The following is a 68,512-nucleotide window of genomic DNA, read 5'->3' as shown; positions in this document are numbered from 1 at the left end:
TTTCCGTGCCGTATTTTTCCGGCTCCATTTCCATGGCGGTTGCAGATTTTCGCATTCCGTTTGATTGTCCCCGGGGAGAGTGGCAGAAAAGTTGCGACTTGTCGGCCGTTTTTTGTTTGAAGTGACTTGTTTAAAAATTAAAATTGTATTTTCCACTAATTTGCCCAGGTATTCGATGTCTTTGTTTGTATTAATGTAGAAGGCGACAAATCGATTAGGGTCCGGGGATAGATTTTCTTAATAGCCATAAGTTGGTCAAGCCATTTTCCCTTTTGCCCCCTAGTCATTTGGGTCGTCATTATAGTCATTATCCTCGGACTCCCTTTAGCAGTTTATTTTTATGCACTTTCCCGGCACTTTTCTTCTGAAGCGATGACGCTGCAAGCCGGCGGAGTCATTAGCCCGGGAAATATTGATGGCCGCCATTGACTAGTCATATATCACAAATTACCAAAGCACCAGGGGGCTAATGGGAAGGGGTTTTGGAAGGGGTTTTGGAAGGGGTTACGTTGTTGGGCTGGCTGACAATTTTAAGCCCCGGCAAAAACGGAAGGCTAATTATTCAACGTCAATTGGCATAAATAATGCAGGAGTAAGTGGAACAGGAACAGAAGAGAGAGAGGGCGAGTGCCGAGCCGACAACACCGGGATCACAAGGACAATCGATGTCTTATAAGGCCGGACAGGACCTTAAACCCCTTCTCAACCCCTTTCCCCCCGGAGGACCACTATTAACCCGTGACATAATTACGTGGATTGGCATGGACGAGAGGTGCAAGAATATGCAGCTCACCCACTCGGCATTATTAATTCATTGGAAAGTCCATCAAAGGGATGCCGAAGGATGGTGGGCCAGTGGGCCAGTGGGCGTGGCTTGTGCTTTCAATGTGTGCGTAATTGATGTTAGAGCCACACTGCTTCTCATTTTCCACTTGACGATGATGATGACGATGATGCCGCCGTTGCTCCTTTCTGCATATTTTAGCTGCATGGCCAAAGTTTTGCGCTGAGCGGGATTGGATCTGACAGAAGGTCAAGGAAGACGGCCGAGGCTGACCTCAGTGCTACACTGCTCGAAGTTACCAGTAAGACAAGTTACAATAAGTTTATAATAATTCTTAACTATAAAACGTTCTTTAAAAGCAATATACAGCATATTTACAGCAGTTTCTATTAAAAAAAGGAAAATTTCTAAAGAATTCGCGTACTACAATACTACTAAAATTAATATAAAATCATTTGCTTCTGAAGACAGGTATTCTTGTATTGCATTATTATTGATATCGTTAGATATGTTTTTTCTGAGTGAAAGCGCACCTGCTGAGCCCCTTTCCCCTCGTATTTTTTCCCACCCCTGGGGAGTTTAAACGTCGGCGCACTTAGCGGCCGCCTCGACGAGTTGTTAAAAATTTTATTTCTAAAGTGCTGGAAAATTGCCGAGCGCCCACTTGAATCGGCCAAAAGCCCCATCCTCCTACCAATCCCCCTTCTCTTAGCTGATTCCCAGCGAGAATTTTGGCATTGCATCCCCCGCCCGCCTTAACCCCACGCTGGCCCCTTAACCCATCGCATGCCTGACCACAAAGAACTTTGCGCTCCAAAGTCGCTGCGGCAATCAAGTGATGGCGGGGCGAATGTGTTTGGCACTGGGAAAAATGGTTATTTAATAATATATTTTTTAGGTGTTTTGCTAAAATAAAATATCAACTTATGAAGGAAGTGCCTTAGAAGTAAAGGGAGATGTTTTTTTTTAATGGTGGCATATATTATTTTGTTTTAATAATCATTACCTTCAAAATATATTGCGTTCAGTTTTAGAACACATATCAAATTGGCTCTTAAAACATATTTATACATTATATCGATACACTTAGGATATTGTCACACAAAAGAAGATCCACTTCCGCATTTTATCCATTCTATTAGCTGTCATTTTCCCTGAGTGCCGAGTGATTTGGATTGCTTCGGGTTGCGTATTCTCTGGTCTGGTCTAGATCGGGATGTGGGCCCCTGGCTGAAGGATCTGGAAAGGGTGGCCATGTGGCAGGTTGGATGGTTGGATGGTTGGATAGTTGGAGCGTTGGATGTGCAGCCGCATCGGAAGCAGTTGGGTTTCGTTTCGTCCTGGGCTGCGCTTGACTTTCGTTTTCCCTTTTGGCTTTCGCCTCACCAAACTCTAGGATTTTCTGATGTGTGTAGGTAGTTTTATATATTGTGGCATATCGATTTATTGCGAGCATGGGATCGAACCCAAATCAAAGTCTTTTGGTTGCAAAGAAAATGTAGAAAGTTTTCAATAAACTTTCAAATTAGAGTAGGTTATAGGCTGTATTTTAATAACAAGGCTACTAAAAAATTATTTATGTATATTTAAGTTTTTTGACATTTGTCAAACAAATTGATTGGGATACTTAAATATTTCTATAAATAATTTGAAAGGGTAACTTATATGAAAAAGGTGATTTGGAAAATCGCTCAAGTCCAACTAAATTCTATTGGCAACTGTGGGAAAAGCCAAGGCATCCCCTGCTGGTTTTACTTTCACTTTGCCAGCCAGTTTAGAGCAGTTTTGAGTGCTCGCTACGTTCATATTCATTTATCATTGATAAGAAACATAATCAAGGAAATGAATGAATGCCTGACTGGGCAAATGAATGAATGAGCGACTGCAGTGAGCCAGAGCGATGGACTGTGTTGTTGGGCGGGTTTTCCCTGGCTTTTCCAGGGGCTTTTCCCCGCTTTTGGCCCCCGCTTTTGGCCCCCGCATTTTGGCCAAAGTGAGTGCAGCGCTAAGCGCAGTTGACTTGCATCCCTGAGCTTGACTAACGCCATGTGGCAACTGTTTCCAAATCCCCCGCACATCATTCATCTCCATTTCGCAGCCATTCGCCGCTGCAGCAGGACTAACACTTTCCCCCAGGTTTTCCCTCGGTTTTTCCCCGCTTTGCGCAGCTTTTTCCACATTCCTGTGCGGTTTTTTGTTCGCCGCTCTCGCTCTTTTGTCAAATCCCTGACAAGGTCTGGGCCAGAATCTCGTCCAGCTTAAGGAACCAGGAGGGGCGGAGGAGCAGGAACATGGGTTGCGGACCGCAGGATTCAGTTGATTGATCCTTATCACAGTTTTCACTTTCCTGTAATCCCATCGATTGCTCTCTTTCACGACAGTTTTCGCACATGGATGGCTGGACTTGCATTAGACAAATTAATAAAAATATATGTACATCGGAAATTTTTATTTTAAAAACCAAACAGGCTCAACAACGTCCCTTCATCAATTAATGGCTAGTTGGAAAACTCAATCGTCATTATTTTTACAAAAAATTAGCAAACCATTTGAAGTGCATATACTGTGAGTATTAGGGTAGGTCGATTTAGGTGACCAAAAACCTTATGTTCAGAACACTATTTATTTCGGCTGAACTGCTTGATTTTTATAAACTATGATCGAAAAGCCGGAAAGAAAAAAAGTATGTTTGACTAAAGTTTGAATCCTATTTTTCCGCTCTAAAAAAAACAATGATTTGGCTGGCAAAATGATAGTAAAGGTCACAATGATGTGTGTCATACCTCGTTGGACTCGTAGTTTAATTTCCAATCCATAGGCATTCAGTCCTGGAAATTTTTAAATTTTGCCATTTTACCCACAAAAAGTAAAAAGTTAAAAAAATATAAAAATTGGTAAAAAATTAAATTTGCCTTAAAGTGATACGGATAGTTAGCATATCTAGCAAGCTGCTCAAAGCTGTCGGTCGTTTAGCTGTAGGCCTTGATTTGGCTAAGCTACGGCTGAAAAACCACTATAAAATGAGGAATTTTGACCAAAATCTGAGTCCCAAAAAAAACCGAGCTACCCCCTTACAAAAAATGAAAACATGTGTCAAAAAATAAATTTTCCTAAAAGTGATTGGGATCGATAGCAATTTAAGCAAGCTGCTCAAAACTGTCGGTCTTTTAGCTGTACGCCTTGATTTGCCTAAACTACGACTGAAAAACCACTAAAAAATGAGCATTTTTGACCAAAATCTGAATTTCAAGAATAAACGACCTACCCCCTTACAAAAAATGAAAAAATTTGTCAAAAAATAAATCTTTCTTAAAGTGATAGGGATCGATAGCAATTGAAGCAAGCTGCTCAAAACTGTCGGTCTTTTAGCTGTAGGCCTTGATTTGGCTAAACTACGACTGAAAAACCACTAAAAAATGAGCATTTTTGACCAAAATCTGAATCTCAAAAATAAACGACCTACCCCCTTACAAAAAATGAAAAAATTTGTCAAAAAATAAATCTTTCTTAAAGTGATAGGGATCGATAGCAATTGAAGCAAGCTGCTCAAAACTGTCGGTCTTTTAGCTGTACGCCTTGATTTGGCTAAACTACGACTGAAAAACCACTAAAAAATGAGCATTTTTGACCAAAATCTGAATCTCAAAAATAAACGACCTACCCCCTTACAAAAAATGAAAAAATTAGTCAAAAAATAAATCTTTCTTAAAGTGATAGGGATCGATAGCAATTGAAGCAAGCTGCTCAAAACTGTCGGTCTTTTAGCTGTACGCCTTGATTTGGCTAAACTACGACTGAAAAACCACTAAAAAATGAGCATTTTTGACCAAAATCTGAATCTCAAAAATAAACGACCTACCCCCTACAAAAAATGAAAAAATTTGTCAAAAAATAAATCTTTCTTAAAGTGATAGGGATCGATAGCAATTGAAGCAAGCTGCTCAAAACTGTCGGTCTTTTAGCTGTACGCCTTGATTTGGCTAAACTACGACTGAAAAACCACTAAAAAATGAGCATTTTTGACCAAAATCTGAATCTCAAAAATAAACGACCTACCCCCTTACAAAAAATGAAAAAATTTGTCAAAAAATAAATCTTTCTTAAAGTGATAGGGATCGATAGCAATTGAAGCAAGCTGCTCAAAACTGTCGGTCTTTTAGCTGTACGCCTTGATTTGGCTAAACTACGACTGAAAAACCACTAAAAAATGAGCATTTTTGACCAAAATCTGAATCTCAAAAATAAACGACCTACCCCCTTACAAAAAATGAAAAAATTTGTCAAAAAATTAATCTTTCTTAAAGTGATAGGGATCGATAGCAATTGAAGCAAGCTGCTCAAAACTGTCGGTCTTTTAGCTGTACGCCTTGATTTGGCTAAACTACGACTGAAAAACCACTAAAAAATGAGCATTTTTGACCAAAATCTGAATCTCAAAAATAAACGACCTACCCCCTTACAAAAAATGAAAAAATTTGTCAAAAAATTAATCTTTCTTAAAGTGATAGGGATCGATAGCAATTGAAGCAAGCTGCTCAAAACTGTCGGTCTTTTAGCTGTACGCCTTGATTTGGCTAAACTACGACTGAAAAACCACTAAAAAATGAGCATTTTTGACCAAAATCTGAATCTCAAAAATAAACGACCTACCCCCTTACAAAAAATGAAAAAATTTGTCAAAAAATAAATCTTTCTTAAAGTGATAGGGATCGATAGCAACTGAAGCAAGCTGCTCAAAACTGTCGGTCTTTTAGCTGTACGCCTTGATTTGGCTAAACTACGACTGAAAAACCACTAAAAAATGAGCATTTTTGACCAAAATCTGAATCTCAAAAATAAACGACCTACCCCCTTACAAAAAATGAAAAAATTTGTCAAAAAATAAATCTTTCTTAAAGTGATAGGGATCGATAGCAAATGAAGCAAGCTGCTCAAAACTGTCGGTCTTTTAGCTGTACGCCTTGATTTGGCTAAACTACGACTGAAAAACCACTAAAAAATGAGCATTTTTGACCAAAATCTGAATCTCAAAAATAAACGACCTACCCCCTACAAAAAATGAAAAAATTTGTCAAAAAATAAATCTTTCTTAAAGTGATAGGGATCGATAGCAATTGAAGCAAGCTGCTCAAAACTGTCGGTCTTTTAGCTGTACGCCTTGATTTGGCTAAACTACGACTGAAAAACCACTAAAAAATGAGCATTTTTGACCAAAATCTGAATCTCAAAAATAAACGACCTACCCCCTTACAAAAAATGAAAAAATTTGTCAAAAAATAAATCTTTCTTAAAGTGATAGGGATCGATAGCAATTGAAGCAAGCTGCTCAAAACTGTCGGTCTTTTAGCTGTACGCCTTGATTTGGCTAAACTACGACTGAAAAACCACTAAAAAATGAGCATTTTTGACCAAAATCTGAATCTCAAAAATAAACGACCTACCCCCTTACAAAAAATGAAAAAATTTGTCAAAAAATTAATCTTTCTTAAAGTGATAGGGATCGATAGCAATTGAAGCAAGCTGCTCAAAACTGTCGGTCTTTTAGCTGTACGCCTTGATTTGGCTAAACTACGACTGAAAAACCACTAAAAAATGAGCATTTTTGACCAAAATCTGAATCTCAAAAATAAACGACCTACCCCCTTACAAAAAATGAAAAAATTTGTCAAAAAATTAATCTTTCTTAAAGTGATAGGGATCGATAGCAATTGAAGCAAGCTGCTCAAAACTGTCGGTCTTTTAGCTGTACGCCTTGATTTGGCTAAACTACGACTGAAAAACCACTAAAAAATGAGCATTTTTGACCAAAATCTGAATCTCAAAAATAAACGACCTACCCCCTTACAAAAAATGAAAAAATTTGTCAAAAAATAAATCTTTCTTAAAGTGATAGGGATCGATAGCAACTGAAGCAAGCTGCTCAAAACTGTCGGTCTTTTAGCTGTACGCCTTGATTTGGCTAAACTACGACTGAAAAACCACTAAAAAATGAGCATTTTTGACCAAAATCTGAATCTCAAAAATAAACGACCTACCCCCTTACAAAAAATGAAAAAATTTGTCAAAAAATAAATCTTTCTTAAAGTGATAGGGATCGATAGCAAATGAAGCAAGCTGCTCAAAACTGTCGGTCTTTTAGCTGTACGCCTTGATTTGGCTAAACTACGACTGAAAAAACCACTAAAAAATGAGCATTTTTGACCAAAATCTGAATCTCAAGAATAAACGACCTACCCCCTTACAAAAAATAAAAAAATTTGTCAAAAAATAAATCTTTCTTAAAGTGATAGGGATCGATAGCAACTGAAGCAAGCTGCTCAAAACTGTCGGTCTTTTAGCTGTACGCCTTGATTTGGCTAAACTACGACTGAAAAACCACTAAAAAATGAGCATTTTTGACCAAAATCTGAATCTCAAAAATAAACGACCTACCCCCTTACAAAAAATGAAAAAATTTGTCAAAAAATAAATCTTTCTTAAAGTGATAGGGATCGATAGCAAATGAAGCAAGCTGCTCAAAACTGTCGGTCTTTTAGCTGTACGCCTTAATTTGGCTAAACTACGACTGAAAAAACCACTAAAAAATGAGCATTTTTGACCAAAATCTGAATCTCAAGAATAAACGACCTACCCCCTTACAAAAAATAAAAAAATTTGTCAAAAAATAAATCTTTCTTAAAGTGATAGGGATCGATAGCAATTGAAGCAAGCTGCTCAAAACTGTCGGTCTTTTAGCTGTACGCCTTGATTTGGCTAAACTACGACTGAAAAACCACTAAAAAATGAGCATTTTTGACCAAAATCTGAATCTCAAAAATAAACGACCTACCCCCTTACAAAAAATGAAAAAATTTGTCAAAAAATAAATCTTTCTTAAAGTGATAGGGATCGATAGCAATTGAAGCAAGCTGCTCAAAACTGTCGGTCTTTTAGCTGTACGCCTTGATTTGGCTAAACTACGACTGAAAAACCACTAAAAAATGAGCATTTTTGACCAAAATCTGAATCTCAAAAATAAACGACCTACCCCCTTACAAAAAATGAAAAAATTTGTCAAAAAATAAATCTTTCTTAAAGTGATAGGGATCGATAGCAATTGAAGCAAGCTGCTCAAAACTGTCGGTCTTTTAGCTGTACGCCTTGATTTGGCTAAACTACGACTGAAAAACCACTAAAAAATGAGCATTTTTGACCAAAATCTGAATCTCAAAAATAAACGACCTACCCCCTTACAAAAAATGAAAAAATTTGTCAAAAAATAAATCTTTCTTAAAGTGATAGGGATCGATAGCAAATGAAGCAAGCTGCTCAAAACTGTCGGTCTTTTAGCTGTACGCCTTGATTTGGCTAAACTACGACTGAAAAACCACTAAAAAATGAGCATTTTTGACCAAAATCTGAATCTCAAGAATAAACGACCTACCCCCTTACAAAAAATAAAAAAATTTGTCAAAAAATAAATCTTTCTTAAAGTGATAGGGATCGATAGCAATTGAAGCAAGCTGCTCAAAACTGTCGGTCTTTTAGCTGTACGCCTTGATTTGGCTAAACTACGACTGAAAAACCACTAAAAAATGAGCATTTTTGACCAAAATCTGAATCTCAAAAATAAACGACCTACCCCCTTACAAAAAATGAAAAAATTTGTCAAAAAATAAATCTTTCTTAAAGTGATAGGGATCGATAGCAACTGAAGCAATCTGCTCAAAACTGTCGGTCTTTTAGCTGTACGCCTTGATTTGGCTAAACTACGACTGAAAAACCACTAAAAAATGAGCATTTTTGACCAAAATCTGAATCTCAAGAATAAACGACCTACCCCCTTACAAAAAATAAAAAAATTTGTCAAAAAATAAATCTTTCTTAAAGTGATAGGGATCGATAGCAATTGAAGCAAGCTGCTCAAAACTGTCGGTCTTTTAGCTGTACGCCTTGATTTGGCTAAACTACGACTGAAAAACCACTAAAAAATGAGCATTTTTGACCAAAATCTGAATCTCAAAAATAAACGACCTACCCCCTTACAAAAAATGAAAAGATTTGTCAAAAAATAAATCTTTCTTAAAGTGATAGGGATCGATAGCAATTGAAGCAAGCTGCTCAAAACTGTCGGTCTTTTAGCTGTACGCCTTGATTTGGCTAAACTACGACTGAAAAACCACTAAAAAATGAGCATTTTTGACCAAAATCTGAATCTCAAAAATAAACGACCTACCCCCTTACAAAAAATGAAAAAATTTGTCAAAAAATAAATCTTTCTTAAAGTGATAGGGATCGATAGCAACTGAAGCAAGCTGCTCAAAACTGTCGGTCTTTTAGCTGTACGCCTTGATTTGGCTAAACTACGACTGAAAAACCACTAAAAAATGAGTATTTTTGACCAAAATCTGAATCGCAAAAATAATCGACCCTTACAAAAAATGAAAAAATGTGTCAAAAAATAAATTTTTCTTAAAGTGATAGGGATCGATAGCAATTGAAGCAAGCTGCTCAAAACTGTCGGTCTTTTAGCTGTACGCCTTGATTTGGCTAAACTACGACTGAAAAACCACTAAAAAATGAGCATTTTTGACCAAAATCTGAATCTCAAAAATAATCGATCTACCCCCTTACAAAAAATGAAAAAATTTGTCAAAAAATAAATCTTTCTTAAAGTGATAGGGATCGATAGCAATTGAAGCAAGCTGCTCAAAACTGTCGGTCTTTTAGCTGTACGCCTTGATTTGGCTAAACTACGACTGAAAAACCACTAAAAAATGAGCATTTTTGACCAAAATCTGAATCTCAAAAATAAACGACCTACCCCCTTACAAAAAATGAAAAAATTTGTCAAAAAATTAATCTTTCTTAAAGTGATAGGGATCGATAGCAATTGAAGCAAGCTGCTCAAAACTGTCGGTCTTTTAGCTGTACGCCTTGATTTGGCTAAACTACGACTGAAAAACCACTAAAAAATGAGCATTTTTGACCAAAATCTGAATCTCAAAAATAAACGACCTACCCCCTTACAAAAAATGAAAAAATTTGTCAAAAAATAAATCTTTCTTAAAGTGATAGGGATCGATAGCAACTGAAGCAAGCTGCTCAAAACTGTCGGTCTTTTAGCTGTACGCCTTGATTTGGCTAAACTACGACTGAAAAACCACTAAAAAATGAGCATTTTTGACCAAAATCTGAATCTCAAAAATAAACGACCTACCCCCTTACAAAAAATGAAAAAATTTGTCAAAAAATAAATCTTTCTTAAAGTGATAGGGATCGATAGCAAATGAAGCAAGCTGCTCAAAACTGTCGGTCTTTTAGCTGTACGCCTTGATTTGGCTAAACTACGACTGAAAAACCACTAAAAAATGAGCATTTTTGACCAAAATCTGAATCTCAAGAATAAACGACCTACCCCCTTACAAAAAATAAAAAAATTTGTCAAAAAATAAATCTTTCTTAAAGTGATAGGGATCGATAGCAATTGAAGCAAGCTGCTCAAAACTGTCGGTCTTTTAGCTGTACGCCTTGATTTGGCTAAACTACGACTGAAAAACCACTAAAAAATGAGCATTTTTGACCAAAATCTGAATCTCAAAAATAAACGACCTACCCCCTTACAAAAAATGAAAAAATTTGTCAAAAAATAAATCTTTCTTAAAGTGATAGGGATCGATAGCAACTGAAGCAATCTGCTCAAAACTGTCGGTCTTTTAGCTGTACGCCTTGATTTGGCTAAACTACGACTGAAAAACCACTAAAAAATGAGCATTTTTGACCAAAATCTGAATCTCAAGAATAAACGACCTACCCCCTTACAAAAAATGAAAAGATTTGTCAAAAAATAAATCTTTCTTAAAGTGATAGGGATCGATAGCAATTGAAGCAAGCTGCTCAAAACTGTCGGTCTTTTAGCTGTACGCCTTGATTTGGCTAAACTACGACTGAAAAACCACTAAAAAATGAGCATTTTTGACCAAAATCTGAATCTCAAAAATAAACGACCTACCCCCTTACAAAAAATGAAAAAATTTGTCAAAAAATAAATCTTTCTTAAAGTGATAGGGATCGATAGCAACTGAAGCAAGCTGCTCAAAACTGTCGGTCTTTTAGCTGTACGCCTTGATTTGGCTAAACTACGACTGAAAAACCACTAAAAAATGAGTATTTTTGACCAAAATCTGAATCGCAAAAATAATCGACCCTTACAAAAAATGAAAAAATGTGTCAAAAAATAAATTTTTCTTAAAGTGATAGGGATCGATAGCAACTGAAGCAAGCTGCTCAAAACTGTCGGTCTTTTAGCTGTACGCCTTGATTTGGCTAAACTACGACTGAAAAACCACTAAAAAATGAGTATTTTTGACCAAAATCTGAATCGCAAAAATAATCGACCCTTACAAAAAATGAAAAAATTTGTCAAAAAATAAATCTTTCTTAAAGTGATAGGGATCGATAGCAACTGAAGCAAGCTGCTCAAAACTGTCGGTCTTTTAGCTGTACGCCTTGATTTGGCTAAACTACGACTGAAAAACCACTAAAAAATGAGTATTTTTGACCAAAATCTGAATCGCAAAAATAATCGACCCTTACAAAAAATGAAAAAATGTGTCAAAAAATAAATTTTTCTTAAAGTGGTGTGGATCGATGGCAATTGAAGCAAGCTGCTTAAAACTGTCGGTCTTTTAGCTGTACGCCTTGATTTGGCTAAACTACGACTGAAAAACCACTAAAAAATGAGCATTTTTGACCAAAATCTGAATCTCAAAAATAATCGATCTACCCCCTTACAAAAAATGAAAAAATGTGTCAAAAAATAAATTTTCCTAAAAGTGATGGGGATTGATAGCAATTGAAGCAAGCTGCTCAAAACTGTCGGTCTTTTAGCTGTAGGCCTTGATTTGACTAAACTACGATTGAAAAACCGGAAAGTATTTATGACTTGTTGAGTTCGTAGTTTAATTTCCATGTCCCATTGAACAGAAATTTTACATATAAATAAGCCCTGCTACTGCAACGTTTTGAAACATTCGTCGAACACTAATTCCTAATACCCAAAAACTCAACTTAATGAGCACATAAGTGACTTTGAGCAGTGAACATTCCCATCGATTAACGATTAAGCATGCCGATATTTTATAGATTATTCTTGTGCTGCGTAAAGTGCCCACCTGCAGCAACCTAAATTACCCGACCACGCCCACAATTATGCAACCCCCGCGGAATGCGCCACTCTATGCAAAATTCATGTAAAGTTTATGAAGGTGAGGGGGCGATGGGGATGGGCGAGTGGACGAGTGGGCGAGTGGGTCACATGTGCCGCGAACTGGTTAAAAGTCAATTAGTCTAATTGCCCAAATGCAATGAATGTCAATTTTAATGAGGCCACTGCACAGGGACGATGGCAGGAGAAGAAAGCAAGCGGTCCGCTGTCCATTCGGCTCCTGTTTGTCACCTTTTGGGACGGCACTTGCCACTCTCTTTCGCCTGTCAAAGGAAACAGGTACCCATCATCACATCCACTCAAAATCATAACAAACAACATCAACGGCAACAGCAATAAACATAAAAAACATAAAAAGCATGGGAAAAATAACGAAGAAACAACGGCGAACGACGACCCAACTGCAGACATAAGCAGACTTAACTGAAAGAAAGCTGACTTTAAGTGAAAATGAAGGGAAGCGGAAAGTACAATGGAAAACAGCCTGGGATAAGGGCAATCGTAATATAAATCTTTGAAATATTTATAAAAATATATGAACCCCTTTTATATATATAAGTTGTAGTTAAAAATATACATTTTGTATTTAAAAAAATAAATTTGGAAACAAAATTTGAGGTCTTATCATACCATATTTGATAAAATATAGCCATTATTTAAAAAAAAAATAACATAATTGAGCATAAAAAAAGTATTTTGAGTTTAAAAAATAAATTTTTAAATACAATTTGAGGTATTTCATTTATGAAATACAGCTTTATGATAAAAAAAATAAAACATATTCGGTATTTGGTATTTGGTATATTTCATAGCTATATGATAAAATATACCTATATGATAAAAAATAATATAATAAAATAACCTTTCAACAGTTTTCTTTAGAAGCTACAATGTTGGGATTTGGTATATATTATAGCTATGTATGTATAAATTAAAACAGACATTTATTATAAAAATACTATAACATAATAACCTTCTAATAATCTTTATATAACACTTTTCTATATAATTTTAGCTAAGAGTAGTAAAATATTACGAACCGAAGAGTAATTTAGCAGATGGAAATATTTTACATATTTACTGTTCTCCTGCTCAAATGTAATGATAAAATATACAAAGGATAACAAGAATCCACGGTAGTCAGAGAGTCCCCATCAGGACTAAATGAGAGTGACGGCAAAAAGTAGGGAGAAGAGCAAGAACAAGAGAAGAAGTGAAAAAGGACACTCGTAAACTTTGCACCTCACTTGCTAATGTGGCAGCTTAGAGACAGAGACAGCGAAAGCAAAACTGACAAAGCAAAAGGGTCCCCCCTTTGCTTTCAGCATATTTTTCGGGGTCTCGCAAAATGGAAGTGGGCGTTGCGAAAGTTTTGCACTCGAATTTTTTACTGCTTTCGTTTTTATTTTTTGGGGGTGTATGTGGGTAAACTGCAATTAGGAAGGTCAAAGGTGGCCAAGAAAAAAACGATGGAAGAAGGACAAAAAGTAGCAATGTGTCAATTAATTAATTTAATTCAGTCCAAACTTTTACATTAAGAAAAAAATTGTCCAAAAGCACAAGTAAGTTTACAAACACTGAAAAAATATGCTTGTTTTCTTTTATAATTTATTTTATATTATCAATATTTTATAAATGGTTAGTAAATGTAGATTATTAAATATGCTTTCAATCAAACCAAATGTTTCCCTTCGAAAAACACTCTTTAAAGTATTCAAAAAATGTTCCCATGGCTTCAAAAACCAAACCCAAAATGGAAATGAACACCGAAATGGCCGAAAAAGTGGCAGTGAAGCAGGCGGAATGCCAGAGGGTGTTTAACTAGGGTTTGTGGTCGATTTTTAGCAACGCATAAATTACGCACTGTAATTGAATTAAAATCAATTTTTGCATTCGTGCACACCGAATGCATTTAGCCAGGGATCCGATGCAGCTGCTCCGGATTTTGATCCGGGCCTGGGTTTTAGGTTTCGGGTTCCTGGTCTCCGGGTCCCTGGGTTTCAGGTTCCCGGCCTTCGGTTTCCTGCTGTCCTGCTGTCCTTCTGTATTTTCCCCCCCATTTTTGTGCATTTTGCGCACTTTTCGCCAGCGGTCCTGCTGGGAAATTGGTGGTGCGGTGGTGCGGTGGCTCGGTGAGGCGGCAATAACAAACAAGCAAACAACATCATCAATGGACTGGTCAGCCAATGGACTCATCCCCGGCGAACACGCACTCAACCGGGGAACCACTAGCACCACTCCACTACCTGACCATAGAAAGGCACTCGCCGAAAGTGTGGCTAACTGAAATTGAATACTTGGTTTACCAACAAAACTATAAAAATACTTGAATATAATGTCTTTAAGGTTACAACAGATATTTTCTTACAACTCCAAATAATAAAAAAATCCTTGGGGTCAAAAATCAGTTACATATGATACCCATTTCAAAGTTAATAAAATAATACATATTTAGAAGTCTATTAATAAATAAATTATAGGTCGTAGTTCCTAACTCTAAAAATGTTTTAAAAAGGTTTTTGTCAACACATATTTGGCTCAAACCTTAAAATATCTTATTGAATTTGTAGTAACTGAAAATATAATTTGGATTTTTTTTTTTTATTAAAATTTGTTTTTTGCCCCGGCGCGATTTAAATGTTAAAGGCTAAAAGCCTAAAGGTTAATTTATAACTTAGCCCTTTTTTGGACCGTATAATTAGGTTTCTTATTTTATCTGAGGCTTGGTTACTTTAGCCAGCTCTTTGGCAGCACTGTTTTCTTTGAGTGCACCCATCGGGCGACCAGCATTCATTTTTCAGGCCAAACTTTGACAAATTGCTGCTGGCCAAGCTCAAAATCGGGCCAGCGGGAGGGGCAGATGGCTAACGAGGGGGCCGAGGGACCGGGGGCTGCGGAGGGGTGACCCCGAACATCATCACATCACTGCGGCTAATTATTACATTTTTACCTTGACCACGCCCCGTGGACATGGCGTAAGGGGGCGGAACGAGGGCGGTGCGGATGAAGGCACTTTGACAGCCGCTGATAAATCAATGTCAAATGGGTGTTTTTCGTGGGCCAATGGAGATGGGAGATGGGATTAGCAGCGTTGACTAACGAATGACCGAGTATGAGTGCATTATGTATGCCCGGTGTGGGCTAATTTGATTGAGACACACATAATTGTACAACTAAGTTGGGGAGTTCGTTTCGGATGGGGCGGATGAAGCGTGTCGCGGATTACGGAGGACCGAAACACGAAATCCCCAATCCTAAGCTTGTTCACAAGGGGATTCGCTGCACTCGATTCGTTATCATTTAATCCTCTATTCGGTTTGATTTTAGATTGCTTGGCTAAAAAACTAATACTATATTTAAAAATATTCAGTTATCTATTTAAATACTACTCTTACACTACCCTTACATTCAAATTGTATAGAGAACTTAGTACACTCAGCATTCCTCTATTGTTATGTCAAAATTTGATACTATCCAAAATTATACATTTATTTTTACTTTGCTTTAACGTTAACATTACTTGAGTTTCGTGTGTGTGTTTTTTCCAAAATACAGGAAGCCATAAACAGTTTCACACACCGGCATGTTTAAGGACACCACAATTAGTTAACGTTTCCATAGATTTTCGCCTGATTTCTCCAAGTCATTCGTTTTAAAAAAATAAATTCCGAGCAGTTGAAAAGTGGTCTGAGCGACAGGCAAATAAAATTCAAATATTCTATCCAATTTGGTGAACTTTCAAAGCAAAATTATTCAAGTCCAAGCAAAGCGGACAGCAGTTAATCCACAAAATTTGACCATTGCGTCTTTTGGGCATACAAATCTTGGAAGACTAAGAAGGCATCAATAACCAAAACATTGGGAATCAGCGTTTTTGATCAAACCTTGCTGCTGGATAGCCCTTAAGCCGTCAATCAAGGATTCAAGCAAGATGAAGCCCGACCAGCTTAATCGTCTAATCAAAGTCAACACGCGAATGCAACCCTGGTTTTTGCGCAACACCAGCGAGCTATACGAAAGTGCCGTTAGGACCTATTACGAACGCGGTTTCAGTTCACGTAAGCTATAATATTTGCAATGCATATTGGGTTTTCTTTGGGATCATAAGATTGTAAAGGGTTATTATTTATTAATGGGGTTTTCCTTGGGATCATAAGATTATTAAGGATTATTATAAGGAATCTCAGTAATATTATCTCTGTATAAATTTTATAATTCTCACCTAACCTGGTGACCCCGATTTCCACTCCACAGACAATCGCCACCCACGTATCCGTACGGAAAATGTGGGTCCTTTGCGCAGGATTAAGAGATCGGAGCCGGTGCCCAGTCCCGCCGACATCTATCCGCGCAGTCATATCCGGCAGGCCGACCAGGTGGCCAACAACAACTCCGGCCAACTTCTGTACACGATGATGCAGGCAAGTCGTCCTCGTTCCATATCCTTCTCGGCAGCTCGTCCCTATGCCCCGGCTTATGGCCAGGGTTCCGTGCGAAGGTCCGGCAGCTCGAGCTGCTCCAGCGGAAGCAGCAGTGGATCCTCCCGCACTGAGCTAATGGTTGGATCACTGCGGAAAAGCAAGGCACGGAGGGAACGGAAAAGTTCCATACACAAGAGCAGGGAGTCCAGGGAGGAGCCGCAACTGGGGGACATGGGGGGCATGTTCAGTGCCCGATCCATGAGCCTGCCTCCCCTGCCCACTGCACCTGGTTCGCGATCCGGAGCGATGATGCCGCCGAGCAGGCAACACCACATGGCGGCCATGGCCAAGTCGGCGCTGGCCCAGCCCATGAGGGTTCCGCGTGGCGAGGGGGACTCCCTGATGCCGATAGATGCAGCCCTAAAGCGGCGGATTTCGGTGCTGAGTCAGTTGGAGGAGGGCCGAGCCGGGACAGAACTGAGTCACCAACTGAGAACTGGAACCCCCGGCACAAGCACCGGCACCGGAAACGGCAGCCACATCACCGGAACTGGCCGCCAACCGTCGGAGACGCGCCTTCGCTTTCAGACTTTGGGCGATCGCATCAAGCAGTTCGAGTACATCCAGTTCGCCGATGGACCCGTGGCCACTTATGCCTTCAATCGGAGTCAGAGGAGACCCGTTGAAAGAAGCTCGCCAAGGAGTCGCATCGAGGACAGCATGGACACCACCATGCGCCGCCTGGAGGTGAGGCAACAGCCGCGCCAGCTCGGCTTCCACAATGTCCTGCACGCCAACTATCGCCAGAGGAGCCAGAGTCTGGAGTCCGGAGCAGTCCAGCTGATGGAATCCCTGGCACCCGTATCCCGACCAGAAACGCCACTCGCTCCCCGAGGAATCGGGGGCAACACCCGGGGATCCAGCCTGGACAGTAGCTCGCGAACTAGTCTCAAGCCCAGCGCTTCGACTGCAACTTGGGCAAATATTTTGGACAGGAATACAGGTATGAATCAAATTTATTTGACCTAAAGATATAAATATATTTTCGGTCATTTAAGGCATTATTTATTATTTGGTATCAACTACCTATTCTATTTATATCCTATATATGATATATATCCTACGTATTTTAGAAACATTCGCAGACGATATGGCCAAAAGGTCGGAAGCTAACTTTGGTTATTCAAGGAGCTCAGAAGAAACCTTGGGCGATTGGGATGGAGCTCCAGGAGAAGATCGGTGCAAATACCCCAGATCAAGTAGATCAAATTTAACAATAGCTGAAACAAATTTGGTGGGAAATGCAAATACAAGTAAGGCAAAAGGACCGAGGACAAAATTACGCTCGATTGAGAAAGCAAAAAGAGAAGAAACTTCGGGACTTACATCATTTAATTCGGAGCTTTGTAAAGACACCTCGGGATCGTTTTCTCAATCGTTTTCTGGCCAAGATGAGACCAGTCGAGCCACCGAGGCACCAGTGCGTCGTCTGCAATTGCAACAGCAAGGTTTTCAGACTTCGTCCAAAGTGGATGATGCGACGGCAGAGGACCTGCCACAAGTCAGGGTCAAGGAACAGGTAAAGGATAAGCCCAAGATGAAGAATTTGCTGGTGAGGCCCCAGAGAACCCTGCAGGACAAGCCGCGGGTGACCAAGGTGATCAGCAATCAGGTGAGCCGCTCCAGCCATCGTACCTTCTTCCAGCCCCCCGAAGAGACCGACCTTCTTGCGGGTCATCCCCCCAAAAAGTCGCAACACGACCAACAGCCGGAGAAAAAGCAGAAGAAAAATCAAGACCAGGACAGGACCTCAGTCCCCCATAACAAAGGAGCCAATCAGCTGCTGGTAGCGAGTGCCTCGCAGGTAGTTATTCTGTTAAATCCGCATAGTAACACATATATATTGAATAATCCTTATCCTCGGCAGGTTTCTGCCTACAAGCGTGCCTTCCGCACCCAGCAGCAGATGCTCAAGGCGGAGATTCTGCACCAGCAGGCACAGCATCTACAGCCAGCCCAAAAAAATATGCCTTCGGAGGTGCCAAAACAAGCTCCCAAACCGCAGAGCCACAGAGGTGCGATCCCAAACACCAATCGATCGACAAACCGACCAATAGTCAGACGCAGTACAGCCACATCGGGAGGAAAAGCTCCCACGTTGGATGAAGGAGTATCCAAAGCGGGGGCTGGAACTCGGGCCCCTCCAACAGCCAGGACAGAAACGAAAGGATCGGAACTCAAAACAAGATGTTTTAAGGGACTACCAATGAAGGCAGCAGGTAAACATATAAAATTGTCATTAAAGGCTTCATGAAAATATCCTGAAAACATATCGAAATATCATACACATCGAACTCTATTAAGGTTACAACACCTTTAACAGCACCCCCGTTACATTTTTACAGCGACTCCCGCAACAGAGCACTTAACAGAGAAGCGGACTGCGCAAATGAGTGCTGCCAAAAAAGGAACGGCAACAAAAACAATGAAGAAGGGAGCCCTGGCTGGAACGGCGACTGCGGGAGGAGAAGGACGAGGAGCGGTAGCGGGACGGCGGGCGGGAACGGAAGGGACAGGAACAACAAAAACACGCCGATCGGCGCTGACGCTGGCAGCGCAGCAGCAGCACTCGCGTAGCGGTAACTCGCTGCTCGGCTTTCGTCGCGAAACGGTAAACCGCGCAGCTGCAGCTCTGCTACCGCGACGCGACGCAGACGAGCCGCTGTCGCAGTTGCAGTTGCAGTCGCAGTCGACGTCGGCACAGCAGCGTCGGCAATTTCATTTCCCCTATCCCCCGTGGCGTCCCAGCTACTGAGTGTTCACTGTGTAGCTAACCAGGCCCCGCATTTCCCTACTACCGAAGTAATTGTCCTGAAATAGAGCGTGAAATAGGGAAAGAGATAAATCCAATGTAATGGTCAACTTAATGCTACAATAAAGTCTTCAAAAAATAATAATTTAAAGCTATATTTATTTACCAGGCGACCTCGAAACCTATAACATGAATAATACATCTCAAAAAAATTACTACACTAATCCAGCGTTTAAATCTATATTTAATTGTTGAAAATGTTTTAAAATAGAGAGCAAAAGAGCGAACTGAATGGGTTGAATAGAATGCAAGGGTAAACAAAATGTGAAAAGTGGCCAACGGAAAATGTTTTTAGAAATGTTGTGGAGTTGTACCGCAAGCCAATGCTAATTTCGACACACAACAACTCACAGACACAGATATACGCAATACGGCACCCACTTTCCCCACACCACTTTCCCGTATCAACAACACAGCATTAATTTTTCATGCAGATTTAACCGTTACATGACAGGACCAACAAACGTTGCCAATGGTACAGTGGAAGTAATTGTAATGACAATTATGTGTATACTTTTTACAGGAACAATAGGATAATATTGAATGAAGAGGCTTAAGGATTTTAGCATACATGATTACATTATTGTTATAATATAATATATGATACAACTTCTCAACAATATTAAGAATTGAATAACTCAACGGCTTGTCTACCACTTTTTTTGGGATTGGTACATACTTTGCTTATTTATCTGGTCTATCATCATATTATTATTATCTCCTCGAAATGTTGACCACTGTACTCCTGCACATCAATGTCAAACGTCCAAGATAAGCGTCGACAACAACAATAAAGAACCGAAGGAAACGCAGGAGACCAAAAAAAAAGGAAAATCTAGTGAAGGAGTGGGAAAAAATAGTAGCGACAGCGACAAGAAAACGGCGACGACTTTTGTGGGTGGGACAAGTTGGGGGTTCTAGAAGATTGGAGGATGGTTTTTGGCTTCTTGTCAGCCCTGCGAATTGTTGCCGCGTTGCTTGATAAATGATGATGCGTGCCACATGACTGGCCATATAAACGGACTCGACTCCGGTTCTTGGGAGACCCAGGAAAAAAGGAGCCGAAAAACAGAAGACACTGGCAGACAAATAGGCTCAGGCTCCGGCACAAAGCAGTTCAACATTTGAACCAGGCTAACTGGCTGACTGACTTGGCTGGAATAGATTGACAGTTCTACAATGGGTGAGCTGGAATAAAAAAACCCAAAGAGATGCTGGTTGAATCACCAACCAATTGGCTAGTGGGAAAATAAGGAGACTAGTTACCATACAGCCAAGTCTTAGATTAATGATTTTCTTTAAATTATCAAGGGTTTCAGAAAGTCCCTTACCTCACTACTAAGTTACTATGTTAAAGTCCTAGAAGTGCTTAGAAATGTAATGCGATTAACTTAATTAATATGTACATATGTAAATATATAGCTTCTCCATTGTAAACAAAAGATAGATTTCAAATTTTCCTCAACTTTTTAGCTTAATTGATGTTCTATTTGGAATGTTCTTGTTTAATTCGTTAAATAAACCGTACGCATGGCCACTACATTTATGTGGGGCATTTGCCAGGGACTTTTGTAAATTGGCTCGCCTGGCTGGCTTGACTCAAAACAAAAACCAATTTCCATTGGCATAAATAAATAAAAATCAAATTAAATTAATTCCAACACAAAGTGGCATATCCTGTTCGCTTCTCCTTTTGTTTTATATTTTTATTTTGTTTTTTTTTTTTTTTTTGGCAACAAAGAGCAGCCAAGCAGCAACGTACATAAAAGGCAATAAAATTAAATCAAATCAAATGAAATGCGCATATGTATGGCGTTTTATGAGCTGCGCACCGCCTTTCCAAACAGAAGACACCCAAAAAGGACACAGCCAGGAGTTGAGTTGGTTAGGTTAGTTAGGAAAGGCGAAAGGATTAAAGCGGAAACCGCACAAAAAGGCAACTTGGCTGGGGCTACCGCAACCTATCCCAATTTGAGCTGCTTTTGGGTGCGTTTTTGTTGCTTCATCTAGTAATACTCTTTAAGGAGGTACTATAAAAATGTAAGGGGTTCCATAAAAAAAATGTAGTGATGCAAACACTTGAAGTACATACTTATCAGTTAATGTTTTCTGTTAAATATTTTTAACATTTCATTATCTTGAATCATGTCATCATAACAAAGTGTTTATACTTAATAGGTTGACCTATTATCTATATCATATTTTAATCGAAATAATCATATATTAAATATCTAAAATGTCAGATATGAACTCACGATAGTGAAAAGGACGTCGTTTACTTGAACTCTGCTCATTTCCCATGCCTTTTTGTTGGTTTCTCATTTTTGGCAATAAAATAAATCCACCGCAAAGCCGCTGCGGGTAGATTGCTCGGTTGACCCCAAAAATAAGGTGGGGTAAACTTTGGAAATGGGGCAGCAGCTGTTCGGATGCCCAGAGTGGTATACATAACCATTTAGAGGAAGGAGATCCTGGAATTCCTTGAGCTGTCGGTGCATGGCTAATTCAGTTATTTCTGCTACTTTTCATCGTTAATGTGTCGGTCCTCATCGCAGGAGACCCAGAGATATGTCTTCAGTTAGCAGATAGCAGGGCGAGTGGCATAGCATTCCAGTACAAGGTCGCATCGTGTCCGAGTGCCCATTTCCTGGGCAGATATTCTTCCACCTTTCAGAGACGCCGTCCTGTCCCCCAACACACACTGCGAACTAATCACTATTATCTTTGAAATGCACTAAAATAAATAGCTGGTAAATTGCAATTTTAGTAGAGAATCATCAAAATATATTTAATATTTTGACAAAAGTATGTTGCCAAAGGTTTTATTTCTAACTAGTTCAGACCAATTCCAGACCTTGACATTATCATAATTTAAAAATAAATATAATATTTTGACTAGTTACAAAACAATGGCCATTTTTCTATTCCTTTTCCCCAGAATTAAAGTGTCATCCTAAGCGTACGATTTTATCGATTTAGAAATAATATCACTGTTACTTACGATCCCTAATTTCCCGGTACCTTAGCGATTCTTCCCCAATTCCTTTTTCTAAGTGTACTATCTCCATTATAAAAAGATTTTTTGATTATTTTTACCCAGTATTAAAGTGTAAGACTTTATCGATTTAGAAATAATATCACTCTTATTTACGATCCCTTATTTCCCGATCCCTAAGCGATTCTTCCCCTATTGCTTTTTCCAAGTGCACTTGATTATTTTTACCCAGTTTTGAAGTGTCATCCTAAGTGTATGATTTTATCGATTAAAAAGTAACATCACTGTTATTTACGATCCCTAATTTCCCGGTCCGATTCCTTTTTCCAAGTGCACTGTCTCCCACTTTCCGCTCCATCTCGCAGAGTTTCCTTCTCTCCCCGGTTTTGTGGTCATTTCAAATTTTCATTTCATTTGCCATAAAAAGGAAATTGGTTTCGTATGCCAGTTGACATGGCCCTTTACCACTAGCCGAGGGACCCGAAGGGGGCGTCTCTGCTGGATGTGTGTGGCAGTTAAGCACATAACTGCAGCAAACAACAAGCTGAAATACCTGACAAGGGATTGGAACTGGCACGGCCAACGGAAAATGGTGGGGGGAAAACTGTATGGCAGGGGGTTTCGTTCGGGGAAAACTCATGGAAAAACTGAAGGAACCGGGTGGAATGGGCAACTAGGAGCACAAAGCATAAATGCCAGGAGCTGGCGATCCGAGCTGTGTTTAAGCTGCTCCTTCACCGCTCTGTGGGGGAATTTCTGTGACAGATTCGACCAGGAAAAAGGATGCAGGACTGTTTGCTTTCGAGGGAGTTCGAGTCCCTAATTAATGAACTGCTTATGACACCGCTTGGTCACTTATTAATGAACTGCTCCAACTGAGTTGCTCCTTGGACGTGTTTACGATGGGGTCATTTCAGCACTTCCTTGGGGAGTGTAAAGTGCAGAGCTATTTTGATTTGGGAAATATACCCTGTCATGTAAAGCTGTAGAAGCACAAATCATGGGTAGAAAACGACTTTAGTGCTGTAGTTATACCTATTTGTTTATTATGCTTGGGAGCTAGGAATCTAGGTCTTAGATCAGATAAAAAATATACATATAACGAGGACTTTTGAGATAGTCTGTTATTTCTGTTATTTTTTATAAATCTTTAAGAACAATTTATTCTTGATATAAACTAAAGAATTTTAAATAAATTTCTTAAGTCTAAAAAACTATTATGAAAAAGCATTGGTTTTGTATTTAAAATTATATACACAGAGATAAATATCCCAGAACATTGTTCTTGAACTGAGAAGATTCGTTCTTAAAAACCGTGTAGGTACATTTTGGTATCAATGTTCTCAATATTAGAACAAAATGGTGAGAAGAGAAAAGATAAATTGAGTTTATTTAACAACTTTAAAGTATACACTTATCCATCCATATTTTTGCTAAGAAATCAAATTCTGTTCTTAAACGTATGTAGTAATATTCCAGTTCTAGCTTTCTTTTAAATAGAATTTCTTCTGGATGGTTTGCCCCCTTTCGTGCTTACAGAGTGCAACTAACTTGAAGAACTTAAATTAACTCTTTTTGGCCGTTTTGTTGATTCCATTTGCTATTTTTTTTCACAAACAAATATTAAATTAACACTCACACACGCGCTTACTGATTTGCCGCACAGAAATAAAGGCGCAAAAAAGTGGAAAGTGAAATACCAGAGCTCGCACAAATTTTAGAGTTAAATTCAGGTCAGGGTTGCCAGGCGCCCGCGACGACGACGATGATGATGATGATGATGATGATGATGATGATGATGATGATGATGATGGTGGCAATGATGCCAGAGCAGCCACAGAAGTAGCAGCAACAACAATGTGGGCAGACACACACACACACTCGCACGCGGAGAAAGTAAAAGAGAAAGCCCGAGAGAAAGGGAGAGCAATTTAGTTCAAAGGCACAAAAAGTGCAACCAAAAAATATTCCGAGGATGGGGAAAAAAACAAATAAAAACCAGAAGGAACAACAAAATTAAAAAATAATTAAATATGAATGCCGAACATTAAGCTTTTAGCTTCAATCTTTAATAATAAATGCCAGCCAGTGAACCAACCAAAGGCAATTAAATATTTAAAATCTTTTAAATAAATCAGAACCGCACAAGAGGTAAAAAATGTATTTTAAAACGGAACGGAACAGAGTTGACAGATGGAAAAAAAAGGGAAAGGCACTTGCTTAAAATTCAGTCAACTGCAATGGATTTATTGTAGCCAGAATTTTTAAGTAATCATTGTAAAAATAAATGAAAGTCTTTCGTGAACTAAAGTTTGGAGTTTAGGTGGCCTTGTTTGTCAATATCTAGATAATTTAATAATTCATTAACTAAAGAATACACTTTATTTGGCTATAAATACTTTCAAAGTGAACCTAACATAAAAAATAATCGGAAATCATTTTGATTATACACCAAAAAACCAGTTCAGGTAATAATATCTGGATTTAATAGTATTGCAGATTTATAAATGAGTTATTTATAATGACTTATCCCAAATCATATTGATATTTTACCAAACATTATTAAATAATTTTCTTTAATTCAACTGAAATCACTTAAATCACACTGCTGTAAATACAGATTTTTCCGTATATTATGATAATTGAAATGTTCCAACATATTTGTATCATTATACATCCATTGAAGTTTATATTCCCTGTTCTGAATCGAATCAATAATTTGCATATTTTTATAGGATTTTGTTTATTTTTTCCGATTGCTGCCATATCTCTGTCGTCTCACATTTGTCTGATGTCTGTCAAATGCAGCCCTTATTTCTTGCATGTTTGTGCATGCACGTTTTTCATACACTGAAACAAGATTATTAGTTGGCAACATATTTTCATCATTGATTAGTGTGAATTTCATGTTTATTTGTTTTAACAAACACTTGTATGCTATAAAGTTCTCAAAATAATTTGTTATTGCATGTTTTGCCATGTATTATATATTTTATATTACTTTTTGCCACACTTAATGGCGTACTTTCTGTTGCATCTTGCATTTTTGCATACTTTCTGGCAAGTCAACTTGAACAGATTTACTGTCAATGGCCCAAAGCAATGCGAAACCCAGCTCATATCTAAGCGCCTGCCACGCCCCCTCGCCGCCACCGCCCTTGCCGCAGGGCAGAAGAAGAAGAGTAAGAGGAAAAGAGAGAGAAGAACCCTTCAAAGCTTTTTGGCTGCTGTTTGTTTGAAGTTTCTTTTTTTTTGAGCGCCTTTTAAGTGGCAACTACTTTGCACCTCTCGGTGGTTCACACGCACACCTGCCACGCCCCCTTAACCCCAACAGATCCCCCCTTTCACCCCCCACAACCGACGCCCATTCATATTCATGTCTGACTGTCTGTGGTGCCATCTCGCTCTAGTCAAGTGTTTTGGCCTTGAGTCGGTTCTTTTTTTGCCAATTTCACCTTTTTTCTCCTTTTTTTTGCACCTTGGCACACATGTTACACCTAAGAGGGCCACCAAGCAGCGCACACACTGCGTATACGCAATTTATGTAATCAAAGCCATGGGGGCGCACACAAAAATGCATAAAAATTAAAATAAATAAATAATGCTGGAGAAATTCACAAAAGTTGAGGGCGAAAAGTTAAAGGGAAAGTATAATAAGGTTGGTTAGAATGTATGCAATTTTAAAACATGCATCTATTTGAAAAAGTTTATAGTTATCTAATCGAAATTCTAAATTTCATGGGATAGAATTTTATGAATTTTTTAGATTTATTTATTTAGGATTAACTCTTCTTTGTGTTAAATAAAAAAAAATCACAAAGAAAATAGAGAAATATTAAGAATATATACGAATCATAAATATAAATAAATAAGGCAAAGTAGATTTATCAAATTCTCTTGTCGACCGGCATTTTGCAATTATTTGCAGGCCGAATTGCAAACAAATTTATATAAATTATGGTAAAAGGAGGCGGAAGGGCCCACGATTTATGGTATAAAATTTAATTTTGCGGCTTTTTAATCAACAGAAATCAAATGCAGGGCAACATTGTGTTCAACTTATGATTTATAAAGCCCGCACATAATTTTTTCGACCCTTATTTACTTTTAACCCTAGGTTGTATCTTTAACTTGAGAAAATGGGGGAAAACACAAAATAAAAAATGAACTTAAAAAATGTAAACTCCACTACATGCTCTTTAAATTATTAAACAGTATATGTTATAATAAGAAAATCTTTTTGTTTAATTTAACACTGAAAGAAAACATATATAAGTGAGGAATGGAATTTAAAAAAATTAAAATATTTCAATTACACTAGCAATTTTTTTTGTTTAACACTGAAAGAAAAATAATACAAGTAATTAATTATAAAATGGATGACATTTTCAAGCCGATGAAAATAGAAAGTAAAGTAAAAGAAGTGCCTATATGTCACGGGGGCAGACTGCGGGTTAATGTGCGTGTGGGGTGGCTCCGGAAAACGTTGCTCATGGGGTTAAGGGGGGTGTTTGCCCGGTTTCGGGGGTTTTGGGGGTTTTGAGGGTTAAAGGGGCCTGGGAAATCGGGTGCTGCGGTGGCGCCCAAATTGATGCATGTGCAGCAGCACGTTCCGGCAATGCCACTAAATCCCCTCTAGGACAACAGGCGACAGGCGAAAGCCACAAAAAGGGGCGTGGCAGCGGGCAGGGGCGGCCAGGAGGGGGGAGGGGGTTTTATTTGAAAAAGCAGCATCGATATGTTATTTGCATGTGTCCAAAAGCAGGGGTTTTTCGGGGGGGTTCTGGGGCGCCACCCAAGCAAATCCCGTGGCAACTTTTTGCCACGCGAAAACTTTCTCAGGCAAGTTTATGCATGAATAAAGTGAAAAGCTGCAGGCAAACACATGCAGAGTGCAAAAATTGTAACTTAAAGTTAAAGTTGGAAAGGATCTGGGAATTTCAGATAACCTATATTTATTTAAAAATCAAAAACTGATCTTTAACCTGCTCAAGTTCTAGAATTAATCAAAAAATTTCATTTATTATTTTAGTTAAGTTTTATAGGGGTATTAAAATCAAGAATAATGTATATGAATGCTTTGCACTTATGTGGATAATGTTACTAAATTTATAATATTTTTTTACAGTGCACGCACTCAGACTCATACTCTTATGCACACGCAGAAACAGTTGCCACAGCGAAATAACAGAAAAAAGTCATTTCGTGTTCTGCTCACATGCGCATAATCCGGCGAAAAGTTGCATTTTATTTAGTGCAGACAAGACATGACAACATATGTTGGCCTACTTCAAATTCGCATTAGGCAGCTTGAAGCCGCCGCAGACCGGAAGCCATTGGATTTTTTAAATTATCTATAAAAACAATGGAGTTGTGCAATAAATTGCTATTATTATGAACTATGATAGAATATCGGAGTTAAAAGGCTTTATAAATACTTTAAAATACATGGACACCTTCCAAAATACTTTATTAGTTGAACAAACACTCTTTACATAGAAACAATTTTTAATAACTTGTTTTACAGAGAACAAATGCCATATAAATTTAAAATTCGCAGGCCATTTCTTAATATTTAAAGGTACATATTTACATAAACTAAAAGTAAATATTTACAATTTAAACATTTAGATCTCATTCATTTTTACAATTTTTCATCTTTACAAATAAATACCTTTGCATATTTTGGTTACTTTAAAATATGATTTAAATATTTAAATCACTGTTGCCAAAAGTTTAAAACTTAAGGTACAGGGAGGAATCGGCCATAGTTGCTAAGACTTTCGGCCGGTCTAAATTATTGTGATTTAAATATATCTTACATACTAAAATTAATTACTGGTTTGTAATTCAATATAATGTAGGAAACATTTAAAAAGTACAGTAAATCAATAAATAACATTTAGGCAATTTATTTTTTCAGTCATGAAATAACATTTATGTGGTACACTTATTTTTTCGATCAGGTCAGCTTATCATATTGTTTTCCATATTTTTATGGAATGTATGAGATCAGTTCTTATATCTACTTTTTCTTGTGGATGCGCATATGCCGCTGCAGAGATCTTTTCTCCTTATACGAAACCGAGCACAAGGAACAGGTGAAGGGTTTTTCGTCGGAGTGTCGCAGCATGTGACTCAGAAGACTCGATTTCCAAAGGAAATCCCGCGCGCATTGGGGACACTTAAAGGGTTTTTCCCCGCTGTGGATGCGAGCGTGCACATTGAGCACGGACTTGGTGGCAAAGGTTTTCGAGCACACAGTGCACTGGTAGGGCTTCTTGCCCGAATAGTTCCGGATGTGCGACTGCAGATCGTAGTCCTTGGCAAAGGTCTTCGGGCAGTGGGTGCACTTGAAGGGACGGACGCCCATGTACGTTTGAATGTGCCGCTGCAGGCAGGTCTTCTTCCGATAGCTATTCGAGCAGTGGGTACACTTGAATGGCCTTTCGCCCGTGTGGATGCTGTGATGCTCCTTGAGATACCTGGCCGACTTGAATCTCTTCGAGCAGCTCACACACTCGTAGGGCTTCTCCTCGGTGTGCACAACGATGTGGTCCTTGAGGGCGGACATGCGACCAAATTGTTTTGGGCACTGCGGACATGTGTACTTGCGGGTGTTTTCCTCTCTGCTGGTATCCTCCTGGCCTGTCTCAGTGTCCTCCGGGACATACTCCTCCATATGCTCGCTCTTAACTTGGTAATCCATTCCGTAGTCTTCCTCTTCCGAAGGATCCTCTTCAACTGGCTCGTTCTTGACTTGAAAGTGGGGTATATCAACTGATGTCTCTTCTAGGAACTCCTCTAGCAACTCCTCATCGCTGTCCTCTACATTCAGTTGGTACTGGAATTGCTCTGGTTTTAAAGACCCTTCTTGAGAAACTTCTACCATGTTGTGTGCTATCTCAGCTGGGTATGGGAATAGCTCATCTGTTGAAGCCTCTTTGATCCATGGATGATCTATCATAGTATCTTCAATCTTCACTTTTGAAGGTCCTTCTATTGTCGCTTCTTTAATCACCTTTGGTGACCCTTCTTCTGGCCAATCTCCGCCAGCTTCCTGCCTCTTATCCTGGCAATATAACCGTGTGGTTCCCGGTCTATCCAACACTATGGAGACATGCTCCTCCAACGAATTCCCCTTTAGAAACTGGTGACTCCTCTCGAACTTTCTTATGGTATCATAAGCACTTTTGGCCTCCTCTAGGCAGGGTTTACATATGGTCTCGGGCAGGGAATCCCCCCTAGAAACTTGACATCGTATGCAGTGGGATATCATTTCCGCAATATTCACATCCAAATAGTTAGGATCATAATCGAATATGTTAACCATTCCATCTGATCTGCCCAGGCAGGTTCGACATCTCTTCAGCTTTGCCCTGGAATAAAAAGGTTAAAACTTTAGTTCTTAGCAGGTTGTCAGCTATACTTTCTTACATTCTTTTATTCTTATTAAACTAAATCATTTCAAGGACTAAATATCAAATATTTGTTTTTGTTTACGTCGATATTGCATCAAGCACCCTGTTAAACCCTGGTGAGGAGTGTGTCTTTGCTAATATATAATATTGCAAATGGTCACACTGCTGTTCTAGCAAAGATAACAACCTGTCATTTTAGCGGGACCATTTGTGGAAATTTTTTTAGTATGTTTACGTATATACCAACATAATACTTAAAAAATACCTGGAATATACCAGAAACTGTTCAGGTGGTTGTCACTGCTAAGCCAGCAAATACACCCACCTATACTTTCAGTGTGACCATCGAACGATTTCCTCTTGGTATTTTTCCGAGTGCCGGACGGCATAATTTATCGATAATTTCGCGTCGGATCGGCGTCGCGTTGAATGTTTGCGAAAAATTGTCGGAAAATTGAGGAAAATATGCAATTTCCCAGTGCCAAGTAGTGAGGGCCACCGTAGAGCAGTGAAAACCAGCACAAATAACCGTGGTTCTACCGCATAGCCGGCTTTTCAAGCGTTGGCCACAAACAAATCGAAAGAAAAAAAAAACCTCTTTCCCCCTTTTACCTTTGTGTGTGTGGGTGTGTGTGTGTGTTTGCCGTGCGTCCCGTGTGCGTGTGCCTGAGCCAGTGCCTGTGTGTGTGTGTACGAGCGAGCGAGCGCGTGTGTGTATGTAAAGAAAACGCCGCACACTGCGAAAATTTTCCTTTCCCAACGGTCGAGAATAACCGCTAAAATTGTGGAAAAACAGGAGAAAACCCCGAAGCGGAAGAAGAAGACTGCAGCCAGTAAAATGTCTGCAGTTTATTCGCCGCAACCGCCGCAGCAGCAGCAGCCGCAACAGCAGCAGCAACTGCAGCAGCAGCCTCCCCCGCCACAACAACAACAGCAGCAGCAGCAACAACAATTGCAACAACCGCCACCCAATTCCGCGCCCAATCAACAGCCACCCGGATCCGGAGTTGGACCCGGCGGAGGAGGAGGTGTAGGCGGGGTCGGAATGGGCGGACCCGGCGGTGGCGGCGTCGGTGTCCTGCCCATGAGCATGCAGCAGCAGCAGCAACGTCCGCCCATGGGCGTGCCCGGATCACCGGGCAGCATCATCTCCGGCGGCGGTCTAATGGTCACCCCACCGTCCACACCACGCGGCGGCCAATCCAATCTCCAGGGCATCGGCGGCGTCGGTGGCGGAGGAGTCGGCGTCGGCGGTGGTGGTGGCCTGCCGCCGCAAGTCAACTCGGCGCAGATACAAAAGATGCTCGACGAGAACTGCGGCCTCATTCAGACGATCCAGGACTTCCAGAGCATGGGCAAGGCGCAGGAGTGCATGTCCTACCACGTCGCCCTGCATCGCAACCTGGTCTACCTCGCCCAGCTGGCCGATCCCGCCATGAACATCTCACAAATACTGCCGGTGGGTTGAGCTATCCTATTTCACCACCTTTAGGGTGTTTACGTTTACTCACCATCAGTCATACTCATCTAATTAATGTTTTTCCTTCTTCCTCCGCAGCCGCCGCACATTCTCCAGACGCAGGCGATGCAGCAGGGTGGTCAGCAGACCCCGCCGACTGGACCGCACGGAATGTTGGGCGGTCCGCCGCAGCAACAGCAGCCTGGACAGGGTCCAGTGCCTGGTCAACCGGGCCAGGGTCCGCCGCAAATGGGCATGCAGCAGCACGGCGGCGATCCCCAGGGACCTCCTGTCCAGATGCAGCCCTACGGCGCCCAGCAGCAACAGCAGCCGCAGCCACATCCTGGCCTGCCGCCGGGTGCCCAACAGCAATCTCAGCAACAGCAGCAGCAGCAACAACAACAGCAGGCAGCTGCGGCGGCGGCAGCAGCAGCAGCGGCAGCGGCCGCAGCAGCCGGCCAACAGCAGGGCCCCCAGGTCAGCCAGGCGGGTCCGCAGTCCCAGCAGCAGCAGCATCCCATCTATCGCAATGCCCAGGGCCAGGGCCAACCGGGAGCCGGCCAAGGACCTGGTCAGGGTCAGGGACCGGGTCAGTCCGTCATCAACCCGAATGCAGCGCCCAGTAAGTGTAATGTAGCCAAGCGGAGTCAAGATGTATTGGTTAATCTAGTATAGTTTATACAGTTGTTTAAAGCTTGTTTTGTTTCCAATATTCCTATGGCATGTTCTGTCCCTTGCTCTCTCTAATTTCAACCTTGTTCCGCCTTGCAGATCAACAGCGTCCCAACAATGGACCCCTCCCTGGACCCCAGAATCCCCAGCAGCAGCAACCACAGCCCGGTGGCCAACAGCCGCCCAACCAGCAGCAGCAGGGCGGTCCCGGTGGGCCAGGACCACAGCCCGGAGCCGGAGGACCCGGCGTACCGCCGCCACAGGGTCCGTATCGCGTCAGCTATCAGCAGCAACAGCAGCAGCACGGCCACTATCCCGGCTATCCGCCGCAGCCGCAGACGCAGTACCAGCCGCAGGGCGCCTATCCCTACGGACCGCCAACCCAGGGTTACGGCCCACCACCTCCTGGGCCACCAAATGCAGCCCAGGGTGGCTACCATCACGGTCCAGCCGGTGCGGCGACGGGAGCCAGTGGACATGGTTATCAGCCGAACGCCGGCGCCGGCCAAGGACCACCGCCGGGCGCATATCCTCCACCACCGGGCAGCCAGCAGGTTCCTCCGGTGCCGGGACAGCAGCAACCGCCGCCGGGACCACCGCCACCCGGACAACCGCCGACCGGTGGACAGCAACCGCCACCGGGTCCGCCGCAGAGTCAATACGGTCCGCCGCCGCCGCAGAATTCCGCTGGAGGACCGCCCCCTATGGGCTATGCGGGCTATCCCCCAAATCCCGGACAGTATGGCCAGGCGGGAGCTGGAGGAGGGCCACCACCGAGTGGCTATTGGCCACCGCCGCCGCCCACGAGCAGCGGTCAGAGTCCCTATCAGGCCTATCAGCAGCAGCAGGCGGCCGGTGGCGGAGGAGCGGGTGCTCCGCCGGGCAGTAGCTATCCGGGCGGACCACCGACAAGCGGGGCAGCGCCGCCGCCACCGCCGGGAGGAGCGTACAGCACCACGGCGCCGAGTCAGACGCCACCGCCCCAAGGAGGCGGCGGAGCAGGCGGAGGCAATACCAATCCCAATGGACCCAACGCACAGCAATCGACGCCGCCGCCGCAAGGAGGAGCTGGTGGTGGAGGAGGGCCCAGTGGACCTGGTGGCGCTGGCCAGCAATATGCGGGACCACCGCAGCAACAGCAGCAACAACAACAGCCGCCGGGCGTGGTGGTTTCCGGTGTGGCTCCGCTGCCAACGCAAGTGCAACCCACATACTCGACGCCGGGCAACTACAATCAACAACCTGGTGGACCGCCGCCGCCCAATCAGCAGCAGCAGCAGCAACAACAGCAGCAGCAACAGGCACCCCCATCGGCCGGAGGATCGGCGGGCGGCGGAGGAGCACCGAATGCCCAGGGCCAGGGCAGCCAACAACCGCCGCCGAATGGAGCCACACCGCCGATGCCACCAAATCAATACCAACCGGCGCCGGGAGCACCACAAGGTCCGTACGGGGGACCACCACCACCACAGGCCTACGGACCACCGCCGCCGGGAAGCGCATATCCCGGACACGCCTACCATCAACCACCCCAGGCCGGTGGCTATGCACAATATCCGCCCACGCAGGGCTACCAGGGCTATAGGCCCGCCGGGGCACAGATGCCGCCACCAGGAGCACCGCAAGGGCCACCACCCACCGGCGCATACGGTTACTACAGCCAACAACCGCCTCAATGAGGAAGGGATAGCCTATTACCGCCGCTGCCACCTGGCTGTCTCCACAACAAGTAATTCTCCACTGGGATTCGCTGGTTGAAGCTGGTGAGGATTCACAGGTTGACCCCCAGCAGATGCCTTGCAATCCCGAGAGGATTGAACCAGTTGGAGGAGGTTGTGCAGCGGGAGTAATAGCTTAACACGATGAAGAGGAAGAGGAGTAAGAGGAGCGGGAAACGGGCAGACGAAAAAGATTGAGATAAACTAGGCATATGATTAAGAATTGTATCAGAAGTGGAGCAAGAGGACGACTACGATTAGAGCTAAGAGTAGAAGCCGCAAAAGATGATGATGTAGAGGTAGGATTACGAATAGGGGAAAGAGAGGAGTAAGCATAAGACTAAAAGAAGTAAGAACGCAGAAGTTTAGATGAAGAACCGAGGTGAAAATTCAGGATTCCCAATCAAAAGCGGCAATACCCTCTAATTTTCATAGAGTTGACAAGCTATCAAAAACAAAACTGGCGTAGAAGTTTCGGTGATACAAAGCAGATGGATAAGACACACTCGACAAAGTAGCACAAAAGCATAGAAGCAAGAAAGCAACCCGAAACAGTAGATCTAGATTCTAGAACAAGAAGAACACGAAGTGTAGTCCGTCGATAGGGAAGCGACTTAGAATTAAGTAAGCAGATTAAAATGCGCAAGCGAACAAGAAACAGTGTCCTAGGCCCAAAAAACCAGACAAAATGGGTGGGTCGATTTCTTAGGATCAGAAAACAAACAAAATTCCGGGCTCGGTGGTTAAGGTGCCGGTTTCCATGTATTCTAAAGCGCTGAAAGCGAATCCGAAACAAAACTAAAAGGAAACCCAAAAACTTTGTGTTTTGATCCGTCAAAGGATATGTGTAGTCCCTAGAGAAGAGCTACTGGTTCTAGAACGTAAACACTTTAAGGGTTTTCATAGAATTACCCAAGTTTCTATTACTTATAATGGTCAGCAGACTCCACCGTCATTTCTAGGAATTTCCAGTCTTCTAATCCTCAGCAATCGACCCATCCTATTATACATAATTAAGTCTCTCTCTTAAGTAGGTTCCGCTCCTCTTTAAAAAACGATTATGCTAAACGATTTATACATATATATATAAATATACTTAAGATTCATGACGATGAAGCAACAGAATAGTGCATGTTTTAATATAAATACCCGCTACCTATTTAAACTATTTTTTTTTTACCTTTGTAGATGTCTGTTTTTAAAGTTCATGCATTTTTTTTGTGTAGCAATTTAACATTAATTATCCTTGGTCCCCGTCTTCTTCCAATAGTTTTTGCAGTAAAAGATTGTAATTTGTAAAATCCACATATATTTATACTATAAGCTTACATTTACTATTTAAAGTAAAACTAAAAACTATAAATAGCAAGAGGAAATCATGAATAAACACATAAATTAATACGAAAAGCGAGAATATTCTATACAGAAATGATGAAAAGCCTAATGAAAATGAATCAGAATTGGTAAACGTTTGTAAATCATTGGAAATTTAACCAACAGTGAGCATTCTACATACAGATCACGTTATAACAATGTCAATAATCCGAAAGAAATTCTTGAATATTATAATTAGCTCGGAACTATTTAAAATGTAAACTGAAATACTTTATATGTAAGTACTGTTAACAATTATTACAATTCTTTGCTTGCACTTTAGATTTCCAAATTGATATATAAATTATTTATTAAATAAAGAAATTAATTAACGTTAGTTAAAATGTAACCTAAGAGACGGAAATTGATTTGGAAAACGTTTTCGGAGCTCCCTAGCAATGTAAAATTTAAATAGATATTTCCAAAAGTTCCACTAGACATATAGAATCTTTCTCGCTCTATCCGAGAGCCTGGCTATTTCTGCGCTGCTCTAATCCGATCTGATATAATCCGATTCAAAATACCGATTACTTCATGATCCACATCGAGACAACATTTAGATATATGTACATCAAATAGCATTTAGAAATTTCTATTTTCGAAATGCAAAATAAAAACGAAATCGAAAAAGTTATAAAAACCACCATTGTCTTTTTATTTAAATGCCTGCTCATTTATTTACACAATCGAACATGGATGGATATAGTATTACTTAAATCATCGAGTCAAAAATTGCACTTTGCTATGGCTTATGGCTAGATGTGAAATATTTACACTATTGCTAGGTAATAAATGAAATCAAAAGTAATGTGGGAGAAGTTTGGAGTCAAAGAGAGCTGGTCACCGTGTTCGTTAGGCTCTTGATCACTTAAAATAGATCCCGGTGTATTTACAATATCTGTTTATAAGTTACAAAAAAAAGAAGATAAATAAATTCGATTTACATTTTGCTCATTTATGGAAAACAATTTGGATTCTATGAAAATTAAATTTTGTATTTAAGAGTTAAAACGCAAAAAACGTATTGTTCCTAGTCTAAAGTGCTTCCTGACTTACTTACTGACTTATTGCCAACGAACCTGCTAAATTATAACTAATAACTCTCTAATTTCTACATAGTTCGAGGTAAAGCTCAATCCACATATTTGTACAGAAGAAATCTCATCGCGGAGGACCAGTGGTCAGCTCCGGCTCGCTCCCTGGGGCGCCACATCGCGCTGGGACTCGTGCGCCTCGGTGAGTCCGTAGCAATGCTTGGCCGCCGCATCGCGGTACTTGTTCTCGTGCTCCACGGAGTGCGAGTTGGTCCGGCACTTGACCAGGCACAGCTCAAAGTGATCCGCAACGCTGGCGAAGATGTACTTGGGCGTGTTGGGCGCCCGCAGGACGCGCTCTAGCAGCGGCTGCTGGCCGGGATGGAGGCAGCAGGAGACGCAGTACTCGTACACGCCGCAGCAGTGGGTGCTGGTGTTGCAGGTGCGGCAGCTGTAGTACCCAATGCCGGGCAGCTCCAGGTTGCAGCAGCCGCTGGCTAGCACCTCCTGGCGCCGACACACGAATCCGCGCTCGTCGGCCAGCAGCCGGCGACCCTGGACAGAGTTCCGGCAGCGTGCCTCGGGATCGTTGCGTGTGCGATTGACCTGCTCCTCGGGGGCCAGGAGCTGCTGCGTCCAGAGCAGCGGACGTGTGCGCTGCACCACATACTCGTCGTTGTGCAGGCCGGCGAAGGAGTTCTGCGGGGTCAAAGGTAACGCAATTAGCCACTGTGTTACATCAGAGTGGGTTTAGATTCGGGGTAAGCTTATAAGGATCGGTAATCCCTCAATCCGCCCCCTGGAGCATCCGGATTACTCACCCGATCCACGAGGTGTCCGAATCCGTAGACCAGCAGCAGCACCCCCAGCACGATGTACACAATCCGACGTCTCAGCAGGCGGGACAGGGCGGCTGGCCACATCCTGGCCACAACCTAGCGCTCCATCACAGCCACCGCCTGCTGGAATCCTTCCGAGAAGCGGGCATGACTCTGGATGTGGTCCTTTGGGGCAAATGCGCCTGGAGCATTGGATGCACCTTCTCCTGGGCTGGTTCCCTATCCTCTCTCTCTTAATCCCTGTAGTCTACAAATCCAATTCAGTTGCCAGTTTTCTTTCGAAAGTGGATTTGTTAAATTTGATTGGACTAATCGAATTTCCCTTGTTTATGAGGAATGTTTTTAAGGGAACTTCTGATGTCCAATAAAACAGCTGACTGTCTGACTTTTCCTGACTTTTTTTAATATGGTTTTAAGAAAATTTAGATCTTTATCCATCTATTGAGAACTAATTTAATAAATAAAATCAATGCTAAAAGCAATAGAAGTTTAAAAAACAAATTGCTTAATATTTGTAAATTTCAGTCAGCTGTTTTAGAGCCAGTGTTGCTCGTCAAAGAAAATCGATTATTTCATATCGAAAATGTTATTGTTTTCAAATTATGACTTTTTCTCAATAAATTATGTTTATTGTTTTTACTTTATAATGCATTTATTTACATACGGTTTGCTTAAGTTATTTTATAATATATATAAATTTATTAAACTCGAAATTAATAACATACTTATGGAAAACAAAAGAACGCATTTTAGATTCACTAAAGAGCTAATTTTATTATTTTGTATAAACAATTGTTTATTTACATAAAACCGGCTTAAAGTTTAAAAGTGTATGCCAACTGGTAATTAGAGCGCAAAAGATGTTTAATTTTACTTTCGACTAACAGTGGTAGATTTTAAATTTTATGTGTTAACTGTGTTTTTTAGAGGATGTTTATAATTCTGTTAATATTTTCGTTGGGACAATGATTATGTGTTTGATGTTTATATGAAAGTGCGAGTTGTTTGGAAAGTAAGCACGGTATTAGGTGAGTAGGGCTGGGGATCATCTTGAGAATAAGAGTTCTGGGTATAATCATACAAATAGAATTGACATTGGTCATTAAATCTCATAATAATTTGTTTATACAACCAAGTTTATTAGTTCTGTGTACAATCAAACTTCTTCCAGTTTTCGGCAAAGGACTTGACCTTTCCGATGGGGTTTGTCTCCTTCCGTGGCTTGCGCCAGGCATTCGGATTCAGCTCCAGCATGCCGCCAAGGATTTCCTGAAATTAAGAAGCCGAGTCAGTTTAGATTTGGTTTACATCACACAATGCTAGCGTCGTCGACGAACCTGGGCAAAGTTGGCCGGAAAGCGGTCCTCATCCTCGATGACGTGCGCAAAGCCCGAGTCCATGCCAAAGTGCACCCACACATAGGGCAGTCCCTTGGGAATGGCGGCCCGCAGGGACTTCTGGCGCAGCGAGACCAGCTGCTTGTTGATGCACCACTCCTGCTCCGACTCCTCGATGGCCTTCTTAAAGTAAAACGGCGCCATCTCGCCCTGGCTGGCGGGAATAGGTATACAGTGCACGCTGAGATGCGGACGCCGGTGCAGCTTATTGGCGATCTCGTAGAAGACCACGTCTTGGCGACGGGCGGCGAACATGCGCGTCAGGGCCTTGCGGAAGTTGCTCATCTCCTCCCAGGCGTCTTCGTCCAGCTGCGTGCAGCAGGGGACATGCTGCAGGGTCGTCAGGATGCAGTGCCCGCTCTGGAGACCCATGTACCACGGCAGACTGAGATAGATCTTGTCGCCCAGGGACACCAGCAGCTGCTTGTCCAATTTGGCGGAATCAAAGCAGCGCTCACAGTTCTCCAGACTCGCAGCCAACTTCTCGTGCTCCCGTATGGCACTCTGCAGCTCCCGCTTCTCGGCATCCCCGGCAGAGATCTGTTTGCGCACCTTGTCGGCGAAGATGTCCTCCAGGTCATCGTTGGGATTCTTGTGCTTGGACACAATGTCGGCATACTGCAGGTTGGCCTCGGCGGCCGTGGCATGCTTCTCTCGCTCAAACTGGTGGGTAAATAGTGTTAGTAATTGGCCTTTGCTATTACAAGTTTAACTTACCATTTGCTTAATGTCGTAGCGGTCATCGTCGGCAAAGTACCTAACGCGATGGCCGTCCACGTGGGTGTCCACCTTCTTGCTGCCGCGTTTCTGTGCCCTCCTTCCGCCGTACAATTCGCTGGGGTCACCGGATCCGGACCCGGATTGCACCAGGGGACGCACGTTGCCGCTCTGATCCACCTTGGTGAGCAGCACATGCTCTGAGGAGGCCTTGGACTTGGCTGGCCTGGCATTGGCCTTCGGTACCGACTGGCCGGAGGCAATGAACTCGGCTCGCTCCTTGCGTGCTGTTTCCAGCTGGTGATTGAGTTCCGCTGCCAATTCCTTTTTCCCTTTGAGTTCCGCCTTAATGGCTTTGCCGGCCAGCTCATTGATCTGCTCGTCTGTGAGGCAAGAGGAAGTGGGCTTGAGCTGCTCCTCCTCCTTTTCCTGCGCCTCCTCCTCAGAGGTGGTGGCACTCCTTGTGCGAGATCGGCTCCTTCTTGGCGGACTGGGAGACTTGGCAGCGGGTTTTCGCCAGCCGCGCGAGGATCCCTGCCCGGAGCTGATGGAGCGCGGCTTGGACTGCTGGTCATCGTCGTCCTGCGGCTTCTGAAAGCCGGGCAGACCCGTGCCATTGCTCTTCCAGTAGGGATTAAGCTCACGGCCGCTCTTGGCCGGATCGTAGGCATCGATTTGTTGTGCCTTTTCGTTGGGCTTGGCCGGTTCCTTGCGGTCCCTAGAGAATGTCTTTAGCAGGAGCGCCTCGCTGGTCATCCAGGTGTCCCGCTGGACGGCCTCCTTCTCGGACACTTTGTCCGCCGCGGGAGGTGGTGGCGCCTCCACCCACTCGTCCTCGCTGGCGCTTGCCTTGCGGCTCTTCTTAGACTTCTTCTTGCGCCGCTTGCGCTCCTTTTCGTCCTCACTGGAGGAGGATGAGCTGGAGCTGGAGCTATCGCTGTCGCTGCTGCTGCTGTGGTTCTTCCTGCTCTTCTTGGAGGACTTGGACTTGGACCTGGACTTGTGCTTGGAACTCTTCTTCTTGGCCTTTTTGGCGGGCTTCTCCAGCTTCTTGGCCACCGCGGGGAGCATCCAGTCGCTCTCGCCGCGCAGCTCCTTCTGCCGTTCCCGCTGGCCACGGAGCTCCGCCCGATCCTTGGCCTGCTGGAGCATCTCGGCGCGGGCCTCCCGCAGCTCCTGCCGCGCCTTGTCCTTCTCCCTGCCACTTTCGAATTGTATGTAGCTCATCTTTGGATCTGTTTGCTCTTGTTTACCAATCAAAACATTGTTAATAGAGGTGGGTTTATTAGCGATATCAGTCATATCGGTTAGTTTCTTATCGATATAGGAATCTATTTAAATTACAAAATTCAAAATTTTACCAATTAATTTATTTCTTTTTCACTCTTATTGAACGTATTAATGTACTTTTATAAACACGCAAGTCTAAAAATATTTTTTTAAAACTGTATCAGACTATAAGACGCATCTGTTCTGTTTTTTCATAGCTTTATGTTTTGTATTTGGTGAGTGATCCAATCTCTGATCAAGTCATATACCTACTTATCTTTAAACTGTATTTTTATGGAATTTGTATGAAACTTAAGATCCTTGAATTGTAGAAATTCTATAATCATGGTAACGATTAAAAATAATCGTTGGCTGGAATGGAAACAGAAAAGATTTCCTTCATAAATACTTGTGCATCTTTATATTAGGCTTTGGGAATCACAGATTCCGGCTCAATCCTCATCTTCCTCCTCCGAGCTGCCCTCCTCCGTCTCAGCCTCTTCGGCCATCTGCTGTCGCACCTTCCGCCGAACGTTGGCGTCCTCGACCAGGTGCGCCGGCTGGATGTAGGTCTTGTTGGCACAGCCGAGCACCGGACACCGAATGCCGATGTTGTCCTTGATGATCAGCATCACCGAATCGCGGTCGTAGATGTGGCCGCACATCTTGTTCCGCACTGGGTTCTTCATCAGGGCCTTGGACCAGGGATCGTAGAGCGAGAAGATCTCGCCGCCGGTGTCCTCGATGATGAGGTCGTCGTCGTCAGCAGCACGGGCAGCACCATTGGCCTGGCCATTCTGCGTAGACCCCGGGGTCGCTGCCGACTCCACGGTGCGCTTGAAGTTCTTGAAGTCGGCTATGTTCTTGACATTGATCCGCTTCCTCTCCACCGCCTCGCTGCGCTCCTGCCAGATCCGCTCGAACTCCTCGATGGTGGCGCTCTCGCCTTGGGCCTTCTGCATCTCCTGGCTGAGTGACTGGTGCTTGCTCTTCAGCCGGATGAGCTTCTCCGCGTGCTCCACGCGCTGCTGGGCGCTTGCATCCAACAGTTTTTGGATCTCCCCGTCGTCACTGAACTCGGACATGGCTGTCGGGTAAAAAAAGCGCGTTTTGGAAGTGCTTTTTTCGGATCACATCAACACTCACCATCGGCCATTTCTTTGAAGAACTTGGTATTGTCCACAAATGTGGACAGTACGGCATCCACATGCTGATTGAATTCCATTTATTTTATAAACTATATTATTTTTGGAGTATTTCCGAATCTTAAAAAATTGGAGCGCAAATAGTTCGATAGGCAGGCTGAGCTAGCGATGGACAGTTTGAAAACTGTGAATCCGTGAATTACGACTTTACAAAAGTGATCACTAAACCAGTCACGTTTTTTTTCAAATTGCTTGCAAGCTTTATAACATTATTAATTGTAACTAACAACTTTTATTCTTTTATTTATGCACGTTTATCAGTCAAATTAAAAAATTAGGATAAGGGCCTAATCATCATTTCAACATATGTCAAGGACGTCCTAGTATCGTTATTCCAGTGATACCAACTAACTCCGCTGCCCGGAGCAAATCCACTTTTGTAGTAATTTCCATTGAGGAAACTGTAAGTAAAATGTTTTTAGATTAGGCAATCCTATTTTGTATGAAATTGAATATAGATATGTACCTATTACAACAAGCTGTAAACCACCAAACGCCCTTAAACAATTCAGCGCAATTATAAGTGTGTCGGTCACTATCCCGATCAAAAGTGCTGAACTTCATCTCATATAATATACTAGGGAATCTCTTTAGACTCGAGTTATGGAGTTAACGGGTGTAAACGCTATTGTGGAGTAATCGGGTTAATGGCTAACTCGATAGGTTACCCGATAGAGGGTAAAAACGTTTTTTATATTTCAAACATCGATGAAACGTCGGAGAACAGCAAATATCGATTGTTTTTGTTATCGGCCAAAGGTAATCTGGCCAAGTCAAATTAACAAGGTGGACAGACACAGACGCCGACGCCGAGCAGACGGACGAGCAGCGCCAACGCGACCCACCAGTTGCTCCAGCCGAAGCCGAACCATCCAACCAGTGCCAGCTGTGCGCCACCTCTTCCTCCCCCCGCTCCACGTGTCCAGGTGAAAGCGATATCCAAATCAGAATCCGACTCCAAGATGCGGACGCAGGGACTGCTCCTGGCGCTTCTGGCCATCCTGCCCACCATGGCTCTTGGACTGCTGGAGGGCCTATACTGCGGGAAGGACAACTGCTACGATGTGCTGGGGGTCACCAGGGAGTCGTCCAAGTCGGAGATCGGCAAGGCCTATCGCCAGCTGGCCAGGCGCTACCATCCGGATCTGCATCGCGGCGCCGAGGCTAAGGCGACGGCGGAGACGCAGTTCAAGCTGGTGGCCACCGCCTACGAGATCCTGCGCGACGAGGAATCGCGCACGGACTACGACTACATGCTGGACAATCCGGATGCGTACTATGCGCATTACTACCGCTACTACCGGCGACGCGTGGCGCCCAAGGTGGATGTGCGCGTGGTGATCGTCGTCGTGCTGACCATCGTCTCCGTGATCCAGTACTATTCCGGCTGGCAGCGCTACGACTCGGCCATCAAGTACTTCGCCACGGTGCCCAAGTACAGGAATCAGGCGCTGGACATTGCCCGCGACGAGATCCAGGAGCGGATCCAGAAGAAGGGCAAGAACCGGATGTCCAAGAACGATCAGCGCGAGGAGCTCGAGCGGATCATCAGGCGGGTGATCGAGGAGAAGATGGACGTGAAGGGCGGCTACGCGAAGCCGACGCTGTGGGATGTGCTGTGGGTGCAGCTGATCATCTGCCCTTACACGATACTGTCGTTCATCGTGTGGCATGCCCAGTGGTTCTGGCGCTACACGGTGATGAAGCAGCCGTACGGCCGGGAGCAGAAGCTGCACCTCATCCGCCGGCACCTGGGCATGGGCCAGCATCAGTTCGAGGCGCAGGAGGACAAGCTGATCGAGGAGTACCTGCATCTAGAGCTGTGGAAGCGTGACAATTTCGACGCCTGGAAGGCGGAACAGGACGAGGAGATGAAGAAGAAGCTGGCGGAGAATCCGCGGTACAAGGCCTACAGGCGCTACATGAAGAACCACGGACCCGGTCGCATAACCTTCGAGGATTAGCCGCCGGAGCGATGTTCAAGTTTTATTGTTCCATCTAAAGAAGAGTCTGTTGTTTGCGTGTGATCCTAATACCCCTTTCCCCCTTATGGACTAAATTTTGATATATTATATATATACATTTATATAGATATTTTTTGTACACCGACTAAAATATGAATTATGTTAATGCCCCGGTGTCCGCCGAAGGGCGAAACGTTGACCCCGCCGGAGTGATCCGCCAAAACCGGTTCAAGAACGTGGCCAAGTTCGGTTCCCCAGTCTCGTTGCCACAGTGGCCGCTGGCTAGCGTGGACGAGCCGCCCTAGAACAATTGCCCCTCCCCCCTCCCCCAATCCTACCTGGTCACAAAATTTCCAACTAACTTGACTAACACGAGTAATGTAATAAACTAGATAGAATTTAAACGACTCTCTTACTGGGTGTTCACTGTGCCCAGTTTGCACAGTTGTTCTGGGTAGCCGAAAATTCGATTTCGTGGCACATAACCACTCGGTCTTCTTTTCGCCCTAAACAGCATCTTTCCGCGCTTTTGTTTATACAGTTTGCTTAGAAACAATTTTGGTTTTTGCTCTTTCATTTTGATGGCGGGGTTGGGGGGATCGGAACTTATAGTTCAACTGAAGTACGTGCCCCAAAGAGAGGTGAAAAGAAAACAAGGTCTGGATTTTTGTCATAGCCTTCAAATAAGATTTGTTCGTTCTCTGAATTGCTAATTGTAGTTTTCCCAGTCCACCAGACTTTAAAGTAATATAAGTTTAGCAATTAAAATTACAAAATTTTACTTAAATATACCTAGTACGAAATAACCAATTTCTTTGTTAAAACTTCAAACTCCATAAAATAAATAACAAGTAAAACATACATAGTTGGAAAGCAAATTTTAAGTTCCTATTTTAAATTAATCAGGAATGGATTCCAATGTTCTCTTAATCGCATAAAATCCTTACCACATTGCATTAATAATACTTGTTTTTGAAACTGTGTATTCAAAGCTTAGATCCTAGACATCAATTACAAACTACATCCATCCATCGCCAATATACATAGTAATTTGGTTTATCTGAATATCTTTTCATTTTATTTACACCGATTTCTTAGAATTACGTTTCTAAATTTCGCGAACTAACAGCTACGGGGTGGGGATGTTTTGGGGGCCGTTGCATTAGGAGAACAGCCCCTTAGTAGAGTGAAGAACTGTCCAAGGGGTAATACTAGTCTATCATGTACTTGGATTCGTCGACAAACTCCTCGGAATCGAGCAGATCGCCAACGAGCTCCTTGACCGAGCGCACGCTCTGATAGCCATCGACGTCGCCGAAGTCCGGCTCCGGATACGGCTCATCATGCTGCAGCACCTCGTCCCGGTCGCCGTCCTCCTCCTCCTCCTCGGCATTATCCTCCTCATTGAACATGAAGTCATTCGCGACGATGCACTCCTCCAGGACCTTGGTCTGCTCCAGCACCACGGAGTCCAGTGAGAAGGCCTCGGGGATTGGCTTGCGCACCGGCTCTTTGCGCGCGTTCTCCTTCCGGACCGGCAGACGCAGGCTGCGAGAGGATCCCTCAGCGGTCGTTGATGAGCCCGATGTCTCGCCGCCTCCCGATCCGCGGTGTTGCTCCATGTGCGCCGACAGGTAGCTCTTCTTGGTGAACCCCTTGTCGCACTGCGTGCACTGGAACTGCTTCTTGCCGGTGTGCGTCCGCCGGTGGACGGACAGAACGTGGGCGTAGGCGAATCCCTTGTGGCACACCTCGCACACATATGGCCGCTCGCCGGTGTGGATCCGCTCGTGCTTCTTGCTGCTCCCAAAGTCCGAGAAACGCCGCTCGCAGTAGCGACAGCTGTATGGCTTCTGGCCCGTATGAACACGCATGTGGCGACGCAGCTCCACGTTCGAGATGAAGGCCTTCTGGCACACCTCGCAGGGATAGGGCCGCTCGTTGTTGTGCCGCCGCATGTGGGCATTGAGGGCGTGCTGGTACTTGTACGTGTTGCCGCACACATCGCAGATCTTCGGCGAGCGTTCGTACCGGCGCTTGGTCGTCGAGGCGGGCTTGTAATCCTCGTCCAGATCCGCCTCTGACACTCCATCCCGTCCATCCCGCTTGGCAATGGGCGAGACCCGACGGTAGGAGCGCTTTTTCTGCTGGCTGCTGGGCTGGGGTGGCGGCAAAGGCGGGCTGTCCGCCACGGACTCCTCCATTAGCGACGTCTCGATCTCGTACAGATGCTCCGGGGTGTTGTCATCATCCCAGGGATCGAGGCCCATCATCTTGGTATCATCCTCCAGCTGCTGCTCATTGGAGTCCTCATCCTCTGGCTGCTCCTTGATAGGATCCCGCTCCTGCAGATCGGTCAGGGACAGAACCATTGCTCCCTCGGGCAACAGCGACAGGGCGTCTGCATCCTCATCTTCCTCGACCACATCCTGGTAGTAGGAGGGCTCCGTGGCAGTGGTTATGGCACTGCTGACCGAGCTGGATGAGCCGGGGTCCATGTCCAGCCGCTTGATCTTCAGTGTGGCGGGCAGCCGCAGCTGGGCCTGAACCAGATCCATTTTAAGCTGCTCCTGCTGCTGGTCGTGGAGCAGCGGGGCGGGGACAGCGGTGGCGGTGGCGGCGGAGGAGGAGGAGGCGACAGCCGAGTGGAATAGCTTCTGGACGGCGGCGCACTTCTCGTGGAAGCGATAGGAGACGGACAACTCCAGGTGGCACTGCCTGCAGATCTTGTCCGGCCAGTTCTGCAGCTGCGCCGCGATGCCGGCCAGCTGGAAGCCGGTGCAGCAGCGGATCTTGTCCAGGATGAGCATGTGCGGCGACTCCGGGTCGTGGCCGTAGATCGAGCTCGACTCGGGCTCCTCCGCCAGGCAGATGAGGCACGCGACTCCCAGGTCCACCACCCGCGACTCCAGGTTGTTGGCCATTGCTCCGATCGCGATCGCGGGCTGTTGGATGTTCCCTGTTCCTCGGGCCAAAATTGGGCCACAAATCCACAAATCCGCGCAGAAAATAAAAACACTTCTGCTGCTGGCAGTGTGGCCAATTTGGCTATTTAAACACTAGAAATAGCGCTTTTCAATCGGCAAATGTCGATTGCTAACTGCTAGCGGTTAATATAGCTAGGTTTGGGCTTCGCCGGGCAGACAAATGCTGTGATAATAATAAGTTAGGGGGCCTATCAGATCAATTTGAATTCAGCTAACTAACTTTTAAAGTTATTTAAATCACAACAAATTTGATTTTACTACTCCAGCTTGTTTTGTTTACTGTTTCTGTTTTATCTTTTTTAAGACCCAAAGAGCTGGCCTAGCAGATACACCCACCTGCCATAGCGGATACAACCTCCCGCCATGGCGGATATTATACTATCCTGCAAATAAATACCATTAATTTTTTTTGTCACTTGTTCACGCTTGTTCGCATCTTGCATCTCCCTTTCTCACTGACACTTACGTTGGCTTACGTTCGTTTTGCTGACATTTACGTTGAGGCTATTACGCTTTTACGCTGAGGCTATCTCTTTTTCACTGACAGCTGACAGCTGTGAAAAAAAAGAAAAGAAGGTTCCAAAACCCCATACAGGCATAGGCGAAATCACCTGGGAGACCGGCTTCATTTAAATAACTATTCACGCGGAGAAGTAACTTTGTATATAAAAAAAAAATAATAACTATTCATTCATTTTGAACCCACCGTGTGCACTCAACTATGGATTGCAACCCGCTTTCGCAGTTCAGCGTGCAGCTTTTCGAGTTCTTCGCCAAGCCGGTGAATGGGAAGGCGGCCGGCGGTGCAGTGCGTCCATCGCGCTTGAGAAGATGCGGCGAGATCCTCCGCTATAATAACGAGGACCTGGCCGAGCAGGGCGACTTCAGTCTGGCGTCCATCTCGCGCTACTGGCTGAACTTTGCCAGCAAGCAGGGATGCGCACTGCGCCGCAACGCGGACTTCCTGCTGCCCGGCGAGGAGCAGCGCCAGGAGCTGATCAAGCAGTCCAAGGAGTGGATATTTCCGCTCGCCGAGATAACCGTGCTGCGCAAGGAGCGCTATGCCCTGCACTTCCAGCGCCGCCCGATCATCACCCATGTCCTTAAATCCGTGCTCACTCTGGCCGGGGACTACGGGCGTCCGCTGAAGACGGTTCAATCGCCCACCATGTGGGTGCAACTGCGCACCGATGGCCGAGCCACCACCGATGGAGAACAGGAGCTGCGCGACTATCGCCTGGAGCAGCTCTACAAGATCATGCTGCGCCTGGTCGACTACTCGGGCTGGCGTCTGGTGGAGCAGGAGGACCGCCAGGCGAGCACGCTCTGTGTGATCGTGGAGTCGCAGAAGTGCTGCCAGAGACCGCCCAACGATCATGTCTGCCTCGTCAGTGGCCCGGTTCTGGAGCCCGTGAAGAAGACCGCCACCGCAATGAGCGTAAAAGACTACTTGGAGTGAGTATTGTTAGCGTTAAACTAAAATGACAGGTCTCATCAAAACATACATGCCTAGGATGCCATGAATATTTTTTAATTAATAAATCATATGCCATAAATTATGACTACTCTTAAGCCCTTAAATGTATAAAACTAGATTTATCATAGAAAATTTGATTTTTTATTACTATAATAAGGTTTTATACTTTAAATATAACTAGAAGCAAACTGGCATAGGCAGATTTAAACTTCAGCTTACATACATTTGGGTTGAAATAGCATAATCCAACAATACAAAGTGTAGCCAATTAGCATCCTTTGTAATTTACCTTAAAACATACATTCTTTCACAAATTGATCTTTGTTTTAGGTAACTTATAATGTGATATATTTATATAAAAAACCTTATGGAAAGTACTTAAAACAAGTATATGTGTTAGTTTCAGATAACTTAAACATATTTCTGATATTTAAGAGAATACAAGCTATTTGATAAAACCTCGAGGGAGCTTTGTATCTCATTCCTGCTCGTGCTTACTTAAGTCTTCTTTTTCAATGCAGGCTGCGCTCCACACACATGCGTCTTATGGCGATGCACCGCAGTGGAATCCGTCCGGCGGGCGTGGACAACATCGATTCGTTGATGAAGCGCTTAGGGGAGGCGGCCGTGATCGTTGATCTCTTCGAGGTGCGCCACGCCACCGCTGCTATTGTTGTGCGCAATGGGGTGGGCAGCTCCAAGGGGGCTTCGTACGTCCTGTACAATTCGGCTCGACTGGAGACCCTGATGCGCACCTTTGCTAGCATGGTCAACGCTGGCGTATACGAGCCACTGCCACCGCTGGGGGAGATCGATCTCAGCATTCTGGAGGATGATGTAAGCGGATTGCTTTCTTTTGCCCCTCATTTATCTAATATTCTGTGTTAATCTGTGTTTCAGATGGACTGGCATTTGATCTACGGATACCTTTTAGCTTTCCCGGAGCTTCTCGAGTCCGTGTTGGACAACTTGCAGCAGGGCCAGTGCAGTGTCCATCTCCTGATACGCTACCTCGACAATCTGGCCAGCGCATTCAGTCGCTACTATCGCCACAAGAAGGTGCTCGTCCAGAAGCGCGACCAACTGATGCCGATAGTGTACGCCAGGATGTACCTCATCATGGCCGTGCGCCAGGTACTGAATACCGCTTTGTCATTGCTCGGCATAGAGCCGGTCGATTTTGTATAGAGATCTATTGAATAGACCCAATGTACAATCCACAAAAGAGGCTAATTATACGCGTAACCTGACGAATACCAAATACTGTCTAAACAGTAGCCGGTATAATTGTGATCTTTTTAATAATAATAACGATTTGATATTGATGTAACATTTGCATATGACTTAAATCTATATTTCTACCAGCCAAAACAGATCTCATCATAATCATAATTATAGGTTTATACTGGCTGCAAAAATCCCACTTTGTTACAAATCAAATGTCAAACTAAAGACTATCGAATTTATTTTAATAATAAAAACATAACTAATACACTTTGACTGTAAACCAAGTATTGAATTATCTTGTGAATGCATGTTTTTGATCAACGCAATTGAGGTTATTGGAATACAGTTTTCATAATCAAGTTTATTGAATAGGGTTCTACTTAATTATACATAAACATTTAATAATGCATTTTGTAAATGCTACAGAATTCTAAACATTCTGACTATCTTAATTAACAACCTATTTATATACAGTGATGGGAAGTGTTTAGGTGGAATACAAGGTACTTTCCTTTATACAGACTCGGATCCACTTAATATAACTAAGGGCTATAACTTTAAGTTGTTGCTCTTTTCAACAGCCCCTTAATTGAAAATATTCTTTTCGTTTTATTTGAAAATAATTCATTATTCTTGGAAGTACTATGCATCTACTAATATAATTTATACACTTTCTTTATTGTTATCATTTTGTATGACATTGTACAATCTACCTTCTGGTATTACTTTATAAAATAACTTCTCCATTAACATCATTAACATTTTGGAAATATGGATAAATGTACAACATTATGGAGTTTAGGTTATATTAGAGTTTACATTTTAATTACGAGTCATTATAATATTTGAAAATATTTAATGTATTTAAGCTTCTAATATTTTTTATCGGTTATGTATCCTATGCATATTATATCCTACTAGTTTACAAGTTCTTCCTGTTCTATCCCATCACTGCCCATACATGCACATAGCATCAGAACTTAGCATTAAGGACTAACGAATTGATTTGGCATTTCGGCTGGCTCACACACTCACACGCACTGATTTAGGAAACATTTAGCATAATACTATGTGGCAGGATCGCTGGTGGATCTGGATCACTGGATCTGGATGGGATCTGGATCGATCATCACCTGGCCTGCTGCTGCTGTTGCTGCTGTTGTTGCTGTTGCTTTTGGCGATTGAAGTCGGCTGCAAACTGGACGTTCTCCGGACTGCTGTGGAAGAGCTGCTCCATCAGCCTCGTGCTGCCCAGGGAGTTGGCCTTGGTGCCCAGGCACATGTTGTACTGCGGGGCATCCAGCTGGACGTCGCAGCTGATGTCGTGGTAGATGTGGACGAGCGTGGGATCCGGTGCCCGGAACACACTCAATCTGCGCCAGTGCTCGGCGGCCTCATTGTAGTCCATGGCCAGCTCAGCGGTGTTGGCCAGGAAGCCGCGCTGCCTGGTGCCCACCCGCACAATCTTCTCCAGGAACTTGACATCCTCCAGGCCCCAGCCGGTGATGTCCTTGTCGAATCCATTGATATCCTCGTCGAGAATGTCCGACTTGTAAATGGCGCATATGCCGAAGCCAAACTGCCGAAAATAGCCGCGCTCATCGTCGATCCTTGGGGTTTCCCCCTCATCGGATCCAGCGCTCCTCCTCTGCGGATCGTACTGGCTGAAGACAATGGGCAGATACACCTGCTTGCCCCGCTGCGTGTGCATCCTTACCCGCTGCAGCGTCTCCACTTCGAAGACCATGTCCACGTCGATGAACAGAATGATGTCCTCCTGCCGGATGTACGAGGATCTGGCCGCCACATCCAGGGCAACGCCGCGCGAGAAGGCACTGCTCCTTTGGATCCAGTTCACCTGCTGGTAGACATGCCGGGCATGCAGGTCGTGGAGCAGCTGCAGATGGTCGCCCAGCTCGTCCGGCGAACCGAAGATCACCACCAGGAGGTCACAGTGCTGCTCGCCGCGCACGCAGACGCGCTCGTAGGTGCGCAGGAAACGCTCGAAGGTACCCAGGCGACCGGCGATGGGCAGGACGAAGACGATCTTGTCCTGCGTCGGCGGCAGCAGTCCGCTGGGCATCGTGAAGTGGCTGCTCAGCCGGGCCATTCCGTTCTGGAAGAGGCTGCCCAGGAGACCTGTCGGTGGAGAAGTGGCGGATGATATAAGGGTTCAGTTTCTAGATTAAGTAGGGTGGGGCGCCCTCCTTTAAAAATTCCTATTTAAGATGGATTTATGTTAATATTGTTTGTTTATCTCGATAATCTTATCATTTAACAATCTTTAAAACACTTAAGGATTTTATATGCATTTTTAAAGACAGAGTATGGTATTAGACTCATTTAAAATGTTCCGAAGTTGGAAAATTTAAATTTATTAAATGGATAAGAGTTCTACTGATTCTTGAAAAAGCACCGTGTGTTTTATATAATAAACATAATAATATCTAGAAGATATCGACTCACTTTGCTGCAGGGTGACATTGTAGAAGTCCTCGTCGAACTCCTTGACAAAGATTCCCGTGAAGGCCCGCTGGACGTAGAGATGCCTTCGCACTGGGACCGTCATCTTCTTGCCGCGATACTTCTTGTAGATGAGCAGCAGGTCCAGGATCAGATCTTGGCCGTGCAGCGCGTCCAGGCGATGGTAGCCGTAGAGCAGCTCCCGGAACTCGATCACGCGACCCCGCTGCCGGGAATAGTTGTTGATGTTCTCCATCACCTCGGTGATCACGTCCTCGAGGCCCTCGCGCATCGCCGAGTCGATCTTCTGCTTGGGATTGGCCGAGGTGGCCGAGTACAGGCTGCGTGCGATGAAGGACCACTCCAGGAGGTCCTCGGTGCTGCCGGGCACAAATTTATTCAGTTCCGGACTGATTCCTGCAGAAGGGAAAGAAATGATTTATGGAATATTTAAATAGCTATTATAAGTATATTTATTTAAGCTATATGTATTTGTATTAAGAATTGCAATATACATATGATTTATAAAGGATTCAAAGACATTTTACTTAAAAGTACCAACAAACTTTTAAAATATCTTTCATTAATATCAATATCTATCATTGTTGTACCACAAAATCCCTTTAAAAAAGCTACAAAACAGTTTAAATTATTACAAAATTCTAAAAAAATAAGATAGTATCTTCAAAAAATGAAGGCATTTCTAAATGTGCGACCTTCGAATTAAATGTAGAGCTCTAATAGTTTCTCCCCTTAGCCAAATGAATTTATTCATGAGTTCCGAGCCTTGCCATATCCATGGGCTGCCTCGGAACTGGGCTAATCCCATGCTAATGTGTTCTAATGGAAAGACGCCCCAGGTGGGCTAACTTCGTATTCCCCAACGGAGTTGGCCTTTAAAACGAACGCCTGACAGACAGCAGACATTCAGATCGTATTCACTTATCCCCAGGCCAGAAAACCCGAGTCGAGATGCCGCTCCAAGTGTTCATAGTGCCGAGGACGCTGCTCCTCATCATGATCCTGGCCTTCATCCTCTTTCACACGCTGACCGCCGCGGAGCAAGATCCACGGGCGGAGGAGCAGCTGCCGTCGTTTTGGATGCGCCAGGCGCAGGATCAATTAAGCGAACGCTTGGCCAGGACCAAGGATGCCATCACCGACAGCCGACGGGCCAAGAATGTGGTCATGTTTCTGGGCGACGGACTGTCGCTCACCACCCTCACGGCCGCCCGCATCCTCAAGGGTCAGCGGCGCGGCGGACGCGGCGAGGAGGCACAGCTGGCCGTGGAGCGATTTCCCTTCGCCGGACTGAGCAAGACGTACTGCATCGACGAGCAGACGCCGGATTCGGCCTGCACGGCCACCGCCTACTTGGGCGGCGTGAAGACGCACAGCGGCACAGTGGGCCAGAGTGCCAGTGGCGAGCGGGTGGAGTCGGTGCTCCAGTGGGCCCAGCGGGCGGGCAAGGCCACAGGGGTGGTGACCACCACCCGGCTAACGGACGCCAGTCCCGCCGGCGCCTATGCCCATGTCCGCCGGCGGGGCGAGGAGCTGGAGATCGCTCGCCAGCTGGTGGAGGAGGAGCCGGGACGGAAGCTGCACGTCATCCTGGGCGGTGGCCTGGGAAAGTTTGCCGACGAGCGCAGGGATGGCAAGGATCTGCTGGCCCAATGGCACGAGAACAATCCGAATGGCTGCTTCGCGCGATCCCTGAAAGAGCTGAGGAACTGCACCGGGGATGACACGGGCAGCCTCCTGGGCGTTTTTAGTGACAATCACATGGCCTATCACCTGGCCGCCAGCAAGGAGCAGCCGCGACTCTGTGAAATGGCTGCGGCGGCCATCGAGAAGCTGGAGCAAAAGTCCCAGGAGGATGGCAATGGCAGTGGCTACTTTGTGTTCATCGAGGGCGGGCGGATCGATCATGGACACCATGAGACGCGAGTGGGTTACGCCCTGGACGAGATGCTCGAGTTCGATGCGGCCGTGGAGGCGGTGGTCAGGATGACCGATCCGCGGGAAACCCTGCTGGTGGTCACCGCCGATCATTCGCACACGCTCAGCATGGCGGGGTATGCCAAGAGGGGAACTCCGATCCTGGGCATGGATGCCCAGCAGCGGGATCTGAATGGAGTGCCGTACAGTACCTTGAACTATGCCATCGGCAAGTGGCAGAGCCTGGACAAGGAGGGCAGGAGGGAGAGTCCCAGCAAGACGCTGAGTCCAAGTGAGTAAGCTGTACATTAAATATTGAAAAATGCAAATATCGAGAGGAAAGGCGAGAAAGTCATGTCTCAATCGCTGGACAAAAAGTTTTTACATTTTTGAACATTGCAAATGGATACGAGGCATAAAAGCAAGTATCATTTCTTGTCAATATTTTTATCAGTGTAGAAAATAGTGATGATTAGACGTTGCATTGTATGCAAAATGACTTTTAAGCCTTCGTTTTTCCTCGATCTTCATTGGAAATGGGATGTAAAATGTTGTTTTCACATATTATATAATCCTACGCCTTACTATGATATTATATATCTTAATAATGAATATTATCTTTCATTTCTCATTTCATAAAATCCAGCCTCTTATACACCCAGCTATATTCATGGACGTAAGGGTGTGCATTCTGGAGAGGATGTGGCCGTTTTTGCAATGGGACCCCAGTCGCATCTCTTTGGTGGCGTCATGGAGCAGAATCTACTGCCTCATCTGATGGGCTATGCCGCCTGCCTGGGCAGTGGAGTCACCATCTGCAACCAGGACAAGGATCAGGATAAAGACAAGGATCTGGAGACAGAGACAGAGGCAGATCCAGATTCTTCTTAATTTCCCAGAGATGTGTAAATTTTTGTTTTCAGTTATTTCCAATATATACCTAATGTTTCTCCCATCTGAGTTTCGTAACTCACCCAATATGTTGTGGTCCTGAAAGTGCCTCTTGTTGGAATCGCTTTCCGGCGAGACGCTGGGCAGCATGTAGGTGCTCTCGTCGGGAACCTCCAGGTACTTGGCCATCCGCTTGATGTCCCGATGCAGGAGCAGCGACTCCTGGCGCATCTCCTCGGCCTTCAGACCCTGATATCATATATAAAAAGAGTTAAGAATTTAAAGACCATAAGTTTTAAGGACCCACCTGGACGTAGGAGTGCAGGCGGTACATGAGCGGCGCCTGTTTGATGGGATGCAGGGTGATGGCGTTATGGATCTCCTTCCGTTTCAGTTTTCCAGTGTACGCATTCCGGCCACTTGAGTTGTGACGCAGGATGTACTGCATCTATATGTTGGAAAACCATATGGCATTATTTTTCAAAGGATATTTAGATTATTGAAACCATATTGAATAAATATTTTGAAGATTAAAATGGTATAGTTTAAAATGAAATATCTTAAGATCATATATGAAAATATTGGTTAAGATCATATATGAAAATATCCTTGAAAGTATTATATCTCATATCTTATTTCATTTTTTAAATACATGTTTTAATATCAATATACTCAATATTAAATCAATATACTGAATATATCTATTGGTTTTTTATATTTCTTAAGATAGTGAAACTGAAACGATGATATTATATTACAATAGATACACCCACCTCATAGTTCCAGGTGCAGGGTATGCCGGCGAACTTCTGGACGCACCGGCCCACCTCGACGTCCTCGTGGGTGCTGTAGAGGTTCTTCAGGCAGCTGGGGATGTGGGGGGCCACGCGGCGCAGGGTCTCGCTGCTAAGGATCACCCCCGGACCGCCCATGCAGAAGTTCTCGTCGAACTCCAGGGACAGCAGGCCGAACTCCTCGCTGTTGCCCTTGCCCGCCTGGCCGATGAACTGTGGCTTGGAGCTGTCGATGGAGCGCAGGAACCGCTCCAGCTTGGCCGGCTCCATGTAGACATCGTCGTCCGCCCGGATGAACCACTCGAACCGGTCGATGTAGTGCTCATACATGTAGTACAGCATCATAAAGGACTTCTTCTGCGGCGGATAGCGATCGTCGACGTTCTTGAGGGCCACCACCGGCAGATCCTCGGAGTAGCTGCCCTCGGAGCTGAAGAAGGCCATCCGGCCGGGCACCTCCTTGCCCCACGTATCGTACACCGCCCGCGCCCTGCCCTCCAGGAAGTTCTTGGCCGTCATCACGCCCACGAAGACGAGATTCCTCTGGGAGTTCTGGATGCTATCCTCCTCCCGCAGGCCGATGATCTCCGCCGGCGACTTGAGATTGGTCGGACGCAGGCTGCAGCGCTTCACGATCTCCAGGGCCCGGTAGTTCTTCAGCACGGTGCCGATGCAGAGGCCCAGGGCGATCCCGAAGCAGGCGATGATCAGCGTCTTGCGCTTCGTCATCGTGTGCTGCAGCATCGTGGATGTGGTTATGTCCGGGATGGTCCGTATCCAAATCGGGGGTCGGTGGTCGTGGCAGAGGTTCAGTGGGCGCCGTTCATGGGAATCTCTGTGCGTGGAAAAAAGAAAAAGGGGAGCGATCTGTAAATTAATGGCACGTGCCGCGGCAGCAGGAAATACTACTCATCTGATCAGACCTATGCCCACGCTGGGAAAAATATGCCCACACTGACACCGCATTTTTAAAATAAATATATATACCTATATCCACTCTTAAATTCATATTTGATGATATCTCTATTATCATTTTCCCCTTAAAATAAAAACAAAATTTTCAATAAATTTTGCTTATCAAAATAGTTGTAGTCCTAATATTATATAAACTTTTCCATCATTTAATATAATATACAAGGAACATGTTTTAATTCTACAGCAGTTTTTCACTGTGTATGCTCTATGCAATATAAATTTTTGAAGTAAATTATTGGGGAAAGAGGGTAAATAAAAGTGGTGATACAAAATTCTAAATTAAATATTTTAAAATAAATGATTATAATTATAATATTTTATTGGTATATCTGCATTACCATATATATTTTTTGAAGCTGAAACCGCATTTCAATATTTTGTGTGTTCTTTTCTACAAGATATATGTATACAAATTCAAGATATATAAGACCATAAACAAAAGTACCTTGCCTGAGCAATGATAAAATCAACTATTTTCTTGGAAATCGAATTTCATCTATGATGATTCGAGTTGCCATCCCAACTCGATGCGTGAGTAAAACCGAAATATGATGTTTGAGTGGTTCCGCAAATATTTGAGTTCGTGCTGCGTTTTCCTGGAATCGTTTTCCATTAGCCTCGTATGCACTGGTGTCCGGTGCCCCCGATTGTACCGGGGCGTCGATCTTCGGGAGGCGCGGACACTTGAGCCGAGATTGAGATTGAAAATAAACGCTCTGGCTAGACCGAGCGGGGTGCCGTGGAGAATCTAGATCTATTTATAAATTGAGACGACTGCGTTGGCGGCCCCTGTAAATTGGTCATCGTGCAATTGGATGGATGCGACTGGGCTGTCCGGGAATGTAGAGCGCTACGGACACACCTTGCGGAGAGTCGCGAAGAGTCTCGGGGATCTCACAGTCCGCTTCTCCAGTGCGTCGGCCCCATCGTCTCCACATACACAGAACCAAATGCTAATTAAATAAACAAACAGCTTGGGAAACTATTTGGTTTACAAATCAAAGGCCGGCAAACGTAAACTGGAGCACACATTAGAAATAAACGGAAGGTGCTGCCATTCCATTAGTTCGGCACCTATTGCTTTTTAGTCAAACAGAAAAAAAGCGGTGGTATTTACGAAATTCCTTTCGTTATGGCTCATTTAAAGATGAAATAAGATATAAACCATAAGCATTTCATTAGAAGATCTCAATGTTATCGTAAAACTAAACATTAAGTCATACTTACGTTCAATTTCTCAATGTCATGTTAAGTTTTTAGTTCTTTATCTGTCAGATAAAGTTAACAAAGAGTTAAATTGACTTATCGATAAATCTTAACAGTGTCTGTTATCACACAATATAATGGGATATTGGATAACTCATTTTTTCGATACTACAATTTAACTGGTTGACAAAAGTTAACCTGACATTGAGAAATAGACCCTTAATGTAAGTATTATAATACCGAGTATTATTAGTACCATGAGGACTATTATTTTTCTCAGTGTAGTTTAGCATGGTCTTGACGCACAAGCATTTTGCTCGCCAGCTGACCTTCTCTCCATCCCCTGAGTCACCTGCACAGGTGCGACCTTAGTGGTCGGTTAACTGCGCCCCTGTGCGTGTGCCTCTTATGCAACTCTCTTTCTGCACTGATCTTAACTCTACTTTTATTTTCTAAGGCCCCACTATCAGTCGATTTCCTCTCCTAGATAAGGTTCCGCGTTTAAATACTACTTTGATTTATTGAAATTTTTTTCGCCTAGGCTTATCTGTTTGAGAATAATCAGCGCTGCCGGTGGAAGGGTATAGGAATCCAGGCAGACGCTGAATTCGTTTAATGAACTTTTTAATGCCCAAGTGTTCGAGTCTCGTTTCGGATTCTCGGACCTTGACAGCAAGTTGAGGCATTTAAGCAAGTCTGCTTCTCTGTACATTTTTGCCGGAGGCTGAGATTTCTGAGATTCGATAGTGTTTTTTGCCAGAAAACCTTGCGTTTAGTAAGAGTTAAATAATATAAAAATATAATATAATAAATAAATATATAACAAAATAAGTAATCGTAAATAAACAAAGATTTCTAAAGGTGAATAAATTTGATAACATGCTATAGTAGACGTGATTTGTCTTAATTGTCCTTTTTGCATACAATACTTATTTTAATTGGAGTATACCAAGTACATACGTCATAAGACTCTTGTGAGATGTGTGCTTCATTAATTCTTAAGAATTTTCTGCCGAATTTGGTAATGGTTCTTTTTTGCATAATAAAATTATAATGATTTAGCCCTCCTTCTTGTATCAAACACCAATTTGGCAATATATATTTATTAGTTTTAGATCTCAATGAAGAAGATACAATAAATGGAAAAATAAATAATACAAAAAGAATATTCCCTGTATATAATTTTAACAGATTCATTTTATTTTAAGTCTCTGGTTGTGTTACTTTTCAAAGAAAGTTTTTACTATCTATGATGATTTTATAGAAACTAGTATAGCCCCCACTTTGGTTTCATTGATAACACTGATCCCATATCCCAGCACGTTCCTCACAATTCAGCTCGAAGTAACATATATTTAGGAGGGTGGGCCTCAGGTATCGACCTTAATGGAAATACTTAACAGTACTTAACATACTATACTTAACTCACCTGTTCCTACCCGCTCAAGTTGCCGTCGACTGCACAGTTAGCACTTTTTCCGCTTTTTCGCCTTTTTCGTCTTTACTGTGTTCTTGCTGTCCGGTTGTTGGGCCCATGCAATTCGCATCGATCGGATGATCGGATCGGGGAGTATTACGACTCTATAAGTACTATATTATGGGCGTGCAAGTGGATTGGGAGTTGCGCGATCTGTATCTGTATCTGTATCTGTAGCTGCTTTTGTATCTTCCCCGCCAAGTGGAGTATCTCGACTAGGGGTACGCAAAACGCAACTGTTGACTGTTGACAATTGGACGTCTCCGCAGAAAGACAACACACACACACTCGCACACACAGTCTGTTGCTCTCACAGATACTCGGTCACGCACACACCGACAGTTCAGTGAGCATACAACAACTCACGCTGTTTAATTATTATTAGCCCTCGTTGTTGTTGTTGTCATTGCTGTTTTTTTTTTGTTTTTTTGCTGGTTACGACGATAAGTTCGCAAAGGTCGATTCACGAAAATAAAAAAAAAGATAATAAAGCTCTGGCAAACACGCACAAAAAATAATTAAACCAATTTCATAATATGCAATTTCACTTTTTCCCTCCAAGCGGCGAATTAATTTATCTAACAATTTGCTGCGTTTTTCGTTTTTTATAATATAATTTTTTTGTTTTTTTTAACTGAGCACGCTCGTTTTGGGCTCGGTGCAAAGAACAAACGTCGAAAAACGTTGAATTCCGTCCAAGAACTAACCGATCCGATACGATCCATCCGAAAAGTAGTCGCACAGCCAACGAGCTGCGGCGAGAGTGAGCGCACCCGGCCACCTTTGCTTTTGCCTTGCTGCGAAAGTATCTCTCAGATACTTTCGGCTCTCTGCTTGCGCCAGTGATGCGCCAGTGATTCCAGCGAACGATCACAGTGATCGTTCTATAACTCATAATGCAAAAAAAAATACTGAGAAAAATAATCGATGTCTAATAAGGAAAACCTATATATTTTCTTTAAGGTGTATGAGGCTTTTATTTTTCAACCTTTTCTGATATTATTTTTACCTAATTAAATCACAGTTGTATATTCTTATTTTATTTTTGTTTCATCCGTAATACAGTTTCCATAACAAATTCGTTATTATAGGGCAACGAATTAATCACAAATCTAAAGATTTTTGTTCCAAAGATAAACCAAATTTTAAAATTAATGTTTTTTAAATTGTATATAAAAAGGAATATCCGTAAAAATAGAAATCATCAATTTTTTAGCAGTAGTTTTTAAAAACTTTTAATAACTTCTTAAAAATTTGGTTTCGATTAATAAACAAAGTTTTTCAGTACAGTTTACAATTGCTGAATAAATTAAAAATCCATTCCGTAAAATTCAAAAAATGCTTTGGCAAACTTGTAGCCAAAGTAAAACTACAATATGGTGAAAAATTCGAATCACTCTTTTATTTGTTTGCGGCATCTTTGGGCGGTGTGTGTGAGTATCTGTGTGTTTGCCGAGAGATCTGCGTATCAGTATCTGTATCTGATAGCCGAACGTTGAGTGGCTTGCTCATCGCTCCGCTCACTATCTCTATCTTCGCCATGTGGTGTGCGTGGTCATGGCAACATGTGGCCGGGAATTACTTGCTTCGTTACTCCCGGTTTATAGTTCGCGGAACTCATAAAAAATTGGTAAAAAGTTCGCAAAAAAAATTTGCAAAAAATAAACAATCAAAGTTGCGGTAGCGTTCGAAATATTCTACTCGGCGCATGTCGCCAATTTGTCTCTTCTAGGAAATTTAAAAATATTTTAAAAACAATTCATAAAATAGGTTATTTATATTTATTAACATTTAAATGTTAGCCTTGGAAATTGCATTTGATTTATGAATTATAAAATATATATAATTTTTAAAATTGAATGGCAATTTGTGGCTATTTATAAATATGTAATTTTATATTTTAAAAGCGCCTATGATCATTAAGTTATTTTTTTTAAGTATAGTATGTCATACAAACCGTTACTAAATTTTGAAAATGTAAAATGAAGTTTTTATTTTCGACATTATTATTTTAATACGCCATCTATTATAAAGCGAAGAAACTTCTATCGTAGTTGCATAAATACCTGTCTAGTGGGCGCTGTTCTATGTAAAATATATATCCATTTATTTTAAATCCTCTTTCTTTTAAATGAATAAACTACAAAGCCTTAAGTAAATATTTTTATATAGGTAGAATCAAAATTATTATTTTTAAAATTGTTTAATCTCCAAAAACAGAATGAAAATATTAAATTCGTTATAGCAAATTTACAATTCAATACAGAATAGTAGTAATGCTTAGTGTAAGTTTTAAGTTTTGAGTGCATTGTGAATACTAGTGGCTGTGATTTAAAATTAGAATATATAATTGCCTCCTTAGGCTTTGATTGCCTTTTAGCTTTGGCAAGGAGGACCTTCACAATCCCATTTGTCCCCATAGAGGGTAACTCCTTCTCCCTTCAATATACAATATACACCTGAAGTCCCCAGCCCCCAAAGCGATCCATCAAGATCGAAATCGCTTAGCTATCATTAGCTGATGCTGGATAAAAAATGGCAGTTGGAATGAGATACAAATGCGTTCCAGCTAAACTGACAGCGGTGGATAAAATATTCAAGGGGGTGGTTATGTTATGTTGTGCTTCGTGTAAATTACAACTAACACTATACATTTTTTTGCATTTCTAGGTTCTGAATTTTTTTTTGCATTTAACATTTGCCTAATGCCATCATAAATTTTGTGCTCGCATCCAATGGCAATAAATACATTAGCCAAGTCGGAAATATACGAAATGCGGGGGCGAGGGCGGCTCATTGAATTTCAAAATGATGCTAAAGTGAGAAAAGCTTTCAATTGAATTTAATGCGAAAAGTTGATATGCAAATGCGACGCGATCGGTGCGATGTTGTTTACTTTATTTATTATTTATTTATTTATCTATCCATCTATTTTGCTGTCGTTTGGCTTGTAGCCGGCTTATATGTACATATATATTTAATCTTAAATAAATGGGAACATTTAGCAGCCCACAGTTTAGTTTATCGAACCTCTTCGCGTTCAGTTGATCGGATCGGCCAACCGGCAATTAAATGCACATTAATCATTCATCTTCGCCCCGATCTCTTCCTCCGACCCTCTTTTTTTTCTGGCAGGAGCATTCGACATGTGTTTGCCCATCGGCAACTCAGATATATAGGTGTATTCCCCAGATCTCCAATTCTATTTCCATATCCATTCACACAATGACAATCCAAGTGACGTGCGTCATGATGCCATAAATATTAAAGGGATTTCCATTGCAACTGGCAAAAATGCCATTCGATTGGGATGTCAATAAAATGTCCAATCTAAAATTTTCAAAAATGTAGGTTTTAGATTTTTTGATAGTCCCATAGTTTATATATTTGCTTTGAATTTTAATTATAATAATTAACTACAATACATTTCTTAATTTCTGTCTATACATCTCTAGTTAGTATGTTAATAAATACAAAAACAACAACCTGGGGGCAGCAATGGGTTAAGGGGGTCAAATCAGCCATTAATTCAATCGCCTGAACCAGTTACAATGTGGCTAGTTTTAGCCTCTCGATACGATTAAGTCGAGCAAACCACTTGATGGCTTAATTATCTACTTAACATGCTTAAGAATATTAACTGTTTTGCGGTGAATTACATTGACTGGGCCATCACAATTATTTTATAATTATTTAGAAATAGCGGGGAAGTCATTTTACAATTTATTTTCACCCATTCAATTAAAACTTATGAAGTGGTTGATGATTTTATTGTTGGCTTTTCATTCAAGCGAAATCCTTTCGTATCAATTTTGTGTTTTAAATGGTTCTAAAGAATTAATTTAATTTGCAAATGGTAAAAAAATCATTAAACAAAGAAAATCTTAGTATAGTCCTTTATAGTACTTACTTAATTGTCTCTAGATAAACTCTTTAAAACCCTAGTTCTTAAAACTCGAACCCACCTTCTCTGGTTGGGAAATCGGTCTCTTACTATCCATATATTTTGTCAGCATTTTGTACTCTCGATTATTTATTTTCGCCCATTTATTTATGTATTTATTTTTGCTGCTGCCGCAGTTACAGTGGGGCAACGAAATGTGCAACTCAGCGTCGTTTTCTGTTGATTTGCCACCGTGTTGTTCCCTGCACCATCCCCCCTCCCCCCAGCAGTTGCCACTTTTGCTTGTTGTTTGATTAAATTGTTTCAATTGTAAACGTTGCTCGCAATTTGTCAAGTCCAAGTGGCGTGTTTGTGTTGCCGTTGTTATTTTTTTGTCGTTGTTTGTGGCGCGTGGCGCGACTTCGAATTAAGAAAACAAAAAATGCAAGAATGGAGCAGAGAGGATTGCTAGACTGCCAGATACCCATTAAATTGGATAAGTAAAAGATTATAGAAAATTAAAAAATATATGCTTATCTTAATCCGAAAAAATGTTTAATAGTAAGATGAGTTCATTATTGAAATATTATCCATAACATGTAACCATTAAATGATTTTAAAAATATTAAAAAAATAAATTTATATAACTAGTGTATAATATGATATGTATATTTTGATCCAACCTGTAGCCCCAGTCTTATATTCCCAAAAAATGAAAACTTCGGGCAAAATAAACAACAGGCTCAAATGGCCAATTTTTGTGCATTTTGTGCTCCTTTTGAAAACTAATCACGACTAATGAAAGACAACAACAGCAAGTAGCAATGGCTTTTTGGGGTCGGGCCACGCCTCCCTATATGTATATTGTATTTTTTAGGGGGGGGGACAATATTTATACACATATATATATCTGTATAAAGCCGCCAAACCGCCCCCACACCTGGTGATTGACAGAGCGCCTGGGCACGGCCAAAACAATCGAAGCCGCTTCAATCTGGACCCACAAGTAGAGCCAAGCCATAGTCATAGTCATAGTCGAAGTCGCAGTCGAAGTCGCAGCCAGATACAAAGTCAGCCCCAGATACAGATACATATATATATATATATATGTATATATACAGATTTACAGATACAAAGTCGGCGCAAACTGTCCTCGTTTGGTCACCGGGCGCTGTGCTGGCCATAATTTAACCAAATGTCGTGCCAACGACAATGACGTCGGCTATGCCAGTCAGTGATCACGCTCCGGTTTCTGGCTCCGATCCATATACCCTTGCAATATCTACCTCCTCGAGATCTTCCGCTTTATAAATCTATTCAAATATCATAAGACTAAAAAAAAAAAACTTACAACACTCTCCAAAGCCTAAAAATGTAATATTAAATGCATTCCTATCTTGTAATTGCATTTTTTAGGCATTATTTATATTTAATATATTTAAGAAGTTACAACCATTTATATTTTTGTTCTTAAATTTATATTTTATATTTAAAGTTGTACGTGTTTTTCGCTAAACAATTTCTTTCAGAGAATTCACTCTTCACCAAAACGAAGTTGCAGACTTCCTTCCTGTTTTTGGTTTTAGTGCCCAGCCCGACATTTGTTTTCTCGACTTGCAACCAAGTGACCCACCTACCAACCACCCACCGAACCACTGAACCACCGACCCCGCCTCTTAGTCGCCCACAACGCTAATTGGAGCATTTGTTAAATGGAGACCTTACCTTCGATCGGCCTGCCCATTTCCAGTGGCAGTATTTTTCTTTATATTTTATCATTGCTACTAGCCAGTAATAGCAAATGGAAAAATAATTGAAACAGCAATAAGGAATTCCTTGTTCAATTTGAATCCATATTTCATATATCGCATTTTTAACAAATTGAAATGAATATCGTATTTTGACAAATATCTGAATACCAAAACATAATTTTCGAAAATTGGTCAAAAAAAACATTTTCTTTAAAATGATAGGGATCGTTAGCATATCTAGCAAGCTGCTCAAAACTGTCGGTCTTTTAGCTGTAGGCCTTGATTTGGCTAAACTACGACTGAAAAACCACTAAAAAATGAGGAATTTTGACCAAAATCTGAATCCCAAAAAAAACCGAGCTACCCCCTTACAAAAAATGAAAAAATGTGTCAAAAAATAAATTTTCCTTAAAGTGATAGGGATCGATAGCAATTGAAGCAAGCTGCTCAAAACTGTCGGTCTTTTAGCTGTACGCCTTGATTTGGCTAAACTACGACCGAAAAACCCCTAAAAAATTAATATTTTTGACCAAAATCGGAATCTCAAAAAAAACCGAGCTACCCCCTTACAAAAAATGAAAAAATGTGTCAAAAAATAAATTTTCCTTAAAGTGATAGGGATCGATAGCAATTGAAGCAAGCTGCTCAAAACTGTCGGTCTTTTAGCTGTACGCCTTGATTTGGCTAAACTACGACTGAAAAACCACTAAAAAATGAGTATTTTTGACCAAAATCGGAATCTCAAAAAAAACCGAGCTACCCCCTTACAAAAAATGAAAAAATGTGTCAAAAAATAAATTTTCCTTAAAGTGATAGGGATCGATAGCAATTGAAGCAAGCTTCTCAAAACTGTCGGTCTTTTGGCTGTACGCCTTGATTTGGCTAAACTACGACTGAAAAACCACTAAAAAATGAGTATTTTTGACCAAAATCGGAATCTAAAAAAAAACCGATCTACCCCCTTACAAAAAATGAAAAAATGTGTCAAAAAATAAATTTTCCTTAAAGTGATAGGGATCGATAGCAATTGAAGCAAGCTGCTCAAAACTGTCGGTCTTTTAGCTGTACGCCTTGATTTGGCTAAATTACAACCGAAAAACCCGTAAAAAATGAATATTTTTGACCAAAATCTGAATCTCAAAAAAAACCGGCTACACCCTTACAAAAAATGAAAAAATGTGTCAAAAAATAAATTTTCCTTAAAGTGATAGGGATCGATAGCAATTGAAGCAAGCTGCTCAAAACTGTCGGTCTTTTAGCTGTACGCCTTGATTTGGCTAAACTACGACCGAAAAACCCCTAAAAAATGAATATTTTTGACCAAAATCTGAATCTCAAAAAAAACCGAGCTACCCCCTTACAAAAAATGAAAAAATGTGTCAAAAAATAAATTTTCCTTAAAGTGATAGGGATCGATAGCAATTGAAGCAAGCTGCTCAAAACTGTCGGTCTTTTAGCTGTACGCCTTGATTTGGCTAAACTACGACTGAAAAACCCCTACAAAATGAATATTTTTGACCAAAATCTGAATCTCAAAAAAAACCGAGCTACCCCCTTACAAAAAATGAAAAAATGTGTCAAAAAATAAATTTTCCTTAAAGTGATAGGGATCGATAGCAATTGAAGCAAGCTGCTCAAAACTGTCGGTCTTTTAGCTGTACGCCTTGATTTGGCTAAACTACGACCGAAAAACCCGTAAAAAAATGAATATTTTTGACCAAAATCTGAATCTCAAAAAAAACCGAGCTACCCCCTTACAAAAAATGAAGAAATGTGTCAAAAAATAAATTTTCCTTAAAGTGATAGGGATCGATAGCAATTGAAGCAAGCTGCTCAAAACTGTCGGTCTTTTAGCTGTACGCCTTGATTTGGCTAAACGACGACCGAAAAACCCCTAAAAAATGAATATTTTTGACCAAAATCTGAATCTCAAAAAAAACCGAGCTACCCCCTTACAAAAAATGAAAAAATGTGTCAAAAAATAAATTTTCCTTAAAGTGATAGGGATCGATAGCAATTGAAGCAAGCTGCTCAAAACTGTCGGTCTTTTAGCTGTACGCCTTGATTTGGCTAAATTACGACCGAAAAACCCGTAAAAAATGAATATTTTTGACCAAAATCGGAATCTCAAAAAAAAACCGAGCTACCCCCTTACAAAAAATGAAAAAATGTGTCAAAAAATAAACTTTCCTTAAAGTGATAGGGATCGATAGCAATTGAAGCAAGCTACTCAAAACTGTCGGTCTTTTAGCTGTACGCCTTGATTTGGCTAAACTACGACTGAAAAACCACTAAAAAATGAGTATTTTTGACCAAAACCGGAATCTAAAAAAAAACCGAGCTACCCCCTTACAAAAAATGAAAAAATGTGTCAAAAAATAAATTTTCCTTAAAGTTATAGGGATCGATAGCAATTGAAGCAAGCTGCTCAAGACTGTCGGTCTTTTAGCTGTACGCCTTGATTTGGCTAAATTACGACCGAAAAACCCCTAAAAAATGAATATTTTTGACCAAAATCTGAATCTAAAAAAAAACCGATCTACCCCCTTACAAAAAATGAAAAAATATGTCAAAAAATAAATTTTCCTTAAAGTGATAGGGATCGATAGCAATTGAAGCAAGCTGCTCAAAACTGTCGGTCTTTTAGCTGTACGCCTTGATTTGGCTAAACTACGACCGAAAAACCCGTAAAAAATGAATATCTTTGACCAAAATCTGAATCTCAAAAAAAACCGATCTACCCCCTTACAAAAAATGAAAAAATGTGTCAAAAAATAAATTTTCCTTAAAGTTATAGGGATCGATAGCAATTGAAGCAAGCTGCTCAAAACTGTCGGTCTTTTAGCTGTACGCCTTGATTTGGCTAAACTACGACCGAAAAACCCGTAAAAAATGAATATCTTTGACCAAAATCTGAATCTCAAAAAAAACCGATCTACCCCCTTACAAAAAATGAAAAAATGTGTCAAAAAATAAATTTTCCTTAAAGTGATAGGGATCGATAGCAATTGAAGCAAGCTGCTCAAAACTGTCGGTCTTTTAGCTGTACGCCTTGATTTGGCTAAACTACGACCGAAAAACCCGTAAAAAATGAATATCTTTGACCAAAATCTGAATCTAAAAAAAAACCGATCTACCCCCTTACAAAAAATGAAAAAATATGTCAAAAAATAAATTTTCCTTAAAGTGATAGGGATCGATAGCAATTGAAGCAAGCTGCTCAAAACTGTCGGTCTTTTGGCTGTACGCCTTGATTTGGCTAAATTACGACCGAAAAACCCGTAAAAAATGAATATTTTTGACCAAAATCGGAATCTCAAAAAAAAACCGAGCTACCCCCTTACAAAAAATGAAAAAATGTGTCAAAAAATAAATTTTCCTTAAAGTTATAGGGATCGATAGCAATTGAAGCAAGCTGCTCAAAACTGTCGGTCTTTTGGCTGTACGCCTTGATTTGGCTAAACTACGACTGAAAAACCACTAAAAAATGAGTATTTTGACCAAAACTACCAAAAATGAAAAAATGTGTCAAAAAATAAATTTTCCTTAAAGTGATAGGGATCGATAGCAATTGAAGCAAGCTGCTCAAAACTGTCCGTCTTTTAGCTGTACGCCTTGATTTGGCTAAACTACGACCGAAAAACCCGTAAAAAATGAATATTTTTGAGCAAAATCTGAATCTCAAAAAAAACCGAGCTACCCCCTTACAAAAAATGACAAAATGTGTCAAAAAATAAATTTTCCTTAAAGTGATAGGGATCGATAGCAATTGAAGCAAGCTGCTCAAAACTGTCGGTCTTTTAGCTGTACGCCTTGATTTGGCTAAACTACGACCGAAAATCCCCTAAAAAATGAATATTTTTGACCAAAATCTGAATCTCAAAAAAAACCGAGCTACCCCCTTACAAAAAATGAAGAAATGTGTCAAAAAATAAATTTTCCTTAAAGTGATAGGGATCGATAGCAATTGAAGCAAGCTGCTCAAAACTGTCGGTCTTTTAGCTGTACGCCTTGATTTGGCTAAACTACGACTGAAAAACCACTAAAAAATGAGTATTTTTGACCAAAATCGGAATCTCAAAAAAAACCGAGCTAC

At 42.4% G+C, this 68,512-nt stretch overlaps 11 protein-coding genes across 12 annotated transcripts; 5 read left to right on the top strand and 6 right to left on the bottom strand.

Moving 5' to 3' along the window:
* The first annotated feature begins 15,431 nt into the window (after positions 1 to 15,431).
* LOC108019233 (uncharacterized) lies at positions 15,432 to 19,357 on the top strand. 2 transcript variants are annotated; one of them, XM_017087032.4, is made up of 5 exons: positions 15,432 to 16,048; positions 16,245 to 17,414; positions 17,557 to 18,275; positions 18,339 to 18,690; positions 18,817 to 19,357. In XM_017087032.4, exons 1-5 carry the CDS (start codon positions 15,922 to 15,924, stop codon positions 19,224 to 19,226), a joined length of 2,778 nt encoding a protein of 925 aa, XP_016942521.2. In that variant the 5' UTR covers positions 15,432 to 15,921; the 3' UTR covers positions 19,227 to 19,357. The 2 variants fall into 2 exon arrangements, with proteins under 2 accessions (XP_016942521.2, XP_070853686.1); XM_070997585.1 differs by having other exon boundaries at positions 15,433 to 16,048; positions 17,545 to 18,275; positions 18,817 to 19,356.
* Positions 19,358 to 28,168: 8,811 nt separating this feature from the next.
* LOC108018989 (zinc finger protein Paris-like) lies at positions 28,169 to 29,840 on the bottom strand. The gene is made up of 2 exons (XM_017086596.4): positions 29,716 to 29,840; positions 28,169 to 29,657 (listed from the first exon to the last, which is right to left on the bottom strand). Coding segments are annotated over exons 1-2 (1,356 nt in total). The 5' UTR covers positions 29,718 to 29,840; the 3' UTR covers positions 28,169 to 28,303.
* A 232-nt stretch (positions 29,841 to 30,072) lies between these two features.
* Positions 30,073 to 35,821, top strand: LOC108018852 (uncharacterized). Its single transcript, XM_036820410.3, has 3 exons — positions 30,073 to 31,158; positions 31,258 to 31,780; positions 31,930 to 35,821. Exons 1-3 carry the CDS (start codon positions 30,538 to 30,540, stop codon positions 33,507 to 33,509), a joined length of 2,724 nt encoding a protein of 907 aa, XP_036676305.1. The 5' UTR covers positions 30,073 to 30,537; the 3' UTR covers positions 33,510 to 35,821.
* LOC108018965 (SREBP regulating gene protein) lies at positions 35,569 to 37,335 on the bottom strand. The gene is made up of 2 exons (XM_017086567.4): positions 36,778 to 37,335; positions 35,569 to 36,655 (listed from the first exon to the last, which is right to left on the bottom strand). Exons 1-2 carry the CDS (start codon positions 36,877 to 36,879, stop codon positions 36,104 to 36,106), a joined length of 654 nt encoding a protein of 217 aa, XP_016942056.1. The 5' UTR covers positions 36,880 to 37,335; the 3' UTR covers positions 35,569 to 36,103.
* A 562-nt stretch (positions 37,336 to 37,897) lies between these two features.
* LOC108018930 (CWF19-like protein 2 homolog) lies at positions 37,898 to 40,177 on the bottom strand. Its single transcript, XM_017086523.4, has 3 exons — positions 38,910 to 40,177; positions 38,133 to 38,855; positions 37,898 to 38,064 (listed from the first exon to the last, which is right to left on the bottom strand). The coding sequence occupies exons 1-3, from the start codon at positions 40,134 to 40,136 to the stop codon at positions 37,936 to 37,938; spliced, it is 2,079 nt and encodes a 692-aa protein (XP_016942012.2). The 5' UTR covers positions 40,137 to 40,177; the 3' UTR covers positions 37,898 to 37,935.
* A 203-nt stretch (positions 40,178 to 40,380) lies between these two features.
* Positions 40,381 to 41,501, bottom strand: cerv (cervantes). Its single transcript, XM_017086603.3, has 2 exons — positions 41,325 to 41,501; positions 40,381 to 41,265 (listed from the first exon to the last, which is right to left on the bottom strand). Exons 1-2 carry the CDS (start codon positions 41,401 to 41,403, stop codon positions 40,631 to 40,633), a joined length of 714 nt encoding a protein of 237 aa, XP_016942092.2. The 5' UTR covers positions 41,404 to 41,501; the 3' UTR covers positions 40,381 to 40,630.
* A 615-nt stretch (positions 41,502 to 42,116) lies between these two features.
* On the top strand, positions 42,117 to 43,751 carry LOC108018927 (dnaJ homolog subfamily C member 25 homolog). Its single transcript, XM_017086520.4, has one exon. The coding sequence runs from the start codon at positions 42,346 to 42,348 to the stop codon at positions 43,345 to 43,347; it is 1,002 nt and encodes a 333-aa protein (XP_016942009.1). The 5' UTR covers positions 42,117 to 42,345; the 3' UTR covers positions 43,348 to 43,751.
* Positions 43,752 to 44,397: 646 nt separating this feature from the next.
* LOC108018917 (uncharacterized) lies at positions 44,398 to 46,399 on the bottom strand. The gene has a single exon (XM_017086509.4). It carries the CDS (start codon positions 46,269 to 46,271, stop codon positions 44,559 to 44,561), a length of 1,713 nt encoding a protein of 570 aa, XP_016941998.2. The 5' UTR covers positions 46,272 to 46,399; the 3' UTR covers positions 44,398 to 44,558.
* Positions 46,400 to 46,880: 481 nt separating this feature from the next.
* Positions 46,881 to 49,318, top strand: LOC108019152 (DALR anticodon-binding domain-containing protein 3). Its single transcript, XM_017086902.4, has 3 exons — positions 46,881 to 47,789; positions 48,333 to 48,648; positions 48,712 to 49,318. The coding sequence occupies exons 1-3, from the start codon at positions 47,056 to 47,058 to the stop codon at positions 48,997 to 48,999; spliced, it is 1,338 nt and encodes a 445-aa protein (XP_016942391.2). The 5' UTR covers positions 46,881 to 47,055; the 3' UTR covers positions 49,000 to 49,318.
* A 61-nt stretch (positions 49,319 to 49,379) lies between these two features.
* On the bottom strand, positions 49,380 to 59,526 carry Chsy (Chondroitin sulfate synthase). The gene is made up of 6 exons (XM_017086901.4): positions 58,735 to 59,526; positions 55,104 to 55,959; positions 54,638 to 54,778; positions 54,414 to 54,579; positions 51,505 to 51,918; positions 49,380 to 51,177 (listed from the first exon to the last, which is right to left on the bottom strand). Exons 2-6 carry the CDS (start codon positions 55,866 to 55,868, stop codon positions 50,168 to 50,170), a joined length of 2,496 nt encoding a protein of 831 aa, XP_016942390.2. The 5' UTR covers positions 55,869 to 55,959; positions 58,735 to 59,526; the 3' UTR covers positions 49,380 to 50,167.
* Positions 52,389 to 54,365, top strand: Alp11 (Alkaline phosphatase 11). The gene is made up of 2 exons (XM_036820479.3): positions 52,389 to 53,731; positions 54,086 to 54,365. Exons 1-2 carry the CDS (start codon positions 52,474 to 52,476, stop codon positions 54,328 to 54,330), a joined length of 1,503 nt encoding a protein of 500 aa, XP_036676374.2. The 5' UTR covers positions 52,389 to 52,473; the 3' UTR covers positions 54,331 to 54,365.
* Positions 59,527 to 68,512: the final 8,986 nt, after the last annotated feature.

The sequence above is a fragment of the Drosophila suzukii genome, chromosome X (genome assembly GCF_043229965.1).
Source record: "Drosophila suzukii chromosome X, CBGP_Dsuzu_IsoJpt1.0, whole genome shotgun sequence".
Taxonomy (NCBI): domain Eukaryota; kingdom Metazoa; phylum Arthropoda; class Insecta; order Diptera; family Drosophilidae; genus Drosophila; species Drosophila suzukii.
This window is presented reverse-complemented; position numbering and strand designations above follow the sequence as displayed.

Coding starts and splice junctions, on each gene's coding strand:
- LOC108019233 (XM_070997585.1), top strand. CDS start 15,922: ATGAAGCCCGACCAGCTTAATCGTCTAATCAAAGTCAACACGCGAATG. Junction 16,049..16,244: donor CGAACGCGGTTTCAGTTCAC/GTAAGCTATAAT, acceptor TCCACTCCACAG/ACAATCGCCACCCACGTATC. Junction 18,276..18,338: donor TGGTAGCGAGTGCCTCGCAG/GTAGTTATTCTG, acceptor TATCCTCGGCAG/GTTTCTGCCTACAAGCGTGC.
- LOC108018852 (XM_036820410.3), top strand. CDS start 30,538: ATGTCTGCAGTTTATTCGCCGCAACCGCCGCAGCAGCAGCAGCCGCAA. Junction 31,159..31,257: donor ACATCTCACAAATACTGCCG/GTGGGTTGAGCT, acceptor CTTCCTCCGCAG/CCGCCGCACATTCTCCAGAC. Junction 31,781..31,929: donor CAACCCGAATGCAGCGCCCA/GTAAGTGTAATG, acceptor TCCGCCTTGCAG/ATCAACAGCGTCCCAACAAT.
- LOC108018965 (XM_017086567.4), bottom strand. CDS start 36,879: ATGTGGCCAGCCGCCCTGTCCCGCCTGCTGAGACGTCGGATTGTGTAC. Junction 36,656..36,777: donor TCGGACACCTCGTGGATCGG/GTGAGTAATCCG, acceptor TTGACCCCGCAG/AACTCCTTCGCCGGCCTGCA.
- LOC108018930 (XM_017086523.4), bottom strand. CDS start 40,136: ATGAGCTACATACAATTCGAAAGTGGCAGGGAGAAGGACAAGGCGCGG. Junction 38,856..38,909: donor GCTACGACATTAAGCAAATG/GTAAGTTAAACT, acceptor TTTACCCACCAG/TTTGAGCGAGAGAAGCATGC. Junction 38,065..38,132: donor TTCCGGCCAACTTTGCCCAG/GTTCGTCGACGA, acceptor TCTTAATTTCAG/GAAATCCTTGGCGGCATGCT.
- cerv (XM_017086603.3), bottom strand. CDS start 41,403: ATGGAATTCAATCAGCATGTGGATGCCGTACTGTCCACATTTGTGGAC. Junction 41,266..41,324: donor CTTCAAAGAAATGGCCGATG/GTGAGTGTTGAT, acceptor TTTACCCGACAG/CCATGTCCGAGTTCAGTGAC.
- LOC108018927 (XM_017086520.4), top strand. CDS start 42,346: ATGCGGACGCAGGGACTGCTCCTGGCGCTTCTGGCCATCCTGCCCACC.
- LOC108018917 (XM_017086509.4), bottom strand. CDS start 46,271: ATGGCCAACAACCTGGAGTCGCGGGTGGTGGACCTGGGAGTCGCGTGC.
- LOC108019152 (XM_017086902.4), top strand. CDS start 47,056: ATGGATTGCAACCCGCTTTCGCAGTTCAGCGTGCAGCTTTTCGAGTTC. Junction 47,790..48,332: donor AGCGTAAAAGACTACTTGGA/GTGAGTATTGTT, acceptor TTTTCAATGCAG/GCTGCGCTCCACACACATGC. Junction 48,649..48,711: donor TCAGCATTCTGGAGGATGAT/GTAAGCGGATTG, acceptor TCTGTGTTTCAG/ATGGACTGGCATTTGATCTA.
- Alp11 (XM_036820479.3), top strand. CDS start 52,474: ATGCCGCTCCAAGTGTTCATAGTGCCGAGGACGCTGCTCCTCATCATG. Junction 53,732..54,085: donor CAGCAAGACGCTGAGTCCAA/GTGAGTAAGCTG, acceptor CATAAAATCCAG/CCTCTTATACACCCAGCTAT.
- Chsy (XM_017086901.4), bottom strand. CDS start 55,868: ATGCTGCAGCACACGATGACGAAGCGCAAGACGCTGATCATCGCCTGC. Junction 51,919..54,413: donor TCAGGACCACAACATATTGG/GTGAGTTACGAA, acceptor TCCCTTCTGCAG/GAATCAGTCCGGAACTGAAT. Junction 51,178..51,504: donor CAATGTCACCCTGCAGCAAA/GTGAGTCGATAT, acceptor CTCCACCGACAG/GTCTCCTGGGCAGCCTCTTC.